The sequence below is a fragment of the Dendropsophus ebraccatus genome, chromosome 14 (genome assembly GCF_027789765.1).
Source record: "Dendropsophus ebraccatus isolate aDenEbr1 chromosome 14, aDenEbr1.pat, whole genome shotgun sequence".
Classification (NCBI taxonomy): Eukaryota; Metazoa; Chordata; class Amphibia; order Anura; family Hylidae; genus Dendropsophus; species Dendropsophus ebraccatus.
In genome coordinates, this window is record NC_091467.1 from 27,367,192 (window position 1) to 27,439,280 (window position 72,089).

The 72,089-nt window shown below is 44.3% G+C and overlaps 1 long non-coding RNA gene across 1 annotated transcript; it reads left to right on the forward strand.

The window, feature by feature from the left end:
• The first annotated feature begins 8,363 nt into the window (after positions 1-8,363).
• Positions 8,364-34,485, forward strand: LOC138771976 (uncharacterized). Its single transcript, XR_011359691.1, has 2 exons — positions 8,364-8,448; positions 34,269-34,485. It is a non-coding gene; the product is annotated as an uncharacterized lncRNA (long non-coding RNA).
• Positions 34,486-72,089: the final 37,604 nt, after the last annotated feature.

Consider the following 72,089-nt stretch of genomic DNA (forward strand, 5'->3'; position numbering starts at 1 on the left):
CTCACTCTCCCCTACTTTCACTGCAAAGGTCTAGAAGGGTTAACTATGTTCTTGTGTTGCTTTATGTTGTCCAATCAGTGACTTGGGTGCCTAACCTATCAAACACTAACACTTCTTCTTTCCAGCACTTTCCCCACTGATAGAAGGCTAGCTTAGTCCCAGTCACCCCTATATAGCATAGCTAATTCCTGGTAGGAGGGTCTTCTAATTTTTCTGTTAGTTGGAGATAGAAGATAGTTTTGTTGGAGTATTGTGATAGCAAGTATGCAGTGCTACAGTCAGAGGTGGGGTAACTGTCACCTGGGAAAACCTTGTCTATGCAAGGGGTTAACACCTAGTCAGGACAATCAAGCAACAAGGGATTAGTCTGCAGTGGAGCAAAGTGCCTGTAAGCCAACGAACTACATTGATTCCTGCTTGACCTACTGTTGAACCCTTGGACTCACACTACCAGACCTGACACTCCGCGGGTTCTTCTGCGGGTTTTTTTTGGTCCTAACGATGAGTATGAGATTCTTCGGCCAGTCATACACCATGTAGGTTGCCCCGACTGAGTTCTGTACTACTAGGCAAGACCCCAAGACAGACCCTTAGCCTTACTCTTACCACCTTCACTACCAGCAAGTCAAGCCTTCTGTATTGTTCATCAGGAGATTTTTTGTGTTTTTTTTTTTATATATATTCCACTTTTTAAGCTGTATTGCACTGAAGATTCTGAAGTTAAGTGTAATCCTGGTTAAGTGCTGGACTCCAGGGGTAGTATACCCCAGGGGTGGGCATAAGTGCCTAGTCGGTACACCCCAACAGCTAGCCCACTGCTAACAGCACCTTGCAACCCCAAGTTACTGCACCACCCTTTAAATATTTCAATCACCTGCAAGACAATACAAAAAATTTACTATATACAGTAGTATAGGGAAATACCAAAAAGGAATGTGGGAAAGGCACCCCTGGGTTTTTAGACCCAACCTGATTGATAGTCTATGAATGTTATTGTCATAGAGAATCCCTTAAATATTTAAGCCACCAAAGAACGGTCTATATGTGTTTTAGGGACTTCAAAATGGGATGGGGGAGGGTACATCCAGGAAGTCGAGCTTCAGAAGACTGGCTTGTGAACTGGACGTCCATCAACTACAGAGCAAATCAGTATTGGCTAATGCACCATTCATTCAGCTAAAACTTATTGTGAACCATGAACACATCTTCCCCTTCAGTTTCTGTATAGTGTCCATGTGTTACTTTGCCAGTTGTGCCCATATCCTACACCTAATATATGGAGGGAAAGAACTAGAGCTCATAAACTCTGAAGTTTCTACCCCCACATCTTGTATCAGAGGATATAAAAAGTAATCGAATGACCCTATAGCAAAATTGTAGGCCTGTCTCCATAATGACGGAATATGAAAAGGAATGGCTGTATGACCTCTAAGGCCTTGTTTTTGTAGGCCCAGTTCTTTTATATAGGGGTAAAAGTTGAATGACATGAATCCAGTGACCATGCTGCCTAAAGGCCAAGTATATGCAATGCTATTTAAGAGTTGTCCCTATTATAGCGTCTGGGTATTATAACAAGCATTCCGACCAGGAACAGGTCAGCTGACTCCCAGTGCTTTCATATACTCAGCGTATGTATTGTGTTCATCTCTTACTCTTAATTATCTTGAAGAGCATAGATTATATGAAGCAATGGAGGGAAATAGCTTGCAATTATATCACAAATGACAGGGTGATAGAGAGGTGAGGTTTCAAGTTATCCCGCTGTCTAACACAAAAGCGTGTGCGGTAAATAAATGCCGCATAAAATTCTACAGTGCTTACATGCAAACATTTACATAGACAATGAGGTGACTGCTGCTCGGATGATTAGGACTCTAATGAACTCGAAGGAAATCCATATAATTGGCCATAGTCCTCTGTAGTTCCCACACGTTCACACTTCCTGGTAGTATAAAACATCCAGAAAGAAAAGAACACAAATTATTATTCACATCAGGATTTTTCGTGTTATCTTAACCCCTTAGTGCTGCAGCTAGTTTGGGCTTTAATGACCTGTCTCGCTTTATAAAGTAAGGCCGGGTTCACACTACGTGAGACACTGTGACTCGGCCGTGTCACAGAGCAGCTGCTGTCAGTCAAGTTCATCCCTGCCTGTACTGCAGTACCGGCCGGATGATCTTCATTTATGTTGAATTGGGATGTGGGCGCCCACATCCCAATTCACCATAGCACACAATGGAGAGTGCGTCCGGAGCTGTAATTTCCATTGTGTGAGCTGTCAGTGTTGTGCGGCCGCTATTCAAGGAATAGTGGCTGCACAAAACTGACATGTCAGCTTTTTCCGCGGCAGCTTGCAATCCCGTCCGGAGTGTATACTATGGGGGAGATTTATCAAACATGGTGTAAAGTGAAACTGGCTCAGTTGCCCCTAGAAACCAATCAGATTCCACCTTTCAGTTTCCATAGAGTCTGTGAGGAATAAAAAGTGGAATCTGATTGGTTGCTAGGGGCAACTGAGCCAGTTTCACTTTACACCATGTTTGATAAATCTCCCCCTATGTGTATACACTGTGGCTGGGATTCCTTCTGACTGCAGTGCAACTTTTCTATTAATCATGGCCGTTGTTGCAAATCGGCAACAACCGCCGTGATTAATAGAAAAGTCACGTTGTGTGAACGAAGGAATGCTGTAACATACGCTAGCGATTCTGAGATTTTTTTCTGGTGATATATTGTACTTTATATTAGGGGAAAAATGTGATTACTATCTTGTGCGTTTTTTTGTGAAAAAACATCAAAATGTCATGAACAATTGGATAAATTATCATAAATTTTTCCTATTTTTAAAAAAAATCAAACATATTCAGCATGCGGTAAAATTAATATAATTATTGCAATCTGTGGGTCGATACCAAATTTGCATAGTTTTTTTCTTTTTTACTAACACCACTTTCGCACAATACAAACTATCTTGCTGAAAAAAAGGATAGAAACTGTCGCCACATTGCAAGATTAATAGCGTTTTTATCTTTTGCGCAACAGAGCTGGGACTTCCAATCAGGTCAGTATGCTCACGCCTGCTACCGGGACCTGTTACGTGCCGCTGTCATGACTTGACAGCAGCATATAACGGGTTAAAATCACCTGAAACGGTAAATTGCCGGTAGCATTTATTCTGTCCCTGTTGTAAAAAGCTGAAGGGGACAGAATAAAGCCCAGTAGTGACTGCCACAAAAAGCAGATATGGCACTTATGTCACTAAGGGGTGATTTAAAGAGGTACCCTGGAGATTTTTTTTTTAAATCAACTAGAAAGTTATACAGATTTGTAATTTACTTCTATTTAAAAATCTTAAGTCTTCCAGTACTTATCAGCTGCTGTATGTCCTGCAGAAAGTGGTGTTTTCTTTCCAGTCTGACACAGTGCTCTCTGCTGCCTCCTCTGTCCATGTCAGGAACTGTCCAGAGCAGGAAGTATGAATATGTCGAAATGACAGAGAAATATGGCAAATAGATGTAACTTACAAATCTGTATACCTTTCTGACACCACTTGATGTGATTTTTTTCCTGTCTCCATGGAACTACCTAATTAACTTCTTACTGGAAGACCTAACTAACTATCGGGACCTGCCTACCTATTTACTTTCTTACTTAAGGACTTACCTATCTAGTAAGAGATTCATACCTACCTGTTTACATTCCTACTGGGATAACCCACCCATTTAGTTATCTTCCTATTGGAGGGACCTACATACCTACCTAACGGGACCTACCTACTTATTTCCCATTAGTGCTGATATTTAACCCATTCAGTGCTCAAATAACACCACCTACCAGTGTCTAAATAGTTAATAGGGACCTGGTGGTCCAGAGCAGCTAAAGGGGAAGTCCGGGCAAAATAATTTTAAGATATGTTATTGCCCAACATAAGTTATGAAAATTACTAATAGACACTTATTATGGGGAGCACACCTATAGTGCATTTTCTCTGCACTTACTACAGCATGGCGTGTTCAGGTCTCTGAAAAGTTGGTGATGTCACGTCACATAAACTGCCGGCTCCTGCTGCTCCAGTCTTGCCCACGGCTGCAGCAGGAGCTGGCAGTTTATGTGACGTGACATCACCAACTTTTCAGAGACCTGAACACGCCATGCTGTAGTAAGTGCAGAGAAAATGCACTATAGGTGTGTTCCCCATAATAAGTGTCTATTAGTAATTTTCATAACTTTTGTTGGGCAATAACATATCTTAAAATTATTTTGCCCGAACTTCACCTTTAAAGTTCACATGCTCGACTCTCAGGTTGTAAGTCCACTCTTTGAGAGCACCTTAGGAATGGGTGTTAAAGTGTACCTGATGTTAGAACTTTCAAAATGAGCAATGAGCAGTTGATGTGAAATAAAGCAAGTTTGCAATATATATTCATTATTTTTGTTGTTATCCTGCTGTAAAACAAAGCTGTACTTACCAGAAATCCAGGTTCAGTCTCCTGAAGGCAGTTTTTCTGACTCGTGCTGGTTGAAAAAAACAGGAATTCCGGCCAGTACGGAGAGTCACGACTCAAAGTGTCCATCAATCACATGACTGCCTTCTCTCTGTGAGCGCTCAGATGAACTGGGATACACAGGACTTCCTGTTTTATGACTGTTTCCTGTTTTTTGAAAAAAAAAAAGTCAGAAAACAGGTAACAGATAACAAAAAAAAAAAAAAATGAATGTAAATTGTAAACTTGCTTTATATCACATCAACTGTTGATTCAGATTTTGAAAGTTATAAAGACAGTGACAATTTAAGGTTTATTATGGGGCATAAAAGAACCATGATTTCCATGCCTATAGTCACGTTCTAATAAAATACTTATTTCTGTGCGTTTATGTAAAAACATTTAAACTAAAAAAATCAGTTTGAGCAAAAGATGATTTAATATAATTCTCAAGTGGAGTAATTTAATGAGAAGTACGCACCATCCATGAAATGTTAACTAGCCTGGCAGCAATCGCCAGTCTCCATCCTCTGACGTCTTCTGGACGGCGCTCTACTTAGTAAAACCAGGTAGAAGAGCACACAGACAATTTCCAATCTGTAGCTTTCATTAAGTTTTCACTCCTGAGTGAAATGGAACGTCTGACGATCTGCTAGGAGTTTCAGCCGAAGAATTGGGTAATGTGGTCCCTGCCATTGTGCGCATTATTTCCCTTCTCACTTAGATTGTAGGTTCCTCAGATAACGTGCTTACCATCTCAGCGTCTGTCTTACGTCATGGATTGGTAAAGGCTTGTCTGAGCGTGAAGCGATAGCGTCTTCTATTGTACCCGCTAATGTTATGCAAATGGACTTGTGAATAGATGTCTTGTGAGTGGATTTACCCCCCCCCCTCCCATCAGACAAAGATCCTGATAATTTATTATTGTGTTCATCTCATTATTTGCTAAAGTTGGAATAATTTTTTTTGCACATGGGCAAATGCAGGGTTTTAGGAGCAATTCTGGCAATGCTCCTGGACAATATTCGTCCCTTGTAATCCGGCCAAAATCTTTTTCTTTCAAATCAACTGGTTTTAGAAAGTTATATAGATTTGTAATTTACTTCTATTTAAAAATCTCAAGTCTTCCCATACTTATCAGCTGCTGTATGTCCTGCAGGAAGTGGTGTATTCTTTGAAGTCTGACGCAGTGCTCTCTACTGACATCTCTGTCCATGTCAGGAACTGTCCAGAACAGTAGAAAATCCTCATAGAAAATCTCTCTGGATAGTTCCCGTCTCGGGCAGAGAGCACTGTGTCATTCTGGAAAGAAAACACCATTTCATTTCTTGCAGGACATACAGCAGCTTATAAGTATGGGAAGACTCAAGACTCTTAAATAGAAGTAAATTACAAATCTATATAACTTTCTTAACCAATTGATTTAAAAGAAAAAGAGTTTAGCCGGAGTACACCTCTAAGGACTGTAACTTTGCAACCCTGTCCTTGGAGATAAGGCATAGTCTATAGTAGGGATGGTCTGAACCTGCTGAGGTTCGGGTTTGTACGAACCCGGACTCTCGTCAATGATTCCCGTCTTCCACCTCCGTGGAGAGGGTGGATAAAGCGGGAGGACCGCCTGGAAAACTGGGATACAGCCTATGGCTGTGGCTGTATCCCGGTTTTCCAGGCGGTCCTCCCGCTGTATCCACCCTCTTCACGGAGGTTTAAGACAGCGAGAATCGTTGCCGAGAGTCCGGGTTCGTACGAGAATTTTAGTAACATTTACCCGTTTGCCTGTAACTGTGAGCGCTCGGGGGGGCCTGCAGGGAGTGCCATGGATGGGTAAGTAGATTAACTACTTACCCATCCCGATAGCGCCCCCCCCCCCCCCGCACTGGTCGCACAGAGCAAAGGCCGGCCCTGCTCAGGGTGGGTAACCAGTGGGCCCGGTGTACGTTCACCATTTGCCCTCTGGTTAAAGCGGCTCTGAGGCCAGATCCTGTCTCACTGCTTGTTGCATCAGTACTTGTGGTTACTTTATGTTACCCACAGGGGAGGATAGGTGGAGTAGTCAGGTAAGCCAAGATAGCCCTTGGGCAAGATACAGGTACAGATACAGGTATGTCACATGTGGCTTTGTGGTTGGCTGACCCTCTAAATCCAAACATTTGTCAGTGGGGTTGAGCACAAAAAGTCTTGGGGTACACTTGTGTAAGACCCTGGGGTACACTTGTGTAAGATGTCTGGGGTGTACATGTGGTGACCAGTTCAGATAAACACGGGTAAATGTACAATGCTCCTGGACGATATTCGTCCTTTGTAAAACGGCCTTGAGTTGCCTGCTTTGTTTGTGTGGCTGGCTGTGTTCCCCAAAGGGTCGGTGACCTGCCGGGTTGTAGTGGGTCCCTTGGGCTCTTGTCACGGTAGTCCTGAGTGGCAACTGACCCACCAGGACTATTGATACCACCACCCACAGAAACGGGAAAAATAACCCAAGGTGTATGGTTGGTAGGTCCGCCGAAAAATGATAAGGAAACCTACGCCAGTTCAGAGCTGGTGTAGGTTTCCCCCGTGCACTCAGGATTTATGTAGAGGCAGTGTGCCTCTACATGAATCTGTGTACTGTCGTCGCTGCGGGAACATTTTTAAGCCCGGTGCAAAAAATGCCGGACTTAATAAATGTCCCCCTATGTGTCTAGACTAGACTGACTTTTTGTTCCTGTTAGGGGTCCTGGAAGCCAGGCCCTGGCTTAACTGCAGCAGGAACAGTTGGTTTTTCTTCTTCCCTCTCTGAGAACCTGGTAAGAACTGACTGTGCACTTCCTCCACCAGTGTCTCTTCCTACAGGGACCTAAAACAGGGGGAATAATAAAGATAAGGTAATAGCAAGTATGGAATGAATTGTTAGTCCCCAGGAGGAGGAATGATTTAAAGGGGTACTCTAGCGAAAAGCTTATATAACTTTGTAATATGCTTCAATCACCTATCTGCCCCCCTTTCCTATCCCCCCCCCCCCAACCTCCCACCAGGAAGTGAAGTAAACGGATTCTTACCTAATGACTGTAGACCCCAGGCTTTTCTGTGGCAGCCATTTTATGACAATGACATCATCAAAAGGGAGGTGGGTCTAAGCCCTGTTAGGCCAGTCTCCCTTTGTCAGATGACTCAAGTTGCTCAGCTCTGATTGGCTGAGCAAGCTGTAAGCCATCTAACAGATTTACAGAGTCAGTTAGACATCACAGGAGACAAAATGCATCATGGGAAACCCCGAACCAGGAAGCTGTGCCTATGTTAATGATGTCATTGTCACAAAATGGCTTCCACAAAACAGCCTGGCGTCAATAGTCATTAGGAAAGAATGAGTTTACTTCAATTCCTGGTGGGGGCTTGAAGGGGGAAAAGATAGGGAAGAGGGGCATATAGGTGACTGAAGCTCATTACAAAGTTATATAACTTTGTTATGTGTTTCAATTACTGGGAAAAAGCTTTTCGCTGGAGTACCCCTTTAACATACCCTTTTAACTGACTGTGGTGAATATACTAAAAAGAATTTTATAGTTATGATTGTACAATCATACTTCCCTATTGCAGGGCATTAACTAAAGATGACTCTCACGTGTAACCCACACAGCACCGACTCCATCTTTAAAGACACTCTATCAGTAGGTTTATGCTGTCCTATCTAAGGGTAGCATAAACTAGGGACAGAGAAGCTGGACAAAATAATATATCATTTACATGGTTCTGTGCAGCTGATCCAGAGGTATCTTTCTGAATCAATAAGTAGCCCTCTCTATTATGTGCATGAGCCCAGTAGTCCTGGATATTCATGAGAAGTCGAGAACTCTGCCCACCAGCTGCTGATTGGCAGTTATCTCTCCATGCTGTGTATAGGCAGTCAACTGTCAATCAGCAGCTGGAGGGCCGGGGGAGGGGTGTGGCATGAATCCTTTTCTCCTGCATATTAGGAGAACAAAATGAAGTAAGTTATACACCTATCTTTTCAGAATTTCTGTCACTAGTTTATGCTGCCCTTGTTTAAGGGGAAAAAACCTGTTAAGCCCGCTCACAGTTAAATGTTTGCAGAAGAGTCCTTGCACAGCTAATCCCTCTACTGGCTAGACAATTTACCCTCTTGGAACAGGATTGTAGAGACTGGATGCAGGTTCTGTGACCACCATGGTTGACCCAGGGCTTACTCAGATTAGCAGATGTTAGCAACTGGATGTAGATTCACATGCATTAGGTTAACTTGCTTCACAGCAGGCCAACTGATAGGGACACTGTGGACTGAACTATTCCCAGATCTCCTCATATGGTCTAGCAGGAGACAACTCATTGGCCTGAGCTAGCCTACAACGTCACAGAACTGTGGTAAGAAGGTGCAGATTTTGGTGTTGAAATGCTGTGGATAATAAATAATAATTAAACCTCACATATGACACTATAAAGAAACGGTCAAGGTTCATTTACCTAAACCTTCCTTATCTCCTCTAGTGCTTATGGGACCTTGAGGAAAGCAATTTCCCTGAGAACCGGATCCATTTACCTAGCACACCAGGGGCTAAGTGATAAGTGTAGTCCAGGAATCGATTCGGCTTCTCTCCTGCTACCTCATTTGTAGCAAAGCAGAATTAAAATACAAAGAAAAAAGGAAAGGCCTTTAATCTTCATCCCCGCTGCTCCGCATAGTCTTTCTTCTCAGAAGAGGTTATAGAAAGGTGTAAATTAAACTTATGCATGTTACGTGTAATTATTGTCAAGTCTCATTCCAAAACCTCAGGACGCGTTTCATCGCCTCCTGATAGAACGGAGCTTGGCATCATTCTATACATGCGTTTAATGGCGCACTCCGAGCATAAACCAGAATGTTAATTAGATAAGGAATTTTCCAGGATTAAAAAGTATGAGAAAGGTGAAAGTGAGTCAAGTGATGACGAATCTGAAAAATCACATAACAGTCAGTAGTGAGGGTTGGATTACAACATGCCCCAGTTTTTCCAGCAAAGGTATCCAGTTAAACAAAATAGTCCAAGATGGTCATAAATGAACAATAGGAAGGTAGAGAGTGCGCTCGGACCATTGGTGTATGCTCATTCTCGGCACTCACAACAAAGAAAGGGTAATGCACAGCCAAATCAATGGTGCTCATATTGTGACATACTAAACAGGCAACAATTTCATACAGAAGAAAAGGATGTATGTCATAAATCACTAGGCACACAACTATAGATTCAAAAATATATAAATACCATCTTTATTCATGAAGCACTACATACAAAACAACCATACACAACCCACCAAAACATTAAAAACACTTAAAAAACACAATGTATCCAAAAGGGAGCTATTTGCAATACACAAGATCCCTACCTCCACCACTCAGCTCAATATAAATAAACACACTCTACCTAATAAATATTAGTAATATAAGACCTCCCAAACAAATAGAGTCACGGTAAGTGCAAGTGCATGAATCCAAAAATAAACAACATAAAATTGTAGAAAAAAAATGTATAAATAAGTGACTAGACAAAAGCCCACAAGACAAAGTATCACCAAGTAGAGTGTGGTAAGCTGATTGGGGTTCAAAGCACCCTACGCGTTACGTCCCCAACCCGGAACTTCATCATTCTTGGCACTCACCACCACAAAGTTTCCCTCTCCCCTGTATTCTTCACTGTCATGCAATGTCCTCCTCTGCATCCTATGGCATGCAAATCCTTCCTGTTATTTAAAGGAGCATTGTACATACCTACATCTGTCCCCTTTAAATGCTGGCTCCACACCTTAAAGGAAAAGTCCGGCGAAAATTTTTATTAAAGTATTGTATTGCCCCAAAAAAGTTATACAAATCACCAATATGCACTTGTTATAGGAAATGCTCATAAAGAGCTTTTTCCCTGTACTTACTACTTCATCAAGGCTTCACTAACCTGGATAACATGGTGATGTCACTTCCTGGATAACATGGTGATGTCACTTCCTGGTGATGTCACGACCCGACTCCCAGAGCTGTGCGGGCTGTGGCTGCTGGAGAGAATGATGGCAGGGGGACACTGAGGGACACATAGCACTGGAAGGACACTGAGCATCCCTCTGCCATCATCTTCTCCAGCAGCCACAGTCCGCACAGCTCTTGGAGTCGGGTGGTGACATCACCATGTTATCCAGAAAGTGAAGCCTTGATGCAGTAGTAAGTGCAGGGAAAAAAGCACTTTATGTACATTTCCCATAATAAGTGTATATTGGGGATTTGTATAACTTTTGTGGGGCAATACAATACTTTAATAAAAAATTTTGCCGGACTTCTCCTTTAAAGCAGCTCCACCTGCCCCCAATTCCTGAACAACACTGTGGTTTGCCATAACCAAAAGTGTTATGAGTAGCTATTTGATTCTGATTCCTGTGTTTGACCTATGCCTGTTCTCCTCTCCCTCTGCTTCTGTCTGACCCCTATGTACCACAATACCGTCCACCTGCCTTGTCTCTTATATCTGTCTACTAGAGATGAGCGAACTGGTTCGGCCGGTATGGGATCCGGTTCGGATTTTTCCAAAAGTCCGAGTCTGGTCGGATTCAGATTTTTGGAAGTCCGCCCTGAATTTTTAGAAAGCAGGAAGTGTTCTGGGCAGGAAAAGCACTTTCCCATGATGCCCGTAACACATTCAATCAGCAGGGATGTTGCACTAGCCCACCCCCTGTGTGACGTTGGTATTGCTTTAAGAGGAGCGGTCACATGACCACATGAGGCAGTCTGCACAGAGAGAGGAAGGAGTGCACAGAGCTCGTCAGTGACAAATGCTGCTGCTGCACATTGCTGTACTGAGAAGATACTGTACAAAAGCAAAGACAAAAAGATTAGGAAAGCGGAGAGGAGAAACATATAGTGATTGAGAGCAGGGACGTAGCTAGGATTCATGGGGCCCCATAGCAAAAAAAACTGTACAGGCCACCCCCACACACACAACAAAAAGCTCTCTCTCTCTCTCTCTCTCTCTCTCTCTTTATATATATATATATATATATATATATATATATATATATATATATATATATATTCGGTGATGTGGCCAAAGAATAAAGTCTCTTGTGGCAGAGCAGAAAGCAATTGCTGCTTGCTCTGTCAGTCCACTGCATTAAACTATAAGGGCCCATTAGGAGCCATTAACCGCATAGGTGCAGGAGAAGACTACCTTCTGCTTAACCCCTTATGTACTGAAGTGTGTAAGTGACATAAACCTCACCTACATGCTGCAGCACAAAAAAGCTTAAAAGCAGAAGAGAAGGAGATGGCTAGTGTATTAATAGCCCCTGACCTCTGCAGCGCTCAGGAGAACAGAGGTCAGGGGTTATCAGACCAGTTAAGCAGAGATCCCTTGTCTTCTGCTTATTGACCTTACACACGGCAGTACACGAGGGGTTAAGCAGAAGGACACAGGTTGGCTCTTATCTTCCCTGTGCATCCTCGGGCCCCCCTCCTGCAGGGGCCCCATAGCAGCTGCTTACCCTGCCTCTATGGTAGCTACGCCTATGATTGAGAGAGAAAAATAGGGCGAAAGATAGATAAGTAGATAGATTAAGCGTAGGAGAGCAAAGGGTGCACAGAACAAAAACGTGCTATACTGATATCCAAGTACTATACTGTCACCCTTGCGAGAGTGTGTATGACATAGGCATTTTTCTGAGGCACAGATATATACCTCGTGCATGTGTGTAGAATAAAACTCTAAAAGTCTAGCCTTTATCCCCAATGTAACCACTCTTAAAAAACCAACCTGATACCCACTAGCATCAGACATCCAGCTTTCGCATCCTGAGTGTAGCACTAAGCCAAACTGTTGGATAGCACAGCAGGTACACACTTGTTGCCTTATTGGGGCAATTTTTTTCAGCAAGAATCTATCAACAGACCAGTGATGGTAGGGGAGGGGGGAGGGGGGGGCTAGGACTCACACCCAGTGATCTCCTGGCCTTCTAACAACTGTTGTCAGGTCCCACGGGTCAGACACCCAACTCAATAAACAAGCACTTCTGGTGGACTAGACAAGCAAGAGACGGACCCACTCAATTGCTTATGTTGTGTTTTGGGGGACTTCTGTCCAGGTTCCAAGGAAACTCCTGGTTCAAGGGGATGTTTGAAGCCTGCCAATGGCTCACTAAACAAGTCCTTAACCTGTGGACTAGGGGTCTGAAAAAGTACGGCTTTTCCCCTTTGTGAGTGCTTAGCCAGAAGAATCCACCAGACGCATATCTCTGCTGTTTTGGAAGAGTACTGTGCCTAAACATGGTTGTACATTTCCAAATAGTAGTAGTGAGTTCAACCACAGTTTCCCCTTTAATAGCGTTTGCCTGTGACCTCAGGATCTGACCATACCCAAGAGTTAACAGATGTCAGCCACATTTTACTGTACCTTCAGCTCCATGTTAAGCACCAGGGACAGCTCTGCTGAACACAGAGCTGTAGGGGCTGGATCCAATTGTTATAAACTTTTGAAAACTTTAATAAACCACTCTAGATATTGCAAATCTGACTGCAGACATCAATTTCTGAGACAATTGTGGTCGTCTCTGATATGCTACGTGACCACTCTCCCTCTAGACTTCCAAGGTGGCAACAATGTTCCGGACATAGCCTAAAACATATGTATAGTTGTGGAGATGGCACTCTGTGGTGGTGGTGTTTGTGGCAGGGCAGCGTCCCGGAAATAGCAATAGGAAAGATCCCGACACTCACCAAGTTGAATTATGGTGAGTGCCGGGATCCTTCTTATAGCCTAAAAGATAAGACCTATTATTTGTGGGGTATTTGTAAAGGAGGGGTAAATTGAAGACCGCCTAAAAGTACACTATTTTCCACAAAAATATTAATAATAATTTTCATATAGTAATGGCTTCTAAAAGTCGGGGTTAAAAAAGAAAAACAGCATTGCCAAAAAAACACCGTTTTCCTTTATCATGGCAACTTTTTGACTTCTTTTAAGCTGAATTTAGGAGTTGAAAAGTGAATATTTTCTTTGTGTGTGTCCTTTCTCCTTTAGGATCTGCATAAGGTTTTTCTTGGCCATTATTTATTCGGCAGAATAGGAACTCTACAATTACATTTTTCAGCTTTGGAATATAACTCATTTTATATTCATATCGCGCAATGCAATCTGGAGATCACATAAGCAGGGGAATAATACTCTGTGACTGATGCACTGAAGCAGGATTCATTTTCTTATTGTGGCCACGTGTCCTCTTTCTGCTTCTCTAAATACATTACTATTTGCCTGAGAAGTATGGCCACGCAGGTACTGTATGAAGGTTGCACAAAAGTTTCTGTCTAGAAGTGACTTGTCAGTTGTCTTAATGTGTCACTGTCGGTTGAATTTTTTTTTGCAGAAATTAATAGTTCAGGCTATATAAGAAACTTTGTAATTGGGTTTATTAGCCGAAAAATGCATTTTTATCAATGACAAGCAGTTTGAAGCTGTCCCCTGTCTTTATGGTTCTCTTATGGAGAGGGGAGGCGTTGAGGGAGATGAGGCTCCAAAACAGGACAACAACGCTGTGTAATCCTTTGTTCTCTGCTCTCTGCTAGTGACTAATCTCTCTCCTCCCAACTCCCCCCTCCCCTCTCCATAGAAAAGACAGGGCCCGACTGATGTAAAGGAGTTGAGATTTCCTGATAATGAGCAGTAAATGAGAGAGAGAGGAGGAAGGGGGGGTGAAGGGGGGGAAAGTCTTTTTAAATGCAGATAATGGCATATTTGCCTAATAAACCCAATTACAAAGTTTCTTAAAATCGCCTGCATAAAAAATACGACAGTGACACTTTAACCCTTTGAGGACCAGGCCCAAAATGACCCAGTGGACCACGCAAATTTTCATTTTTGTGTTTTCGTTTTTTCCTCCTCCCCTTCTAAGAGGTCTAGCACTTTCATTTTTCTATCTACAAGGCCATGTAAGGGCTTATTTTTTACAGGAATAGTTGTACTTTGTAATGACATCTTTCATTCTACCATATCATGTATGACGGAACCCCCAAATTATTATTTATAAAAATATAAATTGGTGAAATCTTAAAAAAGAATGCAATATGGTAACATTTGGGGGGTTCCTGTGTCTACGTAATGCACTATATGGTAAAAGTGACATGATACCATTATTTTATAGGTCAGCCCGAATACAACCATATGCAGGTTACACAGATTCTCTAATGTTATATATATATATTTTTTATAATTATTAATAAAAATGGGCCTATTGTGACACTTATAACGGCTTTAGTTTTTCACCTACAGGGCTGTATGGGGTGTAATTTTTTGCGCTATGATCTCTAGTTTTTATTAATACCCTATTTGTGTAGTTCGAACATTTTGATCACTTTTTAATACTTTTTTTTTTATATATAATGTAACAAAAAATCGGTAATCCTGTCACATTTTTCCCTCTTTTCGTCTACGCCGTTCACCGTTCGCAATGATGATTGTTATATTTTAATAGATCAAACAATTACGCACGCTACAGTATATTATATGTTTATTTATTTAATTTTATATGTTTTATTTATATAATGTGAAGGGGTGATTTTAACTTTTATTGGGGGAGGGGCTTTGAGGTATTTATAAAAACATTTTTTATTTTTTTTTGGTACACATTTTAAGTCCCCCTCGGGGACTTTTACCTGCAATCATTAGATTGCAGACACTGTACACTGTACGCATTGCATTGATCAGTGTCATAGGCGTTCAGTGTCATAAAGCTTTGGTGCGTCCTCATCTGGAGTATGCCGTCCAGTTTTGGAACCCGATTCATAAAAAAGATGTTCTAGAGCTGGAGAGGGTACAAAGACGGGCAACTAAACTAATAAGGGGAATGGAGCATCTTAGTTATGAGGAGAGATTAAAAGAATTACATTTGTTTAGTCTGGAGAAGAGACGTTTAAGGGGAGATATGATTAACTTATTTAAATATATAAAGGTCCCCTACAAGAGATATGGGGAAAAGATGTTCCAGGTAAAACCCCCTCAAAGGACAAGAGGGCACTGCCTCCGCCTGGAGAAAAAAAAGGTTCAATCTCTGGAGGCGACAAGCCTTCTTTACCATGAGAACTGTGAATCTGTGGAACAGTCTACCACAGGATCTGGTCACAGCAAAAACAGTAGAGGGCTTCAAAACAGGGCTAGACAAGTTCTTAGACCAAAATAATATAAATGCATATGTATAGAACCTATCACCCCTCCCCCTTCCCTGTATCCATCCCCTCCTTGGTTGAACTTGATGGACATGTGTCTTTTTTCAACCGTATTAACTATGTAACTATGTAACTATGTAACTATGTTCATTGAGTCTGCTTGTGGCAGACTGAATCAGCAGAGCGCCGATTGGACTGCACAGAGGAAGGTAAGAGACCTCCGTCCGTCCGATATAGCAAAGAGGACCCCCCCCTGTCACACTTAAACGCCACTGATCGCGGCGTTTAAGGGGTTAATGACACGCTGCAGCGCGATCGCAGCAGCCTGTCATTAATGGTGAGAGCCCGGCTGCACTGCAGGGCCCACCTATTATGAAGTGCACTCCGCTCCAGAGCGCGCTTCATAGCTCAGGATGTACCTGTACGCCCAGGGTTGTCTGGGTACAGTCACTCATGGTGTACCGGTACGTCCTAGGTCGCCTAGGGTTAAAGGGTAGCTGTGACTATGGCTTTGCATTCCAATAAATATGGCTCATGCATGGAACACACCCTCTAAAAGTTCCTCACATCTTTGACACTACTTCAGTGTATCAACCTAACCCCCTCCCTTTTTCTGTGTGTGTGTGTATATATATGAAAAATCCTACACTCTACACAGACAGTATTCTCCTATACAGTGACCATATATAAGTATATGTCAGTGCTACACATCCTCTGCAGACTGTACAAATGATGACAGTGACTTCTATCCATTGATTCAAAGGGGATGTCTTCCATGACTCTTCTCTGCAAAATCTGACAAAGAAACATTTGAGGTTCTTTGCTCCAGCAAATATAGTAAATAGAACCCTCTGTGCCCCAATATAGTTTAACAACTCCTATGAGTCACCAAATAGCAAAGACCCCCTGTGCCTCCATATAGTAGTTAGGCGCCCTCTGTGACCCCATATAGTATAAGTCACTGGATAGTAGTTATGCCTCTCTGTGCCCCTCTTTAAAGGGGTAGTGCGGCGGTAAACAATTATTGACAGAATAACACACATTACAAAGTTATACAACTTTGTAATGTATGTTATGTCTGGGAATGGCCCCCTTCCCCGTGTCCCACCACCACCACCCGTGTACCCGGAAGTGTGGTGCGCTATACATACCTGTCACGTGCCGACTCGTCTCCGATCTTCAGTCTGCGATGTCGTCTTCGGACAATCGCGGCTGAGCAGCCGATGACGCGGCAGAGGGCGGCCAGCACTCAGCACGTGACAGGTATGTATAGGGCACCACGCTTCCGGGTACACGGGTGGGGGTGGTGGGACACGGGGAAGAGGGCCATTCACAGACATAACATACATTACAAAGTTGTATAACTTTGTAATGTGTGTTATTCTGTGAATAATTGTTTACCGCCACACTACCCCTTTAAGGCCCCCTCTGTGCCCTCCCATAGTGGTTGGGTCCTTTCTGTGTTCCTTTCTAGTAGTTAGGCCCCATCTGTACTCCCAAATTGCAGATAGGCACCCCTCTGTGCATCCATATAGTAGTTAGGCCTCCCTGTGCAGGTAGGCCCCCGATAGACAGCATTCCCCATGCTCTGGTAGTTAGCGCCCCCCACCTGGTAAAGCGTATCTGCCATGTAGGTAATTCTCCTGTATGTAGCCCCCCAGGAAGGTATCCCCCTGTAGGTACCCCCTGTGGTAGTTGCCCCCCCATTAAATAATATTCCCAATGTAGGTAGTCCTCTGTAGGTAGCTATCCCCCTGTAACATCCACCCTGCAGGTAGTCCCACTGGAAGTTGCCACCCCAGTAAATAATATCCCCAAAGTAGGTAATCCCTCTGTAGGTAGCCCCCACATGTCCCCATCCACCTGTAGGTACCCCCCACATGTCGCTATCCACCTGTAGGTAGCTCCCCTCCATGTAGACATTAACCCATGTTGGTAGTCTCCCAATGTAGGCATCTCCTTGTAGGTAATTCCCAAGTAGGCAGCCTCACCCCATGTCGGCACCTCCTGTAGGTAATCCCACTGTTATACAAGCAGACACATCCACACTATCATAGTCTCCAACGATACAACTAGCAGGTGAGGTAAAACAGTGCCACTGTTTACAACAGCCGCTGAATGGAGTAATTAAAATCAGGGGAGTGTCAGGTTAATTAGCACTAATTGCTGATTTAATCATAGCCGTTCGTGATTCATTACAGAGAATGCAAATCACAAATCAAATCCATTTACTTGACTTTCGGATCGATTTGGGTTGTAATAGGCAATTATATGACATTCACCGCGGCACTTAGCTGATTATTGGTACATTGATGGCTTTTCTGTATCTAATTTTCCAAATGCATTATAATAAAAAGGAGCTCCTCGGTTACCCCATCCTGTTTTACTAATTAGTTTCTAAAAACCTTTGAAGCATCTTTCCTTAGAACTATTGCATTTTGATGTCCCTCTGTTATTCCTCTTGGATATGTTCCTATACAGTCAGATACTGCCAGCACTGAGTATACCATGTCAGAGTCAGTGTAGAAGACCTGCCTGCTCTTAACATGTATCCTCTGTGCTGCTGTGGAACCCTGCAAAGCAGCGGAGTGTAACTGTACAGTCCACATGGAGAAATAAACTTCCACAGCTGATCATTAGGGTCATCAGCAGATTCTGAATCTATACACTGTTTCTCAATATATAATACTAATGTCTTCTTATATGACACAGCAGTGTTTGGGTTCCCCCTGGTGTCAGCGCAGTGTCCCACTACATGGGTATTCCAATGTCTTAACTGGGTTGTAGGACACCAAAATGTTATCTTCAGAGTCGGAGGACTGTGCTCTCACCCAAGTGTACAAAAAGGTTGCTCACAGCAACCACCCAAGCGTCAGCCCAGGTGTTCGATGTGTTCCGTGTATAACAGCCTGGACATCCGGCCAGATCAGGCCCGCTTCTGCCATGAGGCGGAATGAGCCTTCCGCCTCAGGCGGCAGAATTTGCGGTCCGGCTGGGGGCGGCATTATGTCCCCCCTGCTGTCATTTTTGTTAAGTATCACTTAACAAAAATGACAGCAGCCGCTCACCTGTCCTGTCGCCCGCGCTCTCCACATCCCGTCAGGTCCCGCGATGTCACCCTGCAGCTGTCACGGACCTCCAGGCTGTGGTGAGTGGCCGGGGTCGGTGGGGGATGCGCTGGGGTGATCGGGTCGTGCGGGACCGCCCCGCGCGACCCGATCACCCCACTCACCACAGCCTGGAGGTCCGTGACAGCTGCAGGGTGACATCGCGGGACCTGACGGGATGTGGAGACAGCAGAGATCGCGGGCCGGCTGCGGTGTGGGACAGGTGAGTAGATGGCTGCTGCTGCGGCGGCGGCGGCGGGGGGGGCTGGTTGTTCCGGGGGGATGCCGGCTCGGGCAAACCTCAGGCGGCAGAAACCCTTGAATCGGCCCTGGGCCAGATCTATTAAACTTCCTCCTAGCTCTCAACAGCCGGAAGCCGGAAAGCTAGAGGTGAGTGTGCTCAAAGGGGTGATAGTGAGGTACCGTGCACAGTGCTTTCATTCAGTAGGATCCCATCCCCTGTGAGATCCGGTCAACACTCCCAGGGCACTTCTGGCACCTCTGCTCTTAACCCCCTCAAGGCCCAGGCACAGATCCAAAGAGTCATGGTATCTTGGGGTAGCTAGTGGTCCATCTAGCCAACCCCTCAACCCTTGTTCCCTCTTTGTTGTTTTCTCATCACTTAAGAACAGATACCACACTTGATCTTAGCCAAAAGGGCGAGAAGCGATAAAATGGTATCTACATTCATGTCTACATAGACGCAAAGTTTTCTTGAGACAACAAGAAGAAGATAAAACCAAGGGTCTTATTGCAACTAGGACCGGAAAACCTTCCAGCAAGGCCTAGACAAGTACAGAGTGGCTAGTGAGGCTACAAAGAATCTACACTATGGGGCTGCATTCACACTACGTATATTTCAGTCAGTATATGTATATTTCAGGAGTCAACTGTCGGTAGTCAACTGTCGGGAGCTGTCGGGAGTCAACCAAAAGCAAACTCTTCCCCTTTCTGAGGGGAAAGTACTCTAGGGACTCAACACAGTGGAATCCTAGGTGCATTGCCCCCTGGGAAATACAAATATGCAAAAAAAGTCTGTGGAACCCTTATTTAAAAGTCTTGAAACATGGGACTAGCCAGATATCTCTCCAGGGACGGGCCCAGCCAGGGGACGGCTCTTGTAAGGAGACCACTAAAACCACCATATTAAATGGCCTTTTCAGTCAATATCCAACTAAATGTACGAGTCTGAGGCTCAACTGACACTTTTTCTTTGCATATTTGTATTTCCCAGGGGACAAGGCACTTTGGTTTTCACTATGTTGAGTACTTTTACAAGCAGCTGGCAGTGTTTTCTTTGTCTGGCCTCTGTTTTACCAAGGTGGTCTACTAGGCATTGCTCCTACCTAGCCAGAATCCTGTGCCACACTGATGAGGGGCAATACCTAGCCTTAGTTTTTTCCTTGTCATGTACTTTAACTCATGAATTGAGTTGGATATTGACTGAAAGGACCACTTAATATGGTGGTTTTGGTGGTCTCCTTACAACAGCCACTCCTTGGCTGGGTCCTTACCTGGATGGATATCTGGCTATTTCCGTGTTACAAGACTCCTAAATGAAAGGACAGAAATGGGTGAAATGGTTAATACAAAAAGCCTGTTCAGCTACATTAAAAACGAACATCACACTGTGCCGGTCAGCGAACGTCAACCCCGCAAAGCAAGCGCAAGCAGGGAAGAGGGGCCACAGACTGGCCCTGCAACCCCACTGTCACAGAAACGAACCCCAAAGGCCCCCCAAACCCCGCCGGCGCCGGCCGCCAAACAACACAATTGTGAACAAGGTGTAACTACTCACCAAACCACCCGGCAGGTAGAATGGGAGAAAGAGGAGGTACTTACCATATGTACACAGGTGCTTCCTGCTAATTGGGGTCACATAGGTCTTACAAAGGAGAAGTGCTAGCCTCAATGAAAAAATGGACAGAATACATAAAATATGCACAAGCCTGAAGGGCATAAATAGCTGCACTTCGCACCCATGGTTTATGCGAAAGCCTATCAGCTACATTAAAAACCAACATCAGAAGTTAGTATATAATTTGATCAAACCATATTGCCTAAACAATGTTGATTTAGTGTAGGGACTCATGTGGGCCAGGGGACCTACACGTGGTACAAGAGGCAATATGGTTTGACTCCAATAAGCTGGAAGCACCTGTGCTCATATGGTAAGTACCTCCTCTTTCACCCATTCTACCTGCTAGCACAGTGGTGAGTGGTAACACCTTGTTCACACTTGGGTTACTTGCCGGCAGTGCCTGCGGGGTGTGTGTGTGGGGGGTCCAGTGGGTTTGGTCCTGTGACATTGGGGTTTCAGGGCTATTCTGGGCCCCCCCCTCCCCTGTTGTTGCTTGCCTTGTGGGGTTCGCAGTCGCTGACCAACACAGTGTTGATTTAGTGTAGGGACTAATGTGCGCAAGGGGGCCTGCACATGGTACATGAGGCAATATGGTTTGATCAAATTATATACCAACATCCTGGCGTTGGTATTTAAATGCAGCCGAGAGGCATTAGTGTCAGCCATAGGTGTGATGTGCAGCAGCTCCTTTCTCTTCATGTTCATATAAGACTCCAAAATGAGGCTCTACTGACTCCTTTTGCATATTTGTATGAACCATGACAAAAATTGTAAAGGCCCCCCCCTCACCTACACACAACACAAAGCACTGTGTATATTTATATAGGCTCTGTGATGTTGCCAAAAAATAACATCTCTTGTGCCCAGAAGCAGAATCCTGGCTGCAGCCACCAGATTGACTGGCAGAGCAGAGAGCCAATGTCTGTTTGCTCTGTCAGTCCACTGTTTTTAACTATAAGAGCCCATTAGGATCCCTTATGGTTAAATATATAAGAGCAGGAGCAGACTACCTTCTGCTTAACCCCTTATGTACTGCAGTGTGTAAGTGACCCAATGAACAAGGAGATATCTGCTTTACTGCTGGTGCACTGATAACCCCTGACCTCTGCACAGAGCTCTGCACATTTCCCTACTTGATTGTGGCAGCCAGAAAACAGAGGTCAGGGGTTATCAGTGCAGTAAAGCAGAGAGCTTTTTGTCTTCTGTTTGTTAACCCTTTTGTGTGTTGCAGCATGTAAGTAAACATTGGGTGATTTGCACACTGCAGTACATAAGGTTAAGCAGAAGGACACAGGATGGCCCTTACCTTCTCCCCAAGGCCCCCCTCTTGCCCGGGCCCCATAGCAGCTGCCTACGCTGCCTCTATGGTAGCTACGCCACTGCCCCCAGCCCAGCGTTATCAGAATCAGTGCTCCACACACAGTATAATGCCCTGAAAGTGCCCCCACACTTTATTAAGAGCCCCAACACATACGGTAGTTACCATATAACTTTATAAAGATATCACCAATGATACCATTACATAATACCGCCACACCATGACCACTATCACTACACACCCTATAACAGAGTGCAGTTCCATCCATTTACTCACAGAGGGCGTCTTCTCTGATAAGAGTCTTTCAACTTTCCTTTTACTCCATCCAGCGTGGGATATCTTGAAGTCTTCCCTCGGCTTAAAGAAACTTTTTAGGCTCCGACATATACAATAGTTACCCCCTCTGTGCCCCTATATGGTAGTTACACCCCTCTGTGCTCCCACTAATTAGGTATGCTCTGTGCCCCAATATAGTAGTAAGGTCCCTATATAATATAGGCACCTCTGTGCAGCCCCAATGTAGTATAGACCCCCTGTGTGCTATACCCAGTAGTATAGACAGCTGTGTGCTGCCCCCAGTAGTATATAGTCCCCTGTGTGCGGCCCAAGTACTATAGACCATTAGGTGCTACCCTTAGTAATATGTAGACCCCTTGTGCGCTGCCCCCAGTAGTATATAGACCCCATTGTGCTGCCCCCAGTAGTATATACCCCTTGTGTGCTGCCCCCAGTGGTATAGACCACTATGTGCTTCCCCCAGTGGTATATAGACCCCTCGTGTGCTGCCCCCAGTAGTATATAGACCCCATTGAGATGCCCCCAGTAGTATATAGCCCCCTCTGTGCTCCCCCAGTTATATATACCACCCTATTCGCCCCCCAGTAGTATATAGCCCCCTGTGCGCTCCCCAAGTTATAAATAGACCCCCTGTGCACCTCCCCCAGTAGTATATAGACCCCTGTGTGCTGCCCTCCAGTAGAATATAGACCCCTGTGTGTGCCCCTAGTAGTATATATACCCCCGTGTGCCCCCCAGTAGTATATAGCCCCCCTGTACGCTCCCCCAGTTATATATACCTCCCTTTGCACCCCCAGTAGTATATATATCCCCTGTGCACCCCCCAGTAGTATATAGCCCCCTCTGTGCTCCCCCAGTTATATATACCACCCTATTCGCCCCCCAGTAGTATATAGCCCCCTGTGCGCTCCCCCAGTTATAAATAGACCCCCTGTGCACCTCCCCCAGTAGTATATAGACCCCTGTGTGCTGCCCTCCAGTAGTATATAGACCCCTGTGTGTGCCCCTAGTAGTATATATACCCCCGTGTGCCCCCCAGTAGTATATAGCCCCCCTGTACGCTCCCCCAGTTATATATACCTCCCTTTGCACCCCCAGTAGTATATATATCCCCTGTGCACCCCCCAGTAGTAGATAGCCCCCCTGTGCGCTCCCCCAGTTATAAATACCCCCTGTGCGCCCCCCAGTTATATATACACCCTGTGTTTCCCCCCAGTAGTATATAGACCCCCTGTGCACCCCCCCTAGTAGTATATAGACCCCCGCTGTGTGCTGCCCCCAGTTATATAGACCCCCTTTGTGTTCCCCCTAACGTATAGCATAAAACAAAAAAAAAAAAGCAAACACTTAAGCAAATTTAAGCACCACCTGCGGCCACAGGAGTGACTGACAGGGAGGGAGCCAATGGCTCCCGCCCTGTCAGTGCTGCTGCTGCCTGTAACTATGAGCGGTCGTTACAAGTGCTCATAGCTACAGGGCAGAGAGCAGAGGGGCCCTGCAGGGGGCGCCATGGATGGGTAAGTAGATTAACTACTTACCCACCCCGATAGCGCCCCCCCCCCCAACAGGCTTTTGGCCGGAGCCCTGTCCTACCGCATTGGTCGCACAGAGCAAAGGCCGACCCTGCTCAGGGTGGGCCCCTTTAACCAGTGGGCCCGGTGCACGTGCACCATTTGCCCTCTGGTTAAAGCGGCCCTGGTTACAGGGACCAAATGCTACCTGCAGCCAAGCAGACCACTCCCATTGTGGAATCTAAATTACATTCAAATGCATTGTTGGTTTTCAGTGGCCCAATTGGCACCTTCACAGTGTAATTGCTGATCAGTTGTCATGGCAGGCAGAGGCTAGCAAAGTACCGATCACATAGATCAATGCAATTCATATGCAATATCAATTGGATGCTAAAAATGTAAGGGTAATTTTTTTTTTTTTTAAACAGCATATATACACAAAAAAATACCAAAAAGTCCAAAAGTGCTGATTTTTGTTCATATGCCAGAAGACAAATTGAGTAAAAAGTGATTAAAATTAAAATATATTTCCCCTCAGAATTGCATAAATATATATTTTTTTAAAGTCTTGGCTAACCGATATTTTTTCTTCTGCCTTTGTATGGTCGCTCTGCCATTGTAAGACATCATATGGTAAAATAAAAGGTGCCAGTACGCAGTACATGTTGTTCTGCAAAAAAATAAGCCCTCATGCATACTAAAGTGGGTCTTAGAGGTGAGGATCATGAAAATGGAAGCCAAAATTGAAATTCAAGGGGTCGAGAAGGGGTTAAGAAAATACAATTCACTGGGAATATTGTTGAATATGACCAGCCGGGACTTATTGAGCCCAGGAAATCTATTCATCTTTGAACATTAACTTTTTTTTCTTCTACTTTGCCCATCTATTATTTCAGATAATCTTCTGTTTCCATGGAGAGAAATCAACAATCTTGTAAATGTTTCTCATCATGACACGGCCATCAAACGGCTCCGGGGAATAAATAGTTGAAGAGTTATTACCGTTCACAAATTTTCAGATAATTAAAGACTGTGTCACATTTTGTTTGAACAGTTCAGGCCGGTGTCAGGATACATCCAGAAGCTCCAGTAACTCGGAATCGGCAATGATAAATAGGAGATGTCTCCGCACCATCTGTGTTATAGTTTGTATCTGCTTTGATATGAGTGTTCTTTGTGCCCCCTACCATGGGGAGGGGGGGGGGGATTTGTGAGGGACTAAGGCAAAGCTGTCAAAAATACCCAGAGTTTGGTTTAGTGGATTGGTACCCATTGTTATTTACCTTGCTTTGTGCTACCCTCTTCCTGTTGCTTGGGCCCTGTCTGGGTGTTTTTATTTGTGATGCCTTCTCTTAATGGGGTATTACAGAGAATACATTTAAACATTCCCAGGTTTAGGCTATGTTCACACTGCGTATGAATCCGTCCGTAGTGCGAACCGCGAATATACGCATGTAGTTTTGAGGTTGATGCGTCCGCTTGAAAGTATACGATATACGCCCGCACAGTGCACACTACGTATGAGCTTACGGCCGGATCGTATGCGCCGCCGTGAAAAATGAACAAGACTATTGTTTGAGGACGGAAATGTTGAAACTCACAGCCGTGGATTTCCATGCAGTCCCGTACGAAGTACTTATTTCAGCCAAATTGAACTTTTTCGATCCAAAAGGTTCTGTGTGGTTTACGGGGCTGGGCGAAGATTTCCAAGTAAATGACCTGCCTCAGATCGCTTCGAAACAAGCTAGGGAAGCATAACTGTACTGCGGGCGTATGTTCGCGGTGCGTACGCATCCGGCACATGTCGATTTTTCGCACGCCCGTAGTTTCAGCCGCACATGTACGGCGGCGTAAGACCTGTGTACGGATTCGTACACAGTGGGAACATAGCCTAAGGCTGCGTTCACACTACGTATGTTTCAGTCAGTATTGCAACCAAAACCAGGAGTGGATTAAAAACACAGAAAGGCTCTGTTCACACAATGTTGAAATTGAGTGGATGGCCGCCATATAACAGTAAATAACTGCCATTATTTCAGTATAACAGCCGTTGTTTTAAAATAACAGCAAATATTTGCCATTAAATGGCGGCCATCCACTCAATTTCAACATTGTGTGAACAGAGCCTTTCTGTGTTTTTAATCCACTCATGGTTTTGGTTGCAATACTGACTGAAATATACTGACTGAAATATACAATGCCACTGCTAAGGGTTTATTCCCAGGGCCCGTATTTTACAGACACTATGGATGGGAAAGCCTTGTAGTACAGTGTTTCCCCATCTGGCATGATGAATCAATATCAGCCTGGGAGTGGGGAAACTGTTTGAATCTCTGTGGCACTGTAACAGTTTCCCCACTCCCGGCATGATATTTGTACATCTTGCCGGGTGGTGAAGCGGCGCTCCGCTACAGGGCTTTTCTGTCTATAGCGTCTGTAACATATGGGGCTTTAAATAATCCCCAAGAGCTTCCTATTTTATCTCTCAACATATAAAAAAGGCCTGGTTGGCAAATCTCTAGCTGAAATAGTGACCCATCCCCACCAGTGATTGGCTGACCAGGCACTTCCTATGTGTCGAGACAGAGAAAAGGAAGCCCTCAGTAGTGGGACTGGTAGTATGGGGGCTGCACCAAAGGGAAACTGAAAAATTCTAATCATCTGGTGTCAGAAAATTATATAGATTTGTAATTTACTTCTATATAAAAATCTCCAGTCTTCCAGTACTTATTAGCTGCTGTATGCCCTGCATGAATTGTTGAACTCTCTCCAGTCTAACACAGTGCTTTCTGCTGCCACCTCTTTTCATGTTATGAACTGTCCGGAGCAGCAGAGGTTTTCTATGAGGATTTGCTACTGCTCTGGACAGTTCCTGTCATTCCTGCCACAGAGGTGTCAGCAGAGAGCACTGTGTAAGACTTGAAAGAATACACCACTTCCTGCAGGATATACATCAGCTGATAAGTACTGGAAGACTTGAGATTTTTTTTAAATAGAGGTAAATTACAAATCTATATACCTTTCTGGCACCAGTTGATTTGAAAGAAAATAAAATTTCACCGGAGTACTGGTACGGCATACATCTGCAAGAGGAGTTCAGAGTTCAAACATGACAGCTGCATCTAACTGTCTTAAATGCAGCCCATCCCCGGTGTCTAGTGGTGAGATCCCCCGTGATATGATCGCGGAGGGGGGATCCCTTCATCTTACCGCCCTGGGACTCAGCATCGGAATGACACTAATCCCGGCTTGGTATTCTTTTGCAATGGTCTGCAGCAGGCCAAAGCAATAGAGCACCGATCTCATGGATCAGTGCTGTATTAGGGTGGGTTCATAATGAGGAATTCTCGCGGATAATGTCTGCGGAATTCTGCAGTATGTCCGCGCGCACGACATGTCTCTTCTTTCGGCGGATAGCGGAATACGCTGGCCCATAAAATGGTGTCTATGGAGCCGGCAGAAAGGCGCGCGGCCATGCGCGCGGACAGCCGACGGAATTCCGCGGATATTATCTGTGAGAATTCCGTAGTGTGAACCCACCCTAATACAGCTACACTGATCTCTATGGGAGATCAGTGTAGTTGTATTAGAAGTCCCCCAGGGGGTATAACCCTAACCCCAGGGGGACTTCTAATTACTGTATGGCTGGGTTCACACTATGTATATTTCAGTCATTATTGTGGTCCTCATATTGCAACCAAAACAAGGAGTGGATTAAAAACACAGAAAGGCTCTGTTCACACAATGTTGAAATTGAGTGGATGGCCGCCATATAACAGTAAATAACGGCCATTATTTCAATATAACAGCCGCTGTTCTAAAATAACAGCAAATATTTGCCATTAAATGGCGGCCATCCACTCGATTTCAACACTGTGTGAACAGATCCCTTCTGTGTTTTCAATTCACTCCTGGTTTTGGTTGCAATATGAGGACCACAATACTGACTGAAATATACGTAGTGTGAACCCAGCTTAAAGTGTAAAAAAAAAGTGTTTCTATTAATAAAAAACCCCTCCCCTAATAAAAGTTTGAATCACCCCCCTTTTCCCATTTAAGGCTCGGTTCACACGTTGTAAGAGTGCGGCTGTATGTGCGGCTGTAATTGTGCGGCGGTATTTTTGATGGTTCGTGTGTATGCTGGGAAGTATAGGATATGCGGCTGCACAGTGCACACTATCTCTGAATCTACGGCCCTATCGTAAACGGACCCGTAAAAAATGAACAAGACCTTATACCGTAATTAAAAATAAATAAATAAACAAACATGTTTGGTATCGCCGCATGCGTAATTGCGTGAACTATTAATTTATCACATTCCTGATCTAGCACGGTAAACGGCGTAAGCGCAAAGACCCGTCAAAGTGCAAAATTGAGCATTTTTGGTCGCATCAAATCCAGAAAAATTGTAGCAAACAGAAGCAAACAAAAAGCAAACAAAAAACAAAAGCAAACAAAAAGTCGAACATACGCAATCAAGGTACCAATAGAAAGAACAAATCATGGCACAAAAATGACACCTTACACAGCCCCATAGGCCAAAGGATAAAAACGTTATAAGCATGGTCATAGAGCAATTTTAAGGAAAGTTTATGGAAAGTAGAAGGTTTTATTTTTTTTAAAAGCCATCAAATAATATTAAAGTTATGCAAGTTGCATATTGTTTTAATCATACCGACTTGAGGAACATATATAACATGTCAGTTTTTCGATAGGACGAACGGCGTAACAACGAAAACCCCCCAAATAATAAGAATTGCATTTTTTTCTTTAATTTCACCGCGCATATAATTTGTTCTGGTTTTGCAGCAAATTTTCCGCAAAAATTAAGTCTGCCATTGCAAAGTGCAATTAGTGATGCAAAAAATAAAGGCTCATGTGGGTTTCTAGGTGAAAAAATGCAAGTGCTATGGCCTGTTAAACACAAGGAGGTAAAAACAAAAACGCAAAAACGAAAATTGTCTCGGTCCTTAAGAGGTTAAGGCTCTATTCACAAACCCGCACAGCGCTCTGTGTATCCATAGTGGGCCGCAATTCATGGACGATTACCTTACAGACAGTGACCTTTTTCTACAATTGTGTGTCCACAATGATATGTCCTACTTTTTTGTGAAACAGAATACAGCCTATTCATCCTATTCTACTCCAGCCCAATGGAAGGACCAAAACCGATCAGCCAGTTATCTCCTATCCTGTGTATAACCCCCTTTAAAAGGGGTACTGCAGTATAAGAAATTTGTATTTTAATAAAACTCGCCCCAAGATATATAACTTTCTAATATAGAGTTATCACTAACAGCCCTGGCTTCAGCTGCTTCCTGCTTCAATACGAACAGGAAGTAGAGAATAGAAGAAATACAAAATGTGTATTGTCCCCGAATGCTCCCTCTACCATGAGACAACACATAATCTTCTAACATCATAGGAGGCTTGGTGAGACCAGACCCTTCAGCATACATCATCATCTCCCTTTCATTTATTGGGACATTTAGAGTAGCTTCACACGTACCGGATGCGCAGCGGAATGGGTCCCAGCTGAATGGGTCCCATACATGCAGTGGATCCGCTACCTGTATGGGACCCGGCCCCTTTAACCCCCCCGCCGCTGGACACCCGCAGCCCCGGCACCAAGCATACATTACCTGCTCCGTGTCGCAGCTGTGTGTGAAGCTCCCGGCTCCCCTCGATCCTCATCAGCCAATCAGTGCTGCTGTGCACTGATTGGCTGATGTGGAGCAAGGGGAGCCGGGAGCCTCACACAGCCGCTGCGTAAAGCAGGTAATGTATGCTTGGTGCCGGGGCTGCGGGTGTCTGGCGGCGGGGGACTGCGTGTATGGGACCCATTCAGCTTCACACTACAGGATCCGCAGCGGATTTAGCTGCAAACTCGCAGTGTGAAATCCACTGCAGATCCGGTATGTGTGCAGCTACCCTTAGGGAGAGTGAGGTGTGCAACCTCACTGTGAAATAGTCTGCAGTGAAATGAGATGTTCTACAACAACTTTGAGAAAGGGAACTGCCAGAAGGAGCTGAGCGGATTGATATATATCTTAATGGGAAAAGATGCTGTATAACTTGTCATTTATTGATCTCTGATGTTTCCATGATAAAGAGTCCAGTCCATTAAGTGACACCGCCCACTGGACTCCTTAACACGGAATGATCAGGGATTTCAATCAACATTTTACAAGTTATACTGAATCTTTTCCTATAAACATATATATCAATCTGCTCAGTTAGTCCTGCTCTATAACATGAAGGTTACAGAATAGAGAGCATTGTCTTGGTGACAGGTTCCCTTTAAGGCAGGAAGAACCTTCAAGATCAAAATCATCAGCCAGCTAATGTATATGCAGCGCTGCCAATCATCGACCACATTTACAAGTTGTCTCGGATTCTCGGTATTTACATACAACCCAGTTTAATTATTTTGTTCAGAAAGCAAAAATATTTAATATATGCCAGAACCTGATTACATTCCCAAAAATAACACTGCATGAATATTCCGCAAGATTTCCTGGATTAAAAGCTAGCACCGATATATTTATAAGGCACTCATGCCCCTACTGTGAGATCCCCCGCTGTTGGCTGATTCTTCAATTTACAGCGCATCTTCTCGCCGCAGGTTCCTTTTTCCTGCAAAATTTAACACATTACATGTCGCAGGACACATTAGAGAGGCCTTACTGAGGTTTCTTGTAACAAAACACTAAACAACTGCTTACTTAAGATATGTGCCCTATATATGGTTTATTACTATTGTTATAGGCACAGCAGAAAGTACAATAGACAATGGATACTTGTCACTTTTATTGAGAAGATATATTGTCAAGACTTGTTTCCTATATCCGGATGGTCGCACGCAGTCACAATATAGCTGCTGCTGTTGTCGCTTTCAACTTACCATCACAGGGTTAAATGAGTCTTTCTACCTTATCTGTAAGATACATCATAAATAGTGATGAGCAAATCAATTCTTAAAGGGAATCCGTAAAGTCCCTTGGGCCCAAGGACCTGACAGGTCAGAATAGCATTATAGATAGTGGTGATTGACAGCCTGAGTGCAGACCTTCTTCCTTTACTCAGACTGTCAATCACTGCTCTCTGGGCGGAAGGGGACATGGCAAGCTATCTGTAACTGCTCGCTTTGACTGTATAATCAGTCATGGTTAGTTGTGATTTAACTTCGTTTTTGTACTTGAACTCTGTTTTCCTGACCTGTTAGGTCTTAGGGCCGACCCGGGGACCTGACAGGTTCCCCTCAACTAATCAAATATGCGCTGAATTTCCCTAACCATTCGTATTTGTTCTGATGCTTCTGTACACTTTATGTATTGCTGTTCACTTGCTACGTTATTTTGGCTGGGTGCTCTCATAGGGGAATGTTAAAGAGGTATTCTTTCAAATCAACTGGTGTCAGAAAGTTAAAAAAAGATTTGTAATATACTTGTATTCAAAAATCTCATGTCTTTTCATACTTATGAGCTGCTGTATGCGTGGTGTCCCACCACAGGTGTTGCTATTAGTTACACCCTTCGCAAAAGCCTGTACTTTTTTATGTAAGTGGTGATGTAGTTGAACCAAAGTATCGAAAAGCAAAGTTCACAGCAGCACAAACCAAAAGGTAGAATAAGGCGGGTGCCCGTCTCACCACTCCGGCCCAGGGGCGGCAGCAAATCCAAAAGAATGTTTGAGAGACAGCACTTCCAAAGCAATAACTGGAATTTTATTGACACACCAGTGCGCGACGTTTCGGCTATATTAGCCTTTCTCAAGCAGTGATACACTTCATTACAAAGTCAGGGATATATATCCAAGTGTAGGCAATTACAAATCCAAGTGTGATAATCCAATCAATAGTGCATAATTAAACCAAAATTTCTTGATACCGTGAATAAAAATTATATCACATTGTGTATGTAAACATATTCAAAATTCAACCACGGTGATGAGGGTTGATCATTAAAAACACAAAAGATCAACATACTAAAATACATATAGTGTTAATGAGGTGACAACGTTACAGGTGCTAGTAATAATCATCAAAAAGATAAACAAAAAAGGCATGTACATACATCAGACCAGGAGGCGGGATGAGGGTCAGAACGCCAGACAGTGCAGTCGCTCCTGTGCCACGTCACGTCAGCGCGTCTCCAGTATGAGCACATGACCAGGCCTGCATCATGTGACCACTGGTCCGAGCCGGCGAATCCGATCACGTGACCACGACCTGCATCACACGACCGGACCGTCCATGCTCAGTCACGCGCATGCGCATGAGTGCACCGAGGCCAATCCACCGCCAGAAAGTCCAAAAACCCGTAGCAGCCATGATGATAGTGGGCAAGAATTGCCCACACCAGGAAATTATGGACATAAACTGATCAACGTGAGGGTGGCACTGAGTAAACTGAGAGTGGCACTGGGTAAACTGAATTAAAGGGGACTACAAAGGATAACTGAATAAAATAATCCGATGGTATATATAACGTGGACAAAAAAAGTTTATCATGAATGTGAAATGGCTAAGGAGGAATAGCATAAGGGTCTGAATAAGTGTAGACTGTGAGCCAAAATAAGGGGTAACGGGTCCAGACCCACACCTTGCCCAATCGGTGAACCATCACGTCGTGAGACAACATGGTCATGCCACAACATGGTCATGCCACATCATGCCACATCTGCAAAATCTTACATTCAGGACACTATGGATTTCCTTAATAAACTGTCCACTACCACTGCACCCCCTAACTGTATCCTAGCGTCATTTGATGTCAAAGATCTGTACACCTCTATTAATCATAGAAGGGGCTTAGGGGTTATTCAACATGTTTTGGATAATAGCGATTTTTCTACACATGCCATTTCTTTCCTGATGAGACTTCTTGAAATTATCCTGACTGAAAATTATTTCTTATTTCAAGATGGCTACTACGTACAAAGGAGAGGTACAGCTATGGGCTCCAATGTTGCGCCCACCTATGCCAACATCTTCATGGTTGGCATTGGAGGAATCCCACATTTATACCTCCCACCACTTCAGCAATGTGCTGAGGTGGTGGAGGTATATTGATGATATCTTTGTCATTTGGACAGGCACGAGGCAGGAATTGGATGAATTTTTTGTATTCCTCAACCAAATGGATGAGGACATCAAGTTCACCTGTGAGATCTCCACTGACTCCATCAATTTTCTGGATACCCTTGTATATATACAGGGGAACCGACTGATGACTGACCTTTACCGGAAGCCCACGGACCGTAACACTCTGTTGCGGTTTGACAGCTTTCATCCACGACCAATGATTGAATCCCTGCCATATAGCCAACTGTTACGGGTTAAACGCATAGTACAGGATCCCTCCAGATGTGAAATACAGCTTGACAATATGTGTGAAAATTTCATTGATGGGGTTTTCCCAGACGCATAGTTAATGACAAACGCGACAGAGTGGCTAATTTTAGCAGGCAAGATCTACTCTCACGTAGGGAAATGAGTACTAGAACACCTAGATTAGCGTTCGTATCCACATTTGGCACCGCAAGTCCATATATAGCCAAGACCATACGAAGGGAATGGAATATCTTGACAAAAGCATTTCCACACATCCCGGAATTCCAATCTCCCCCCATCATGGCATACCGACGACCCAGAAACCTGAAAGATAGACTAGTTAGGGCAGATCTGGGAGGTAGAACACCATCTACTTTATCTCTTTTTGGTAGTAGCTGTGGCAATTACAATCAAATGCTCAAGGGCAGTGAGTTTGTTCACCCTGTAACTGGACAGAGATATAAGATCAAACAACATTTGACATGCCGCTCTGAATTTGTGGTATATGTTTTACAGTGCCCCTGCAAACTCTTGTACGTGGGAGAGACCACTGGTCAATGTAGATTACGGATAAACCAACACAAATCAACCATCAGAACACAGAAGTGTGAACTCCCAGTCCCCAACCATTTTGTGGCACAACACCACACTATACGAGATCTGAGATTTACAATCATTGATTCCATCCCTAAACATAGGAGAGGGGGTGACTGGATAGCCAGATTGAAACGGTGCGAATTGGAATGGATATACAGACTGAATACTCTGTCTCCCAATGGTCTCAATATTGATTTTAAAATAGGTCCTTCCAGAGGTACTTAATCACCGCTCTTTTCTTCCTTTTTTTCCCTCTTTTTTCCTCTTTTTTCTCCCTTTTTTCCTCCCTATTTTTTCTTTCCCCCCCCCCTCTCCCTTTTTCCTCTCCACCCCTTCCTTCTCCCCCCCCCCTTCTTCCCCCCCCTTCTTTTTTCATTATCTTCCTCCCTCCTTGAGGTCATGTAGGATTAAGATGATACGCTCATTACCATTATAGTTTGACTAATATACTTTTTTCATCACCATAATCTAATTAGTGGGTATAGAACCCCTATAATATGAATCTCTATTACACATGAGGAAGAGTTCCTTTGTGTTTTTAACCAATCTACTTTTGTATATATGCATTATTCTTATAGCTGTTTTTTGCCTTTTTCAGATATGACAGTTGTCTCAATTGAGGATGGAAATACATCAAGACACGGGATCAGTTGACGGGACCTTTGTTTACTTTTTGTTCTCTATTTATCTTTTGGCCATTTATTGATACTAGCGCTGTTTATTTAATTTTTTTTTGAGCACTAGTTTGGGGATCATGGATACATGCACTGCTCAAAGTATATTTCTGTGGCACATAATAAACCCTTTATTATTTACCATAATTGTATTCATTACTTATGTATATATTGGCTACAATTTAGGGGGAGGGTCAGTGTCGACAAACCATGTGGACCTAGGGGTGGGCCCGAATCACCACATCTTCCCTCTAGGAACTGCACTTAAGTGAGTGGTCCTATGTTGGGATTCCTGACCCTTGAGTGACCATGTTGTCTCACGACGTGATGGTTCACCGATTGGGCCAGGTGTGGGTCTGGACCCGTTACCCCTTATTTTGGCTCACAGTCTACACTTATTCAGACCCTTATGCTATTCCTCCTTAGCCATTTCACATTCATGATAAACTTTTTTGTCCACGTTATATATACCATCGGATTATTTTATTCAGTTATCCTTCGTAGTCCCCTTTAATTCAGTTTACCCAGTGCCACTCTCAGTTTACTCAGTGCCACCCTCACGTTGATCAGTTTATGTCCATAATTTCCTCGTGTGGGCAATTCTTGCCCACTATCATCATGGCTGCTACGATTTTTTGGACTTTCTGGCGGTGGATTGGCCTCGGTGCACTCATGCGCATGCGCGTGACTGAGCATGGACGGTCCGGTCGTGTGATGCAGGTCGTGGTCACGTGATCGGATTCGCCGGCTCGGACCAGTGGTCACATGATGCAGGCCTGGTCATGTGCTCATACTGGAGACGCGCTGACGTGACGTGGCACCGGAGCGACTGCACTGTCTGGCGTTCTGACCCTCATCCCGCCTCCTGGTCTGATGTATGTACATGCCTTTTTTGTTTATCTTTTTGATGATTATTACTAGCACCTGTAACGTTGTCACCTCATTAACACTATATGTATTTTAGTATGTTGATCTTTTGTGTTTTTAACCCCTTAAGGACAGAGCCAATTTCGATTTTTGCGTTTTAGTTTTTTCCTCCTTGTGCTTAAAAGGCCATAGCAGTTGCATTTTTACACCTACAGACCCACATGAGCCCTTATTTTTTGCGTCACTAATTGTACTTTGCAATGACAGGCTGAATTTTTGCATAAAGTACACTACGAAACCAGAAAAAAATTCAAAGTGTGGTGAAATTGAAAAAAAACAAACATTTTGTTTATTTGGGGGAAATCTGTTTTTACGCCATTCGCCCTGGGGTAAAACTGACTTGTTATATATGTTCCTCAAGTCGTTACAATTAAAACGATATGTAACATGTATAACTTATATTGTATCTGATGGCCTGTAAAAAATTTAAACCATTGTCAACAAATATACGTCACTTAAAATCGCTCCATTCCCAGGCTTATAGCGCTTTTATCCTTTGGTCTATGGGGCTGTGTGAGGTGTAATTTTTTGCGCCATGATGTGTTCTTTCTATCGGTACCTTGATTGCGCATATGCGACTTTTTGATCGCTTTTTATTACAATTTTTCTGGATTTGATGCGACCAAAAATGCGCAATTTTGCACTTTGGGATTTTTTTGCGTTGACGCTGTTTACCGTGCGAGATCAGGAATGTGATTAATTAATAGTTCGGGCGATTACGCACGCGGCGATAGCAAACATGTTTGTTTATTTATTTATTTACTTTTATTTATAACCTGGGAAAAGGGGGGTGATTCAGACTTTTATTAGGGGAGGGGGCTTTTTACTATTAACAACACTTTTTTTTTTACTTTAACACTTATACTAGTATAAGTATAAGTGCTTTGATCTCTCATAGAGATCTCTGCAGCATAGATATGCTGCAGAGATCCATGAGATAGGCACTCGTTTACTTCTGGCTGCTGCAGCCGGAAGTAAAGGAGTGCCGAGGCGGGGACGGCGCCATCTTGGAGCGGTCCCCGGCCGGCTTCAGAAACGGAGATCGCTCCTCCGGGATAACATCCCGGGGGAGCGATCTCCGCCACTAGACACCAGGGATTGGCTGAATCCGGTAATCGGATGCAGCTGTCATGTTTGACATGTTTGCTGCATCTGATTACTGTATTAGCGGGCACGGCGATCGGACCGTGTCCGCTAATACCTACGGTCCCGGGCTACAAGCGCGACCCGGGACCGCCGCGGTTCAGAGCGGGGTCGCCGCGCGGCCCCGCTCTGAACGTCCTTACCGGCATCAGGGCGTAAATTTACGCCCGATGTCGTTAAGGGGTTAATGATCAACCCTCATCACCGTGGTTGAATTTTGAATATGTTTACATACACAATGTGATATAATTTTTATTCACGGTATCAAGAAATTTTGGTTTAATTATGCACTATTGATTGGATTATCACACTTGGATTTGTAATTGCCTACACTTGGATATATATCCCTGACTTTGTAATGAAGTGTATCACTGCTTGAGAAAGGCTAATATAGCCGAAACGTCGCGCACTGGTGTGTCAATAAAATTCCACTTATTGCTTTGGAAGTGCTGTCTCTCAAACATTCTTTTGAACCAAAGTATCGCCATAAGATGTCGCCATTGCAAGTGTGTAAATTCTGTTATTGCACAGCTGTAGTATTGAAGGGGTTATTGTTTGTTTATATGTCACAGGGATCTGTAGACCAATGAGAGTACACTCTTCTTCTATCCTTTCATTTCTCTCTTTACTTCTCACATATGCACTTCTCACCCATTCACAGCACACCTTACAGGGGCTGTAGATAGGAAGTCACATGGGTAGAGGAAGTGTAGGGTCTTTTGTCGCTAGACAAGAGCAAGGACACCAGCTAGAACGCTCTTTACAGTAGTCCAGTTGGGCCCTGGCCCTCTGCCAGGTCCCCAGTCTCAGTGTGCAGTCTAGAAGCAGACGTAGGCACAAGCATCCTACAGTTTCTTTCCAAGTAACTCCACTCGACACTATGCAGTGTTAAACCTTCACTAGAGAGAACAAGTCAGAGATCATCTCAATCCACGCCGTGGACAAGGAGAGTAACAGTGCAGGACAGTATCCATAATCAAGTCAAGGAACTGATCCGGATAGAGCAAAGTTGCTAGAAGCCTATGAACCCTTAGCATTCCGCTCATCCGAGGTAACAAGGTCTGGGGCTTGTGTCACCCACTAGGACGGGTCCCCTGACACTGCTAGGGCAATAGGTGGTGCAAAGACCCAAGAGTCAAAACACAGGCACAAGTATTCTCTCTCTCTTCTTAATAATTCTTCTATTTCTACCTCCGACATCCCGGCAGAGCACAGTGGTCAGTACTACTTGGGTTAGGACTCTCACGACATCCTCCTCTCTTCTCTTCTAATTCTTCTTTGTACCTCTCAGCAGCAGAGAGCACTGTGTCAAACTGGAAAGAATACACCACTTTCTGCAGGACATACAGCAGCTGATAAGCCCTGGAAGGACTTGAGATTTTAAATAGAAGTAAATTACAAATCTATATAACATTCTAAAAACAGTTCATTTGAAAAAAAAATTTCCCCTGCTCTTTAACTGAACAGTGATGCATACTATCTGAATTTTAATTCACCCAAATTGACTAATGTCAGGAGATTTGTTCATCACCATTCATAAATGTCTCATAGGAGAGGGCCCCATCACTGGGCCATCTAACCTATGCATGCCTTTTTCTTCCACCCTGTCCTTTCTCTGCTATGGCCAGTCCTGTGTATGTTACTCCTATACCCACCTTCCTCTTTGTTGCAGTTCTTTCATGCGATTATGCTGGAAAAGGACACTTACAAGAGATGCATTTTGATAACTAGTGATGCAAGCTGCTTGCTCTTCTATTCAAGTTAACTTTGTTTGGCCTAAAACACAGTCTGCATAAAAATTACTCCCAAGACTAAAAGTTATAGCTTTATTTATCATGCTAATCTGATCACTAGGGGCGCTCTCCATTCAGGCATGTCCAGGAAATGGAAATATTCTTTTTACCATCATTGCCAAGATTTACATATCCCGTACATAGTAGCAGATGCAAACAAGGTTCATTGCACTGTATAACCAACCAATTTTGAGAACTTCAATGAATCCTTACTGAAAACACTACAGATCTTGCTTCCCATGTCACATAATGGTGAAAAAGTTCTTTACTTAAGGCCTAATGTCCACACATTGTTGCCATCGGCCGTACTTTATGCGGAGCGCAACAGAACCTTATCTGATATGGGATCCCGACCGGAGCGTATACACATCGTATACGCTCCGGCCAGGATCCCATACGGGGCCGCAAATAACTGACATGTCAGTTTTCTGCGGCCGGAATTCAGTGAATTCCGGCCGCGGAAAGAACTGTCAGTTCACACAGTAAAGCGAGCGGCTCTGGCCGCTCGCTTCACTGTGCGATATGGGAAGCTCTGATGCGGGCGCACGCTGATGCGCCCGCATCAGAGCTCTGCGGACGGCCGGATCATCCAGCCAGTACCTAAGTACCGGCCGCAATGATTCGGGCACAGACCGGCCGTTCCGTGACGGAACGGCCAGTCTGATACGTTGTGTGAACATAGCCTAAACCTAAAAGAGGAAAAAAAACATCATCAACACATAGTGAATTTTAATACTGACATCATTGCAGTGATCTTCTCAATAGCTGTCTCAAACCGCAGGTAGAGTTCGGCCAGGGAAGCAACAGGGTGAATACAGACGATAATCGCTTAACTTGTACCTGACGACTGTCTCTGTTTATCTACCTCAGACATCCCTAGGTGACTGCAGGCAACTGGGCTGTAGTCCCTAACCTGCAGTAACATCATACACAGAACACGGTCAAGACAAACTAACATACAAGTGATAGGGAACACGGTACAAAAGCAGAGCCCGAGAGAACAGTCAGGTAACAAAGCCAAGGTCAGAAAAAGCCAGAAATAGCAGACAGAAAGATAACCATGAGATACCCAAGCACACTTTAAAAAAAAGGCTAATAGCTTGCAAAGGGTTAAGAGACGGAGGAAGTATATATAGCAGTTCAGGGGTCTGGTCAGAACATGATTGGAACAGAGATCCAGAATTCAGCCAGAAAGAGTGGAGAAACCAGATGTCAATCACCTAGCCAAAACAGAGATTAACCGTAAAGTGGCCAGAAGGAACTCATCAGAGGAGAGGCAGGTGTGGCAGATGAATCAATCAGCAAAGCAGAAGGAAAATGACAGTGTTCAGACAGAGCAAATGAAAATAACACACAGAATAAGCGTAAAGTCTCGGTCTTACCTTACGAACCAAGGACCACATTAAGATCAGAACAGGTACAGTCACAACCGCACTCCCCCCCTTTTATGAGGGGCCACCAGTACCTCAATAGATAAACAAGATGTGACCTCTTCCTACGCAGGTCTTGGTGTCACTAGAAATGTCATTGTCTTTCTCCCACTCATCAGAAGTGGTATCCAGGTGACGGATAGATGGTTCACTGACAGACATTTTATCACCCATTAGATTAGCGTTAGACACAGAGCCAACTCCCACATTGCATGTGTTCAAGATTACAGAGTCAATTTTGCATAAACACATAGACATAACATTGGTAGGTTCCACAGAGAGACGATGCACATTAATATAACCTAGGAGTACCTGTGTGCCCAGATGACTCTCCTGGTAGTCACCTGGATGCTGAAGATCTTGCCACAGGGGATGTTTCAGACAGTAGTTAAGGTGACCATTATCACCGCAGTATGAGCAAAGTCTTTACGCTTGCAGTTTCCTCTCCTGGTCCTGGCGTCCATAATTCCTAGCTGCATGGGTTCAACTTCAAATGTATCAGGAGGAGGCATAGTTTTTTTCACAGAAAAAAGAGAAAGAAGAGAGAAGATTTACGAAGTCAGGACCTAATATTTCCTTACGCCTATCCCTGAGCCTGCGGTTAATACGTACTGTCAAGGCCATGGCCTTCTCCAGGGTAGGTCACAATACTATGCTTTTGAAATTCTTTACAGTAATCTTTGACAGGGTACTTAACCTGGAAGGAGATGCATTTCCACCTGGGTCATGGTCTGGTTTTCAGCAGATGGCACTTAGAGCCTGGAAAAAATACTCTAAAATATTCCATTCCTTAGTCCTGTGGGGGAAGCCTCGGGGCCCAGGCTTGAGGATCCCCCTGCAAAATAGACAACTATTCACACTATCTCCTCCTGAGTAGCAAAATGATTTAACCCTAAAATAAAACTAAAATAAATACAGCAAGACTCCCGGAAGGTTTCATACTTAGCCCGCTTCCCTCAAAACCGGTCCAGGAGTAACATTGTGGGTCTAGGGGTGCCAACGATGGACACAAACTTAATCGACCAGCTCTGGTACCAGTCCTGCCAAACCCTTCATTTGGGTAAGTAGGTCCATGTCCATAAGTAAATTAATCTGGTTGGCCCGGCTTGACCACCAGGCCTGATATCCCTTCCAACTTGGTCGCAAGGTCCTGGATAGAATCCATTCTCATAATGGTGGAGGGACAGGGAGGACAAAGACGTTAAACCCTGAACTTGTCCCTGTCTACTGTCCCTGTCTACTTGCCTCGGACAGGCCTAAGGGGCTGTGGGCAACTGGACGACAGTCCATAACCTGCGGTAACGTTATACATAAAACATGGGCAAGGCAAACTAAAATACAAGGGATAGTGTGTGGCCATTTTTCGTTTCATGAAGCTGGCTCACTCACAATTTTACTTAAGAACATGGCCATGAATAAAGAATATTATCTAAATACCTTCCAAGACCAGCTTCTGGCAGGATTTTTCCTATTCCTATGCAGTGAACATTGCACAGGTGCCTTAGTGCGGCGGTAAACAATTATTCACAGAATAACACACATTACAAAGTTATACAACTTTGTAATGTATGTTATGTCTGTGAATGGCCCCCTTCCCTGTGTCCCCCCACCCCCGCACGTGTACCCGGAAGTGTGGTGCGCTATACATACCTGTCACGTGCCGACTCGTCACCGATCTTCAGTCTGCGATGTCGTCTTCGGACGCCCGGCGGAATCCCTCCGACCGTCCTGAGTGCCGGCCGCCCTCTGCCGCGTCATCGGCTGCTCAGCCGCGATTGGCTGAGCATAACTGTGCACAGCCAATCGCGGCTGGGCAGCCGATGACGCGGCCGCGTCATCAGCTGCTCAGCCGCGATTGGCTGAGCCAAACTGTGCTCAGCCAATCGCGGCTGAGCATCTGATGATGCTGAAGAGGGCGGCCGGCACTCAGGACGGTCGGAGGTATTCAGCCGGGCCGTCCGAAGACGACAGCGGAAGGGGGCCATTCACAGACATAACATACATTACAAAGTTGTATAACTTTGTAATGTGTGTTATTCTGTGAATAATTGTTTACCGTCGCACTACCCCTTTAACGATCCAGCCCATGTGCCATGCTCTGCCTGGAGCTTTCCCAATGATGAGGAGGGTGGGGAGGAGGGACAGAGAGGTTGTGCCAGCCTAATGCACACACAATCTAGGCCACTCCGGTATGACACAGGGCTGCAAGTTTAAAAGTTTTTTAAGACAATAACTGCATCACCTGCCTAACAGTCCCCAGGAAAGATCTTGGATTAAAAGCAGCTATCCGAAGGTACAAGTGGTTTGGGGGGGACAGACTGTGGGTACAGAGTCGCTTTAAAGTGTCCTATTGCCCTTAGTAAATCTTACAGTTTTATTTACATGACAAATCTAAAACCCGACCTCCTTGCCACACTAGGGGTAGTTGATTTTTAGAATGCCAGTTTGTTTAAATATGTCGGTTATGACGGGTTTTAAAACCCCTTCAGGACCAGGCGCATTTTCGTTTTTGCGCTTTTGGTTTTTCCCCCTTGCATTTAAAAGGCTGTAACACTTCCTAACAGACCCACAAGAACCCTTATTTTTTTGCACCACTAATTGTACTTTGCAATGACAGTCTTAATTTTTCTATTAAATACGCTGCAAAACCGGGAAAAAAATATTTGCACAGTGAAAAAAAAAAAAAAAAAAACACACATTTTTTTTATTTGGGAGGGTTTTGTTTTTAGACCGTTTGCCCTATGGTAAAACTGACATATTATCTATGTTGCTCAAGTTTGAACGAATACAGTGATATGTAACTTGTATAACTTTTATTTTATTTGATGACCTTTTTAAAAATCTAAATGCTCCTTAACATTGCTCTATGACCATGCTTATAACGCTTTTATTCTTTGCTCTATGGGGCTTTATGAGGTAGCCTTTTTTGCGCCATCATGTGTACTTTCTATCGGTACCTTGTTTGCATGTATGTGACTTTTTAATCCTTTTTTATTACAATTTTCCGGGATTTGATGTGACAAAACTGCAATTTTGCATCATGGCGGGTTATTGGGCTTACGCCATTTACAGTGCGAGATCAGGAATGGTATAATTTAATAGTTCGGGCGATTATGCACGCGGTGATACCAAATATGTTTTTTTAATTTAGAAAATGGGAAGAGGGGGATGATTTAAATTTTCATTAGGGGAGGGGATTTTTTATTAATGAGAAAACTTTTTTTTAAACACAGTAATATAAAGCCTCTTGGGGGACTTCTATATACACAGCACTGATTTCCCATTAAGATCAAAGCTGTGTATATAATAGAGTACCAATCCATAAGATCGGTGCTCTATTGGTCTGGTATTCTGCAGACCAACACTGAGGCCCGATTGGGTAAGTTAAACGGATCGCCCCTCCGTTATCGCATCGCGGGGGGCTATTTACCCACTAGACCACCATAGATGGAGGACAAATAGCCATTTATATGCAGCTGTCAGCTCTGACAGCTGCATCTAAATGGCTTGTTACCAGGCACGGCGATCAGACAGTGCCCGCTAACTGCTGCAGTCCCGGGCTATTAATGGCAGCCGAGATCACGGCGGTTCAGAGTGGGGTCGTCCCACGGCCCTCCCTCTGAACTCCCCTACCCGACCCAGGACATACAGTTACATCCAGGGTTGTGAAGGGGTTAAAGGAACATGCCCACAATACGCCTACTTTTCGATTTTAAAGCACAAAATTACGGATGCTATGGTTTTTAAAAGTTTATGTGGCGCATAACCTTAGTAATCATAGTGAAACAAGAAACCATCAGAAAAAGGAAAAAACATTTAGATGAAAGAAACACTGTAGTAAATCAGGGACGATGTGTTTTTGTCAATAATACGTTTAAAAACATATAAAAACTTATGGCACCTCGGTGGCACATATCTGTCATCTGCTATGACATCTTGTATAGAGATGAGCGAACCTGGAGCATGCTCGAGTCGATCCGAACCCGAACTTTCGGCATTTGATTAGCGGTGGCTGCTGAAGTTGGATAAAGCCCTAAGGCTATGTGGAAAACATGGATATAGTCATTGGCTATATTCATGTTTTCTAGACAACCTTAGAGCTTTATCCAACTTCAGCAGCCCCCGCTAATCAAATGCCGAACGTTCGGGTTCGAATGGACTCGAACCCGAACCCGGTTCGCTCGTCTCTAATCTTGTACCTTCTCACAATATCTTAACATAATAAGGAATGAAATAATATAAGGGCAGGCTAGACGGACCAGATGGTCTTTTACTGCCGACAATCGTCTATGTTTTCAACAGTAGGCGACCAGTTCCAGTGCCATGGTTTGCATACAAAAAAAAAAAAAAAGAAAGTCAAGACCCCAGTGGGCAAAATGGTGCAAATACTGGACAGGGAGCTGTGTGTTCAATGAATCCAGACCATTCTGATAAACGGATCGGAATTTGGTGCAAGCTAATGAATGAGTGAGTCCTTGCTGGCTGGTATGAACAGTTTAGTAGGAATTGCTGTGGAATCCAAAGGAGGTCCTACTAGATTGGGGGGCTTCAAAAAGAGGCCATTCAATGTATAAACTATACTAGGCTATGCTCCAGTCATGGTAGAAACCATGATATACAACTATGTATACAACCATGATATGTAACTATTGAGGGACACTCTGTGTGTTTTGGACCCTTATTACCAAAATACTCGGAGTGTTTTTTCCCGTTTTTTTAATGCAGGGATGTTGTGTTATACTCTTACGACAATTACCCCGTCTACTAATGTAAGGCAGCAACATCCACCGATCTTATATACATCATCTTATAAAAGTGATAATCTTGTGTATGTGAACACATTCTTCTCAGTAATTCACTGCAGGATGCCAATGACTCCTATTAACAATAATGACGTTCTCCACCGGTAATCACACATTAGACGTTAAAAGCATCGTACGCGTCATTGTAAGAGCAATATTACTGTCTATGATACTACATGATTGCAATTCCGAATGTTTTCATGGCTTCAAGTGAAGCCCCCATAGAACATGATACAACATTTCTATTATATAGGAGGAAGAGGATTACCTCCGTCCACCATTAGTAGGGGGATTATTGCACTGGAATGCTCCATTACAGCAATGATCTAAACAATCCTCAGGGCTTCCTTTCATCTAGAGAAGTTTGGGGCCATGTTATTTTCTCTTATTACTCATAGGACTTCATATGGTATTAGACACAATCAATGCCCTTAGGCACCTCCTGCTTGCAAGACAAGAGGCTTTATATGAAGTGATTTATATACTGTGCATATACCCTGGTGAATGAAGAGCGGCTCGAACTGACAGTAAATGCATATAGCCGAACACCGACTAAAAATATAGAAAATTACTGAATAAAATATGATGTTGAGATTGTTCTGGATGAGTAGCTTAGCCCCTTTCTGTCGATGAATGCCTTTCGTATAAATGGTAGGGCTTCCAATAGTTCCTACGCTCTCGGACATGTCTTTATGCCCATTCCTAAAGTTAAATTTCCATACACTAGACTCCTCTATCACATTATTTCTGTGGGGGTCATTCAGGTCAAAGTTTTTTTTTTTTTTTTTTTTAACCCAATTTTAATAGAATGAGAAAAAAATCCAAAATTTCTATGTGCAGCTGCACTCCAGCAACAGGCACAGCACCAGGACCGTCTACATTTAGCGATGCTGTATTTGTTGATTTGTTGCAGTGGCTGCGGTTTCTTTCTTAGCATTTTACTTGTGCTATTTGGTGTGTATATGACCCCTTTGCCTTTTGATATTGAGTCTGACATTACTTTTTTTTTTTTATTATAAATTTTTTTATTAAATTTCAAAAAAAGGTCAAAGTTAAAATTAGATCTATTGGACCTGGAGTTTGCCTATCTGGCATGGTTGGCGCTCTCTAGCAGGTTAGCTTAAAGTTACTGATCACACCGGGTCTTACTCCTAAGATTGGCTACAATCCCTAGATACATTGGGAATTACTACATGTGTCCAGTAAGGAGATCTGACTCTTTTATCCTATAGACTGTAATGGAGTGCACAGCAGCAGTGCATTTCACCGCCAGCTGTATGTTGGAATTGCAGTGGGTCTCAGGAGAAAGACCTCATGCACTCAACAACTTTTGTCATGTCTGAGGACTTGAAATGACAGTTAGTGCTTTACTGTGCACCTGTCATAAAGAATTTTTTTTTTTGCATGTGTATGTTTCCCAGGGGGCAATGCACCTAGGATTTCACTGCATTGAGCGCTTTCACTAGCAGCCGGCAGTGTTATCGTTTTGCTGGTCTCCCTGTAATCAGCGATCTGTTTCTCTTATGGTTCTACTAGGCATTGCTCCCACCTAGCCAGAATCCTGCTCCACACTGATGAGGGGCAAAACCCCGAAACAGCTGTATGTGGATGGATACCTGGCCTTGGTCATTACATTGACTTATAGGGCCACTTAATATGGTGGTTTTGGTGGTTTCCTAAGGCCCCATTCACATGCCCGTGTCAGTTTTTACTGTCAGGAAATCCTGATCAGGAGACCTCAAATGTCATCAGAAAAGTATTAGGATTTCCTGAAAGTAATCCATTTTTACCTTCAGGAAACCATCAGGAAAAACCTTCAGAAGAAAAAAATGGGAGGTCACAGCTTGCAGAACTACAACTCCCATAATGCCCGGCTGACAGGTCATGATGGGAGTTGTACTTCTGCAACCTGGATGGCCACAGGCTGCAGAAGTACAACTCCCATCATGACCTGTCAGCAGGCCATGGTGGGAGTTGAAGTTCTGGGTAGGGCGGAGAGAGCAGTAATTTCACCTGTCCTGGTTTCTAGTCTTCTGATGTGGAACCGGGGGTGAGTATACAGGGGTGCTGCGGGTAGCGTGGCGGTGGGGGGGGGTGTTTGTGCCACGGGCGGGTTTATGGGGTGGCCGGCGCTGAGAGGGGGGGCTGGCTGCCAGTGTGGGGTCTGGTCGGGGGGAGTTAAACTAAGGTCCGAGGGGAGTTGGGTGCTGCTGGGTGCGGGGTCCGGACGGGGCCACTAAACTGAGTTCGGGGGGGGGGGGGGTTAGCAGCAGAAGGCCAGGGGTGCCAGGGCAGACGGGGACGGTAGCAGCAGCAGCAGGACGACGGCCGGTGCACACCAGGATGCGTGGCACCAGGAAGCAGGAGGCCGTTTAGTTGTGAGGGAGAGGGGTACAGGCGGTGGGGGGTGCGCAGGCGATCCGGAATCTCGGGCACTTTCCCGATGTACATCAGGAAAGTGCCCGTGATTCCCGTGCTCCCATAGACTTCTATGGAAGCGTCCGGGCCGGAATTACGGACAAAAATAGGATCTATTTTCCGGAACGGACACCCTTCCGGAAAAATCCAGAAGGGTGTCCGTGACTAATTAAAGTCTGTGGGTCTGGAAATGGTTTTTCTGGACGTGTGAAGGGGACCTAACAGGAGCCACATGTTGGTTGGGTCCTTCCCGGAGGGATATCTGGCTAGTCCTGTGTTTCGAGACTCTTCAATAAGGCCCCACGGACTCTTCTTTTCCATATTCATGTTTCCCAGGGGGCAATGCACCTAGGACTTCACTGCATTGAGCGCTTTTACTAGCAGCAGGCAGTCTTATTGTTTGGCTGGTCTCCCTGAGATCAGCAATCTGTTTCTCATATAGAAAAAAAAAAGTTTTGACAGGTTTTAGTCAGGGTGTTCAGACTCCTACTGGTTGTTAGGACGAACCACGAGAAGTGAGCATTTTTCTCCCTGCTCCCTATGAGTAAGAGAGGAGACAGGTCCATAGAATATTTATTAAAGTCTCTTGTTAAAGAGGACCTGTCAACCCCGGTGCCGGGGTGACAGGCTCCTGACCCCCTGTTAGAACCCCCTATACTCACGTGATCCCGCCGGGTCCCGCTTCTGGAGATGGTCGGGTCACAGAGATATCGGCGCCCGAAGCCCGGCGCGTGCGCTCCTCAGATGAGTCCAACACTCATAGAGAATGACAGGAGAGTCCAGCGCTCCGTCATTCTCTATGAGCGTTGGACTCATCTGAGGAGCGCGCGCGCCGGGCTGCAGCGGCTGAGATCTCCGTGACCCGACCATCTCCAGAAGCGGGACCCGGCGGGATTAGGTGAGTATAGGGGGCTCTAACGGGGGGTCGGGAGCCTGTCACCCTGGCACGGGGGGTGACAGGTTCCCTTAAAGTAGACAGAGTGGGGAGTGAACCCACTTGGCACACACTTAACACCCAGACACCGGCTGATCAGAACATCTTTTACACAAGCAGTCTACACAAGCATATTTTTTTCCTTCCCGTTGATATGTACAGAACATCCTACAGCCACCTCTGTTTTAGTTTAAAGGGCCGGTTTTACCTTTTTCCCCTGTGGGCAGAGACCTGCCAGGTTGTTGCGGAGTCCCTTGGGCTGTTGTCACGGTGGTTCAGAGTGGAGTAGTGACCCACCCTGACTATCGGTACTGCCACACACAGAATGGGGATATGACCAAAGGAGTGTGTGTGTACTGTGTTGGTGCTTGACAAGCAATTACAGAGTCTCTTTATCATAAATAAAATCTGGTTTACTCTGAAGATACTTGTATGCAGCAGATCATACAGATTTGCATTGATAGAATACTTTACACTTGATAGCTTAGGGTCCACATATGTAGTGAGAGTACAGAGAGTGGTACAGTCGTGCTGACTGGGTTGTGTGCTGAGTATATAGAAGAATCAGAAAGCGAAGAGAAGAGGATGTTGTGAGAGTCCCAACCCAAGTAGTACTGTGCTTTGCCGGGATGTCGGAGGTATAAATAGAAGAATACTTGAATATTTGTGGCTGTGTTTTGACTCTTTTGGTATTCGCACCACCTATTGCCCTACCAGTGTCGGGGGACCTGTCCTAGTGGGTGACACAAGCCCCAGCACTTGTTACCTGAGATGAGCCGAATGCTGAGGGTTCCGTGTTGGAGATGATCCCTGACTTGTCCTCTCTAGTAAAAAGCTTAACATTGCATAGTGTGGAGTGCAGTTACTGGAGAAGAAACTGTAGGTTGCATGTGCCTGGGTCTGCTTCTAGACTGCACATTTGACTTGTCCTCTTGTCCCTGACAGGGGACCTGGCAGAGGGCAAGGGTACAACTTAGCTGCTGCTGGGACTGTCCCGTCTTGCTCCCTCCCTGTACAGGAACCTGACTAAGACTACGGTACACTTCCTCTTCCCATGTGACTTCCTATTTACAGCCCCTGTAAGGTGCGCTGTCAATGGGTGAAGAGTATATATGTGAGAAGTAAAGAGAGAAATGACAGGATAGAATAAGAAAGTACTCTCATTGGTCTACAGATCCATGTGACATATAACCAAACAATAGCCCTTTTAATACTATAGCTGTGCAATACGGTATACACATATTTATAATAGCGACATCTTGTGGCGAAACTTTAACACTACTACATTACCACTTACTTCCAAAAAAGTACAGGCTTTTACAAGGGGTGTCACTAATAGCAACACCTGTGGTGGGACACCACATAATCACCTCATATCGTTATTACATCACACACCGATCATCATTATATCACAGATAGAAAGTTTCATTTAATTTTAACAACGTCCTTGGTGCGTTCTTTATTTCTTTTTTGTCAGTGTATGGTACAGGTATACTTTACATTTTTCCAGGTTAAAGTTTACTCTGGTGCCAGAAATTGCTAGAGTCTTCCGGTACTTATCAGCTGCTGTATGTCCTGCAGGAAGCAGTGTATTCTTTCTAGTCAGGAAAGGTCTTCTATGGGGATTTTCCACTGCTCTCGACTGTTCCTGTCACGGACAAAGGTGGCAGCAGAGAGCATTGTGTCAGACTGGAAAGAATACACCGCTTCCTGCAGGACATACAGCAGCTAGTAAGTATTTTTACAAATCTCTGGCACTTACTGACACTAGTTGATTTGAAAGAAAAAACTTTTCACTGGAATACTCCTTTAATGCATAAGGAGACCCTGATGGTGTCAAAAACATGGAGGTTACAATTTTTGCATTGAGCCCGGAGATATTCAAGTTACAATTCTGTACACAGACACATTTTCATACGATTCTTCATTTCTTGCGCCGGTTGTGGAAAACAATCCAGTTAAGGTCCCTAGGCATTAGTGTAGGATTGTGCGCAGAGGATCTGAAGTGTGTCTGCAATCTCAGCAGCGGAGGTCCGCTGTGTAATAATAAGAATGATCAGACAGCTGCTTGGTGTAAAGGTGTTTGTCGCAGATCTCTTTTTGGCAGTAATATAAAAATTTAAAAGACCAAATGTATTGGTTTGGGATTGTATTTCAAGCCATGAAACCGAAGCACGCAATCTCGGCACCATGGATATCTTATGATAATAAAGATCCTCTATAGAATACATCTTCCCCAAAATAACGTGATGTCATATATTTACAGAGTTATGTGCCTTGTTCTAGAGAGGAAATTGGTTTTCCTATTATAGGATGGGACGGTATATTGCTGGGATATGCAATATTTTCCTGTTAGCACTAAAGGCTTCCATGGATTTGTGTTTGAGAACCCACCAATTTCCGCTAAGCATCTAATGCGTATGGGGGCCTCCTGACTATCATCAGTCAGGGGAGACAGTCATGTGTTTCAGTAGAAATCTGATGATAGCGATTACAGGTTTATGACCATTTTTATGGAATATACCCATAAAAAGGGGAGTGTTAACGCCCAGGTGTCAATTTTTAGGGATATTACTCTCAAACATAACTTTTGATGTGTTTCTGCCCATGATGAGAATAACAATTCATTCCATACGTGTTTCGTCCAGTCTCCTTCCCAAGTTCTGAGTTGCTATTTTCTGCTGAAAACACAAAAATCTATGTGTGAGCTTTTCTCTCTGTCTCCCCCTCCTCCCCCCTCCCTTCTGAGACAGCTCATGTAAACAAGTCCCTGGCAGGCTCCATCTGCAACATTGTAGCTTCTTTGTAATGCTGGGAAGGGGAATCACATTGAGTTCATTAGCAACTTGACCTCAGAATAACCCTACCAGCATTACAAAGAAGCTACAATGTTGCAGATAAAGCCAGTCAGGGATTTGTTTACATCAACCATCTCAGAAAGGAGGTGGGAGGAGGGGGAGATGGAGAGAAAAGCTCACACACAGGTTTTTGTGTCTTCAGTAGAAAGCAGCAGCTGAGAACTTGGGGAAGGAGACTAAATAGATAATAATAAGTATGGAAGGCTATCACTTATTTAGATATTCAGATCACCCCTGACCTGAAAAATCTTTTCTCTGTAAACTATACCCCCCTTCTTCAAAATGTCAAAAGCCAACTTGCCACTATCAGGATACCCTTTGTATCATGGATGGGCAGAAAAAATTATTTAAAAACCTATGTATTACCTAGATTTCTTTATCTTCTTCAAACCTTGCCGTTATTATTGCCTTGCACTTTTCTCATCTTGGTAAGACGGACATTCTCTAACTTCCTGTGGGCAAAGAGGGTTCCACGACTAGCCCATAGGCATCTCATTCTAAAACGAAAGAATGGAGGCTTTGGCCTACCACCAGGCCTCTTTGCTTAGCAGACGATGTGCGCTGTTGCGTAACTATCCACAAAGCATGCCTCCCTGGGTGGACATGGAACTCGCTTTATTAACCAACCAAAATTTAATTAGCCCTTGGAAAATTTCCCCCACCCCACTTTTACTTCTCCCCCAGCTCCCGATTATCCATGCCACAGTTAAAACATACCATTCATTGCTACGATCAATGCCCTCCCCTACCACACCACCTCCTTCCATGCCTTTATCCTTATTACCTGCCTATTTAACAGATAAATTCATATCTACACCCCCTATCTGGAACATGGTCTCTCACATCTCGATTGACCTTCTTGTCGGGTTAAAAGGCCAGGAATTTCTCTCACTATTGCCAGCAATGGCCAAAGATCAAAGGTGTAATGTGATGGCTCTAGCAGACTTCTCCAGTGTATGTCGCAAGTTCTGCTCCAAATACCCACCCCCATACGCTGCCTCCTGGATGGATGAACTAATATTATCACCTATACTCCCAACTAAGTTACTTTCTAAGATTTATGATACATTGCTGACTCCCACCTCCTCATATAAACCATCCTTTATATATGCATGGGAAAAAGAGTTAGGGATCACTTTCTCAACAAGAGAAGTAACAACACTAGCCACACACTCACACGGGTTCTCCTGTTGCGTGAAAACGCAAGAGAGTGCCTATAAATTATATACTAGATGGTATAAGACTCCATCATTTTTATTCAGGGCCGGTATCTCACCATCAGATCGGTGCTGGCGGTGTTTAAAAGCCGCGGGCACATACAAACATATTTGGTGGGACTGTCATCTCATAAAAAAGATTTGTGAAGCTAAAACTAACATTACTAAGGATAAATTAGAACTCACGCCAACATTGGTCCTACTTTGGCTCCCGACCCCATCATTTAGTCCCAAAAATACGCACCTTCTCACAGTAGCCAAATTATTAATTCCATTACATTGGAACTCCCAAGATCTCCCGACACAATCTGAATGGGAGACAAGGTGCGACCAACTGGCACGACTAGAGGAACTAGTCAGCTGGGAAAGAGGCACTCATGAACAATACCTTCGTATTTGACAACCGTGGCTTTCTCACAGAGGCCTAATCCACTAGCAATTCTCTTTCCTTGAGGTTGACCTGCCCGCTCTCATCCAGTCTAAGACATATTTTTCTATATACTATCGTGGAAAAGGATATCTCAAACCCATTTGACCAATGGACATTTAGTTTACTTGTTTATTCTTTGTTTCCCCATGTTTATACCCTTCCCCTTATTACCCCTAACCCTCCCCCCCCCCCTTCCTCACCTTTTGAACCTACCAGCCTCTCAGACACCGGAATGAGCACACTCCATAGCACTCCTCAATTAGCTGGTATTACCCTCCCCCCTCCTCTATCTTACCTAAACCCCCTCTCCCCCAAAATCCAGAGTTAATGAAAGGTCTTTATATGGCATCATTTGTGAGTGCTTAACCATGGATCACAGGACATGCAATGTATTTTCACACCTTCTTTTTTTGTCTTATGTATATTCATTGCTGTACCCATGCCATTCTTTGTATGTTCCTATACCCATAAAACCAATAAAACATGTTTAAAAAAAAAAAAAAAAGTATGGAAGGAATTGTTAGTCTCCCCATGGACAGCAATACATCAAAAGTTCTGTTTGTTCTGAGTGGAATACCCCTTTAACCCTTAGAGGACCAGGCCAATTTCAATTTTTGTTTCGTTTTCGTTTCTCCTCGTTGTGCTTAAAAGCCATAGCACTTGCATTTTTCCACCTAGAAACCCACATGAGCCCTTATTTTTTGCGTCACTAATTGTACTTTGCAATGACGTTCGCCCTGGGGTAAAACTGACTTGTTATATATGTTCCTCAAGTTGTTACGATTACAACGATATATAACATGTATAACTTTTATATTATGTGATGGCCGGTAAAAAATTCAAACCATTGTTAACAAATACATGTTCCTTAAAATCGCTCCATTCCCAGGCTTATAGCGCTTTTATCCTTTGGTTTATGGGGCTGTGTGAGGTGTCATTTTTGTGCCATGATGTTTACTTTCTATCGGTACCTTGATTGCGCATAAGAGACTTTTTAATCGCTTTTTGTTACAATTTTTCTGGATTTGATGCGACCAAAAATGTGCAATTTTGCACTTTGGGATTTTTTTGCACTTGTGCTTGAATGTGATAAATTAATATATTGGGCCATTACGCACGCGGCGATGCAAAACATGTTTATTTATTTATTTTTATTTATAACATAGGAAAAGGGAGGTGATTCAAACTTTTATTAGGGGCGTTTTTTTCTTTTTCACACTTATGCTAGAAGCCCCTCTGGGGGACTTCTAGTACAAGCACACTGATCTCTCATTGAGATCTATGCTGTATAGTTATACAGCATAGATCAATGAGATAGGCACTGGATTGCTTCCGGCTGCTGCAGCCAGAAGCAATTAAGTGCCGAGCCGGGATCAGCGCCATTACAGCGCAGACCCCGGCCCGATCTGGACGTGTGGATCGCTCCTCTGGGACAATGTCCTAGGTTACGTTCTATCTTTTTTTTTAAGCGAATGTACCTCTAGGTACATAGCTTTGTGTTTTTTTTCATGAACAGACTGGTGCTAGCGTGGGGATGCCGGTGACCCTGTGCTTTTTTTGAACCGCTGCTCGATTCTCACACATGGTGTCGGTCTATTCCAGAGCAACAGTCAAGCACTGGGGGTAGAATCAATGGAGCTGCATCACAGAGGGGAGGTCGTCACACTGAGGGCCCGCCATCAGTGCTTTATGCCGCCATCAGTGCTTCAACAAAAAGGACTGTGGCATCGGCATCCCTGCGCCAGTGTCGGTCTGTTCATGTAAAAAACACAAAACAATGTATCTAGTGGTACATTCACTTTAACCCTTTTGAGTACTGCAATCCACCCTATCCCTTAAATATGTGTCGTGCCCCCCCCAAATCCTGGGTGCCCAGTTGTACAAAATATTCAGTTACCTGCTGAATTATGTAGAGGGAAAACAATGTTTTTGTCATAAACTTCTGGCACTGGGCACTGTCTGGCACTGGGCACTAAATACTGGGCACTAAATTCATATCTCCTATTGATTCGACTATTGTAAATATGGTTATTTATGCGAAAAGGAGCTCTTGAATTCTGAGGTTTTAATCCTCAGTATATAGATCTTTGTTATTTCATAAAACATTCATTACTTTCTTCTCATAGCCAATAACCCCACAATTCTGCAGTCGACCCTATGCCGCGCGCTCTGACGTAATTGCATACCCTGTTGGAGTGCGACATTGTTTAGCACCTTTAGACAACAATGAAACTTCCCTGTTCTTTCAGTAGTCAGTTTCTGGAGTGTTAATTTCCTCTGCACATTCCGTATACGAAAAATGAAAATTGTCATACACCCCCCTATTATTATCTTCGGCTATGAAACCATAAGAACAGCGCAGACATAATGGCGTAATCTGTGAGATATTGGAAGGCGTCACTTATTGTATGTGCGGATCAAGCCGGGATCTTTAGGTTTCTCATTGTAAAGCGTATATAATGAAGATTTATGCGATGAAATAAATGTTCTACTATTTTCTCTTTTCACAAAGAGAGGAGAACAAATCATTTATCATTACAGGGGATTGACTGCCCACTTCACATCCCAAGAGTGTAAGTAATGGGATTCTTTGGTAATAGAGCGGGTCGCAGGGATGAGGGCAGTTCATGGCGGGAGCGGCACTGCAATTCACAATCAATATAGTAAAGGCAAAATTTTAAGTACAATTCCATTTTTTTTATTGATGCAATACACATTTCTAGTGATGTCACGAAAGAATATGTTTTGCTAAAGGATCCTTAGGATGGTGCTATGGTTTGTTTAACCTGGTAAGCCCGCCGATGCAAAGCCGTACTAGGTCACCTCTTAAGATGTAAGAAGCTCTAATTTCCAGAGACAGAGCCATCCACTGAAACCCTTTAAAGGAGAAGTCTGGCCAGGGTCAGGGAATTTGATCAGGAGTAAGAAATTACCTCTCCCCATGCCAGTGGTGAGCGGGAGGACTGGCCGTGGGACCCCCCGCCGAAAGGCATTTTCCCTCTGATGTTGTGATGTCATAACAGGCCTGTCCTGGCTGATGGACTGGCCGTTTAGCCAATCAGTGACTGGAGCAGCATCCTGCCCCAGTCATTGACTGGCTGAGCCAGTACATCAGCCGGGTTATGTTGTGACAGCGCCGGAAATCTCAAAGCTTAGTAAGGGTCCCAAGGCTGGGGAGAGGTAAGTTCACACTAGTGATCAATTTCCTCCCTTCCCCTGTCTGCTGCCAGATTTTAAAAACAGCTAGACTTCTCCTTTAAAAGTGCCTTCACATGTACCGAGTCCATAGTGGATTTCACGCTGTGAGTTTCACGCTGTGAAATTCGCTAAAATACGACCCTCCATTCTTACAGGGGATTTTTTATTCTGCTTCGAGAATATAGTAACCCCCTTGTTTAACTATTTAGCTGCCTAACCAGTAAAAATAATAAACAGCCCACGCTTACCTGCCCCTGCTTCCTCGACACACTCCTGTTTTTAAGTCTCCAGGTCTTTGCTCACTGATGGCCCGCTCAACAAATCAGTATGCTGTCCCGCTGCAGCAAGTGATTGGCTGAGTGAGCTGTCAGTGAGCAGGGACTCAAGCAGGTGTGCGACGGGGGATTTGCGGGCAGGTAAACATGGACTGTTTATTATTTTCACCGACATGGCAGCTAATTAGTTAAACATGGCTGTCACTATATTCTTGCAGCGGAATGAAAATCCACAGCGAGAATACAGGACCATAGACTGTAATGGCACTGTATTTCAGTGGATTTTACAGTGAAACTTGCAGCTTGGAAACCGCTGTGAACTTGGTACGTGTAAAGGCCGTGCACCCTAACAGCATGGGACACCACTGTGCTTACATTTGCCTCTGTTTTCAAACAGTAACTTATTATTATTTTTTTTTTATAATAAAGAATTATCCCGACGCTCACCAAAATTTGTTTTTGCTCGTTCATGAAGTATCACATCAAGCAGCTACATTAAGAGGACGCGTTTTGGCTCTTCATCAGCTGATAAAGGCTAAGAGCTGAAATGCTTCCTCCTTCATGCCCCTGCTTGATGTGGCACTCAATAAACAAGAATGAACCAATTTTGGTGAGTGCCGGGATAATTCTTCATTACTTTCTTGGATTGAATCCTGCCACAAGCACCACCACTCTGCAGACTGCCGTCTCAACACTTCACTAAAAAGATTTTTATGCCATTGTCCATTAGATGTCGTAATATGGAAGCATTCTCAGGAATCCCGGACTGCATAGAGTAACCATCCAGCTGCATAGTCAGTGGGGCACTGAGTAACCTGAACACTAAATATGTTCTGTGTTACTTAAGAAGCTATCAGTGGCAAATTGCATTGCGTTTCTGTATTTTTGTCAGTTCTGAGCACAGGGCACCGACCCTATGATATCCTGTTTACTGTGGTTCCTATAAGTATTTATCAGTTTTTTCCTGAGTATCAAATGTTCCCTTTTCCATCATAAAGCTCCATATCTAAACACATAGCACAGCTGGTTCCTATTACCCAGCAGGTACATTGCATTTGCTTGTTACCCTGCTAGAACTCCGTTTATTTATTTCTTGAGCTGTTATATCACTTAGAGAACTTTCTGTGCAATATCAAGCTTTATGAATGTGATGTTTTGGTGTATTTATATGGTATACACGGCTCTTAAAGGGAAACAGTTATGTTTCTACAGGCTTCTACAATGCATTCGGAAAATCTCCAAACTTGCTTTTTTTATATGTAGAGTCCTATTACACAGCCCGATCATAAAGTAAAAAGCGCCAATCTGCTAGAACGGTGCTCATTTACTGAGCAATTACATGGGCCGGCTATCGGACAGCAAGGGCTGCACGGACATCGTTAGTGATGCCCATGCAGCCCTTGCCTTCAGGCCTTATTCACACGTCCCGTAATCTAAGGATCTGTATTTCCGTACTCAGGTTAGTGCATGTATGTTAGTTACTTGTTAGTACATGTCCTAGTATGCACCCAGATTTTTTTGTGGATTCCCTCATGAAAATCAATGGGAGCTGCTATTTTGTATGGATTGTAACCTTTTGGCATCTGTATTTCCGTAAAAAAGTAAGGATGAGTTATTATTAATCACATGCTGAAAGGTTGTGTTTCTAAAAACGGATTTACGGATGCACTACAGATGCCCAATCCGTACTTTTTAGAGGATTGTACGGGTGAACACTGGGAGAAATCTACGGACATTAACCCCTTCCCGCATAAGGGCGTAACTGTACGTCCTCATGCGGGTGGGGGAGCTTAGAAGGGGGCCGCGCGGCGACCCTGCTCTGAACCGCCGCGGCCCCGTGTGCTATCTGCAGCCTGGGACCGCAGCTAATAGCAGGCACAATCTGATCGCCGAGCCTGCTAATTAGCATTTTAAATGCAGCTGTCAAAGCTGACAGCTGCATTTAAAATGCTCCTTTGCCACTTCCCTGGTGTCTAGTAGGGGGATCGCCCCCCCCCCCCCCCCGCGCGATGTGGTCGCGGAGGAGCGATCCCCGCATCTTGTCCTGGCCGGGGTCTGCGCCGTAATGGCGCTGATCCTGGGTCGGCACTCTTCTGCTTTCGGCTGCATTTATAGAGTTATCTCTAAGCTGCTCTTGTGTCATCTTGGCTGTGTGCATAGGGTCATTGTACCCCCTGCCCAGTCTGCAGTCTAAATCGCTATGGATGAGGTTTTCATTCTGTGCCTCTCTGCTATGTCATACAATGCACTAGGGTGCATATTGCTGGGAGCCACATGCACAGCTTTAACGGGTACTCCAGATAGTAAAGGGTTTTTTTGTTAATAAAGTGGCAACGCAGGCCCCTTTGCAGCCACCAATGTTTATGTCGGGAACTTCAGGGCTGAGACTTGGCTCCTACTCCCACACAGCGCTATTGATACAGAGCAGGGTGTCCTCTGCGTACTGTATATTGATTTTTTAAGATAAAAAATTTTTTCAATGTAGTCTCCTTTTAAATGAGTTATGTGGCCAAATGCATTCAGCATGGCAGAACATTCCAAGGACAACCCTTAATAACCTCATTGATGGCATGCCAAGGCGTGTAAGTGTTTGTATTCCTGCGCATGGCTCTCACATTTCATACTGAATAAATTAGGATGATGTGAATATATCATTTGCATTTCATTACCATGTCTGTCAGTCCTGTGATTTATATAATTTCATGGCTTTTCCTTCTTGGTGTTCTAATTTTAATTTCATGCATGGGATAAACATATATGGATCCATATAAAAAAAGGAAATAATATAAGGGAAACCATGTGGTGTCCAATCATTACACAATGTTGTTGATGCAGCTATTGGATACCACATGTGGACATATACCCTCTGAGACGATAGGAGGCCTGGAGGCCTAGGATAAGTAATAGCTTTCTTGTTTTCTGGACAAACCCTTTGTAATAAGTCATTATCAGAATGTATTAAACTGGCTTACTGTGGATATGGTCCAGGATATATAATGTGAATGTAAGCTATGCACCGGGACCTTAGAGAACTCAATGCATCAGGACCTTAGAGAACTCAGTCCTGTAATTTCCGTACCCTAATATTCAGTTATTCTTTGGTGACGTGACTGGTATTGTGCCAAGGGACTGGTGTTAGGCTATGTGCACACTATTGAATCCGCATGGATCAGATGCGGTGGATTCCACGGCTCGCCCCCCACTCATGGCTGCACGCATTTCTGCCCGTGCCATAGACTCCATTCTATGGTTAGGCAAATTCTGCCGGACGGCATGTAGTGTGCACATACGCCAAGGCAAATGTAGTACCGATCTTCAGAAGAGGCTCTTTGGGCCAACTGAGCCTCGATAATCGTACAGCAAGGGCTGTATATATATCTCAGAAGTTCCAGCGGCAGCTGAGGAGAGCGGGCAGAAACTGGGAGAACACTGGGAGCGTGGACAGCTATGGCCCAGGTCGCTATATGGGAAAAGTAGTGGGCTTGTGGGTGTTTTACTTGGAGACTTGTCATGGTGGCCAGGAGTGGTGCTACCCACCCCCGGACACACTGGCACTGGGATTTCTAAGGGGAGCACAATGTTTGGGTGCAGGGGCAGGTGCGACGGAGTGTAATGTGCACAGAGCCAGCAGCTTAACAAGAATAACACTTAAATACTCTTCATAGCAATACAAAAAGTGCAATAAGTGCAAATGATAATCACAAAAATAGACTATAACAGGGTCCTCTCTCTTGGTGGATAACACGGAAGTTGTAGCTGAGGTGTGGAAGTGGTAGAGAATAGCTGCGTTAAGTAAGTTAAGGAAGGGTAGCTGAGTTGAGTAGGTTAGGGGGCTGTCTTGGGGACCTTGCTTACGTCGTGCAGTACTCTGCTGGGATGGTTCGTAGTGACTTTGTGCACAAGAAGAATACTCTTGTACTCATGATTAGATCTAGTAGATCAGAGAAAGACTGCCTTGTGCCAAACAAGTCCAGCGAGTGTCAGGTTTGGTAGTACCTATCAACCTCTCAAGATTGCCTGAGTAGGCCGAGCAAGTACCAATGGAGTACTTCAGCTTTGTGCATTTTGCTCCACTGCAGACTAATCCTTACTTTTGGATAGTCCTGACTTGTTTCTGTTTTCCCTGGCATAGGCAAGGTTGATCCCAGGTGACAGTTATCCCACCTTTTTGGTTTAGCATTGCCTAGTAGTTTTCTCAAAGTCTCTCATAAAGAATCTGTAAGCTGTGACTCATGACAAGAGCCCTGGCCATGGGCCAGGCCCAGTTATAGGCCTGTGTAAGAGATCATTCTGTGTGTCTATCTCTCTTTATATACCAACTAAAAGACTTCTCACACCAGGAGCTGACTCTCCTAAATAGGGGTGATTGGGACTAACCTCCTATTGGTGGAGAAAGTGCTAGAAAGAGTGAGGTGTAAGAGTGGGAATGTTGCAGAAAGACACCCATCATCCCAGAGTGTGACACCTGACAGATACCTTTTGACAGGTGGAAGACAGGACTTAGTGGCACACCTGTACTGGGACACTACATAAAGTTTATTATTTTTTACTCGTTTATCAGACGATGATTTTCCAACATTGAAAGAAACCGATTAGCTGATGATCATTTCTACAGCCAATGGTTGTCTTTCCTAGGGTCCTTTTACACACACAGATTATCTGACATATTTTGAAGCCAAAGCCAGGAATGGATTTGAAAAAAAAAGAAATCTCAGTCTTTCCTCTTCCCTGTTTATAGTTTGTTCCTAGCTTTGGCTTCAAAATTCTGTCAGATAACCTGTCTGTGTAAAAAGACCCCAATCTGCTGAACTCGTGGTCAACGATTCCTACTGTAAATGGTCCCCGCAGTGGCGTAGCGACCGGGGTCGCAGCGAGGCCCCCCCTTGCCACTGCATTGCCCGCCTCTTGTGACCGCAAGCAATGTTTTGCTTGCGATCACAAGAGGCAGGCTGGGACAGGCCCGCGGCTTCCTATGGAACTCTGTGTGCGCCGGTATTGAAAAAAAAACCTGGCCCCGCAAAGCTCCGCCCCCTCCGCAGGAAGCCCCGCCCCCATTACGGGAAGCCCGCCAGCGCGTGTGACAAGGGGACAAGAGGAACCATTCAGGTGAGTATAGATTTTTTTGTTTTAAAGGGGATGATGGGGGGTGTAGTGGAATGATGATGAAGGAACAAGAGGATGATGGGGGTGTAGTGGTATGATGATGAAGGAACAAGAGGATGATGAGGGTGTAGTGGTATGATGATGATGGAACAAGAGGATGATGGGGGTGTAGTGGTATGATGATGAAGGAACAAGAGGAGGATGAGGGGTGTAGTGGTATGATGATGATGGAACAAGAGGATGATGAGGGGTGTAGTGTTATGATGATGATGGAACAAGAGGATGATGGGGGTGTAGTGGTATGATGATGGAACAAGAGGATGATGGGGGGTGTAGTGGTATGATGATGAAGGAACAAGAGGAGGATGAGGGGTGTAGTGGTATGATGATGAAGGAACAAGAGGAGGATGAGGGGTGTAGTGGTATGATGATGATGGAACAAGAGGATGATGAGGGGTGTAGTGTTATGATGATAATGGAACAAGAGGATGATGAGGGGTGTAGTGGTATGATGATGGTGGAACAAGAGGATTATGGGGATGTAGTGGTATGATGATGGAACAAGAGGATGATGGGGATGTAGTGATATGATGATGGAACAAGAGGATGATGGGGATGTAGTGGTATGATGGTGGAACAAGAGGATTATGAAGGAACAAGAGGATGATGAGGGGTGTAGTGGTATGATGATGAAGGAACAAGAGGAGGATGAGGGGTGTAGTGTTATGATGATGAAGGAATAAGAGGATGATGGGGATGTAGTGGTATGATGATGAAGGAATAAGAGGATGATGGGGATGTAGTGGTATAATGATGGAACAAGAGGATGATGGGGGGTGTAGTGGTATGATGATGGAACAAGAGGATTATGAAGGAACAAGAGGATGATGAGGGGTGTAGTGGTATGATGATGAAGGAACAAGAGGATGATGGGGGGTGTAGTGGTATGATGATGGAACAAGAGGATTATGAAGGAACAAGAGGATGATGAGGGGTGTAGTGGTATGATGATGAAGGAACAAGAGGAGGATGAGGGGTGTAGTGTTATGATGATGAAGGAAAAGGGGATGATGAGGGGTGTAGTGTTATGATGATGAAGGAACAAGAGGATGATGGGGGGTGTAGTGGTATGATGATGGAACAAGAGGATGATGGGGGTGTAGTGGTATGATGATGAAGGAATAAGAGGATGATGGGGATGTAGTGGTATAATGATGGAACAAGAGGATGATGGGGGTGTAGTGGTATGATGATGGAACAAGAGGATTATGAAGGAACAAGAGGATGATGAGGGGTGTAGTGGTATGATGATGAAGGAACAAGAGGAGGATGAGGGGTGTAGTGTTATGATGATGATGAAGGAACAAGAGGATGATGAGGGGTGTAGTGGTATGATGATGGAACAAGAGGATGTTGGGGGGTGTAGTGGTATGATGATGAAGTAATAAGAGGATGATGGGGATGTAGTGGTATGATGATGAAGGAACAAGAGGATGATGAGGATGTAGTGGTATAATGATGGAACAAGAGGATGATGGGGGTGTAGTGGTATGATGATGGAACAAGAGGATTATGAAGGAACAAGAGGATGATGAGGGGTGTAGTGGTATGATAATGAAGGAACAAGAGGAGGATGAGGGGTGTAGTGTTATGATGATGAAGGAACAAGAGGATGATGAGGGGTGTAGTGTTATGATGAAGGAATAAGAGGATGATGAGGGGTGTAGTGGTATGATGATGAAGGAACAAGAGGATGATGAGGGGTGTAGTGGTATGATGATGAAGGAACAAGAGGAGGATGAGGGGTGTAGTGTTATGATGATGAAGGAACAAGAGGATGATGAGGGGTGTAGTGTTATGATGATGAAGGAACAAGAGGATGATGAAGGAACAAGAGGATGATGAGGGGTGTAGTGGTATGATGATGAAAGGGCAGGAGGATGAAAGGGGTTGTAGTATGATGATGGAGGGGCAGGAGGATGAAAGGGGTAGTAGTATGATGATGGAGGGGCAGGAGGAGGGGACAACATGGGGGGCATTTGTAAGGGGGATAAAATGGGGGGCCATCTATATGGTTGATAACATGGGGGCCATCTATATGGGGGATAACATGGGGGCATCTATAATAGGGACAACACAGGGGGCCATCTATAAGGGGGAAACATTGGGGGGGGCCATCTATAAGGTAAACTACACGGGGGGTGTATACAATAGGGGGATATGTACTATAAGGGTGATCACATAGTGTCAGGGACAGGGATACCTACTAAATGAGGGTGTAAAGGGGACAGTACAGATGTGCAGTGTGTAGAGAGATGAGGATGGTGAGGAGCGAGGAGTCTAATATGTCTGTCTGGCAGATTCTGTGGATTTGTGGTTCGGAGAAGTTCTCATAATGGCCCAGGGCAGATGGAGAAGATGAAAAGGGAAGAACTCTGATCAGAGAAGACGTCCCCTGTGAGTCACCGGATATAACTGCACTGTAATGTATATGGTGTACAGAGCCTGTGTACAGTGCGTCCACCTCAATATGACTGTATGAAGTGATATTGGTCTATGTACAGAGGATTATATTCAGTAGCAGCGGTGGTGTTAGTCAGTATGTGGTGGTATTAGTCAATAGCAGCGGTGGTGTTAGTCAGTATGTGGTGGTATTAGTCAGTATGTGGTGTTATTAGTCAGTAGCAGCGGTGGTGTTAGTCAGTATGTGGTAAGGGGGGGCCCAAGTTGACCTCTTGCACCAGGGCCCAAGAGACATTAGCTACGCTCCTGGGTCCCCGGTTATAAGTGGTTTACCTCAAGGGCTAGTACTGCGCCCCCTTCTGTTTAGCTTGTTTATTAATTATATTGAGGATTGAATTAACAGCAATGTTTCTATTTTTGCAAATGATACCAAGGTTTGTAATACAATACAGTCTATGGAAGATGTACATATATTGCAAAATCCATGTACTGTATACTCCTTCCCTTCATCACCTCCCTTGGTTGATCTTCATAGGCAGGTGTCTTTTTTCAACCATAATAACTACATAACTATGTAAAATCAGGTTGATGGGGGGCACTTCCTATCAACTGATAGCACAGCATGTGCGCACTGCATCCTCTTCATTGCTTACCAGGCAGCTTGTTCCATTCACTCACCCATAGTGAGTATCTACACGTAAAATAGATATAGTATTAGACGAATATAATATTGTCTTCAATAATAAATAAGGATACTATTTTTTTTTACATGGGATTGTCATGGGAATGAGAAATATGGATCATAGATATTATTTTATATTGCAATGAAAATATATTTAACCCAGGGCAAGATGATGACAACAAATCTCAGCAGCTGAAGCCGCATGTCTTTTTTTTTTTTTTTATACCCTGCAGGCTCGACTTAGGATGTATAATGCGTGTAAACAAATGCAGCAATGACGTCTAATGAAATGCATTTTAAAGGAGACCTCTGGGGCTCAAACATTTATGTTTAATGGGATCTGTTTTAGCTCAGTTCTGTTCAAATTTATGGAGCAAGCTGTAGTACCTGGTAAAAGCCATTGTACCTGTGTAAACAATGAAGGGTAGGCAACAGAGATCTTGGAGATCATACCATCACCTCCAACATAGGGGTAGTATATGGGTCATCTGTTCTGCATCTTCATCTCATTGAGTGGAAAGAGGTTACAAAAAAACCTCTGTCCCTCTGGAGGTCCTGTCCTGCATTACACAAACAACCAATTGATGTGAATGGATGCCCTGTAATACCTCATTTTTCCTGCGGAGGCACTGTAGCGAAGTTGAAAACTTGCCAAGTTTCCAAACTAATTGCTGAGGTCTCAGCAGCGGGCATCAGCTTATTGCTTAAAGGGGAACTCCGGATAAGAAAAACTTGTTTTCTATTAAAAGTACATTAAAAGTTATATAGATGTGCCTATACAATGTATTACTGTATCTGTGCAGTTCTGCCAAACTGGTAGGTGATAGAAATCCAGGAAGTGAAAAAATGGCCTCTGTGCCAATCCACATTGTCTCCTGCTCCCACTGCTCTCCCACCTTAGGAGACAAATATTCCATGCCTCTGTCTCACATTGTGTGTGTTTGCTGAGGACAGGCTGATGATGCAGACAGGGGGCAGGGCGTGATGTCACAGGAGGCTTGGCTGGATCCCCAATCCCCTGACTGATCCACAATCTCTGAATGGCCAGAAGCAGGTGCAGCACTAATTTTACTGATTGTGATGGGTGGTGGACTGTGATTATCAGCTGAGGAAAAGCATTGCATTCTGGGAACTGCTCAACCAGGAAGGATAGAAACACAATACAGAATCAAAATCCCCCAAACAAATGGATTTTTGGTAATTTCTTAACTGGGATTGACAGGTAAGTAATGCTATATGCTTCTGCAGCAGTTTCATTTTTTTTTTAACCTCTAACTGGAATTCCCCTTTAAGGATGCTTCGAATAAATTCCAAAAACACCAAAAATTTGTGTCATGATCCACCCCCTTATAACCTGTACTATGTATAAGCTGCAGCTTTTCAAGGAGTGTTCCTTTAATCCAGGGAGGGGGAACCTTTGGCCCTCCAGCTGTTGCAAAACTACAATTCCCATCATGCCTGGACAGCGAAAGCTTTAATATTGATGAACAAATGGTTCCAGAATGAATCGGATTTGTTTTAAAAATGTTAAAAAATTCATCCATATGCTTGTATGGCTCAACCTCTGAAGGCCCTATTACACAAAACAATTATCGACCGTTATGGTGGATAATCGTCTGGTGTAATAGAAGACAACGATCAGCTGACATGAATAATGTTGACAGTTCGTTGTCTGTCGTCTTTCGACATGTTGAAAAGCAATTGACTATAACAACGCTCTTCTACCGTCGCAGACTGCTGCTATCTTCTATGGGCTGCCCAGACGATCTAGTGATCTCCCAGGCTACCCCCCTGCAGCTCCCTACGCCCCCCCCCCCCCCCTCACTCACCTGCTCGCTGCCGAACAGTGTAATAGCGCTGGTAACGAGGAGCAAGTGACTGCTGACAGTGCTTGTTTGCTCCTCTCCATCGCCCCGTGTAATAGGGGCTTATGTTGAGGTGTGCATGCTATAAACATGCTCAGTAGCTTTCGCTCCCATCTGTGGTCTGGATCAGCATCTTCTTCTTCTTTGGTCTCTAGTAAGGATTCAGTGATCACTAGGGGCTGCAGTGTTTTACTGTAAAGGTTGAGCCTGAACATTGCAGCAGGGAGCTGGTAAGTGTGTTTGCTCTACCCTTTTGTTAGGTGTCCGGACTACAGTAAGCAGGTATGCACTATGCATGCCTTGCTTACTGTTTTTTCAAGGGGCTAAGTAGTTCCTTACGCTGAGCAGGAAGTATACAGAGTATGCTTTCTACTTTTCAGTATGTAGTTTTCATGGAACCCTAGCATGGAGTTTCTCAGATACTACTTGGATAGCTAGGATGATGCACAGCTGTTTTACAGTATGGCCCATGGAAGTAAGTGGCGATTCTTAGAGTCTACGTCTGGCCAAGGGCTGAATCAAAACTGTTCGGCGAACCAAAATGAATCTGATGTTCGGTTCTAGTACAACTAATCTTGAGAGGTTTGCTTATCTTTACTCAATAATATCAGTCTATGGCATAAAGACCATGAATACAGGTAACATACATATCATTCGTCCAACACACGGCTTATAATACAGTAAGACAGTGAATCAACCAGCTAAATTCCTTGGCACAGCACCTCAAGTATTCTGGCTAAGACTGTAATTTTTTAATATATATGTATTCATTTCCTCATCGTGTAAGTCCCCAGTGTAATTCAGTCATGGTGTCTTCAGTGAATTGATAGTGTTGCTTTGGTCGTTGTGCATGCACAGCGTTAGCCTCAGTATCTGCTGCTTGTTACATTACGTCCCTGGGGAGGATGAAGCGGTGGAGATTATTTAAATGAAAGTCTTCTAAAAGCTTTAACCTGAAATAGATACACAGACTTTATCAGGTGCGCCGGCTGCAGCTTCTTAATAAGCCCTGAATGAGATATTAGCTAAAAGCTCATTAGAGATTGTCAAATACATATGACAGATGGAGAATTCACCGGCTTCAAAAAGTTTATTTGTTTTAAAACACTGACCCGAAAATGGTATGTATGATTGGGCGTCTGAACTGTCAGTCAAGACAACAAGTATATAGGTAACTGCTCAGGTTCTGTTTCCACTATGGGGGTGGGGGATAGACCGACATAGCTGCACTAAATCACCTCCCTTGTGTCCTGCGCCAGATTTATTAAGAAGCCACCAGATGTATATAATGGAAAACCAGTCCTAAAAGGAGACTATATTCCCTCTGTGCCTTGCAGTGCTTCCACTTGCCCATTGATCTACACCAAGGAAAGGTTGACAAATTCACTATGTGACCAGCTACTAAATAAAAAGAATTGCTAATTTTAAAGCAAATGTACCATGAGGTACATCGCTTTAAGTTTTTTATATGAATAGACCGGTGACGGGATGCAGGTGCCATGGTCCTTTTTTTGAACAGCGGCTCAGGAATAGACCAGCGGTGTGCATGGGAACCAGGCCACAGTTCAAAAAAAGGACCAGCATACCTGTGCCAGTACTGGTCTATTTATATAAAAAACTTAAAGCGATGTACCTCATGGGACATGAGATTGACTAATCCATCAAGAACATTGTTTGGTAAAGTGATGAGATGTCATTGGAACTAGACTGGTTGGTATGGTCCATTTTGGTTGTAAAGGGCAACAGGGGTGGCTTTTGACCATGCCTGGGAGCAGAATCTAAAGGCCCTATTCCACAGAACGAACACGGCGGATAATCGTCCAGTGGAATATAAGGCAACGATCAGCCGACAGCGTTCATGTCGGCTGATCATTGCGTCGTTTGTCATTCAAACATGTCGAAAAACAAACGACTGTGATAGCAGCGATCTGCTGCCGTCGCTCCGTGGAACAGGAGCAGCGGCAGCAGACCACCACTATCCTCCATGGGCTGCCTGGACGATCTAACGATCACCTGGGCAGCCCCCCACAGCCCCTCCTGCACTCACCCGCTCGCTGCCGCCGCGTGGAATGACAGTGGCAGTCAGCGGGGAACGAGGAACAAACAAGCGATGATAGCTCCTTACTGTCGGCCCATGGAATAGAGCCTTAAGTATCGTCCAGGTTTTCACCATTTATTGCCCTCAAAGATGTGAAAGCTGGATGTTTGCTGTTAGAGGATACTAGATCACTCTAAGTATGGTCTTAGTTTGGATAGCGGCTGGCCCACTGGACCAGATGGTACCAACAAATGGTACCAACAGAAGGACAACAGTGGGGCAGGCAGATAAATGTCGTCTGCAGTCAGATACCGAAGGATGAAGCAGAGACGTGGTCAAATAAAGGCAGGTGATCCAGGTGGACACCATAGGTTCAAGTCAGCAAACTAGTAAAGCAGTCAGTACAATACAGGAGGGACTGGCAGAATGGGAAACCAGGATTTTGGCACTCAGTGAAATCCTAGGTGCATTGCTCCCTGGGAAATAAAAAAGGCTCTACACTGATGAGGGGCAACACCCCGAAACAGCTGTATATGGATGAATACCTGGCCTTGTTTTTTTTTTCCTTGTCATTACATTGACTTATAGGGCCACTTAATATGGTGGTTTTGGTGATTTCCTTACAGGAGCCACCCGTTGGCTAATCTGGCTAATCCTGTGTTTCGAGACTCTTAAATGAGGTTCCACAGGCTCTTTTTTGCATATTTGTATTTCCCAGGGAGCAATGTGTAACGACTGGAGTAGTGGATTTGCTGTAACACCCCTAGCAATGATGTAAGCCGCACCAGGGAGCAGAGTCTAAGGGGCCGCTGGTCTTCACCAGGACCTGCCGCAAGGCAGGATGGACTTGTTGCAGAGGGCAACCCCCAGGTCGCTACCTCTGGCTTGGCTGCTAGTGGAGGCGAGTGAGGTGCAGCAGGAGACAGGCAGGCTGGGACTTAGCAGAGAGGTAGCTGGAACCAGGAATGGCTGGAACCAAAGGGCAGGCAACATGGGCAGGAAACATGGCGAGCTGGGACCACACGCTATGGAAAGCATGCAGAGGCTCCAGCACTAGGCATAGGGCAGGAATTTATAGGGAGGTGTTATTGCAGCTACCAATTAGGGACGCACTGCCCCTTTAAATGTAAGCAAAGTCGGCGCGCGTGCGCCCTAGGAGAGGAGGAGCCGCCCGAGGGAGCCAGAGCCCGCTGGACCACCCGAGGGAGGATGCAGGCATGGCGGAGGACAGAGGGGTAGCCGTGGCCAGGGAGCACAGCATGGCCACGGCCAAGGATAAGAGCTGTGACCGCGGCTGTGACACAATGCACCTAGCATTTCACTGTATTGCGTGCTTTAACCAGCAGCCAACAGTGTTATATTTGGCTGATCTCCCTGAGATCAGTGATCTGTTTCCCGTATGTATACATCTATGTGGCAGAGTGTTAGTATATGAGCACTGTCAGCCCTTTTCAGACAATGTATGAAAACACATCTGTATACATTGCACCACGTCCTAAGCAATCTTACTGCCGTACTTTAAGGTTATCCCATTGACCCTGTAAAAATCTAAAATCGAGAGAATACATATATATTGTGCAGTCACAATGATACCGACATATATAGATCGACTCTGCCCATCCACATGATAGAAATTGCAGATTTGCTTTATCCGGACAAACCCCACTGAGTAAAAAAGCCGGTGTCATTTATATGTGTCCAAGAAACGATGACTTCTAATCCTAGGATGCCTGATATTATTACATTCATCATAACCCGTCATGCAATATGTATGTGTGGGTTTAACCCTTAATGTAACTGCACAGAATTCTTCAATGTGACCTTTTATACATATTTTCTGTAAACCGAAGAAATAAGGAATCCATCTTAACACTATTCTGCAAAAAAAACATTTGGGGTAGACAAAAAATGTTTTTTAATTTTTTTTTCCATATTTCTTATAAAATGTAGCATTGAATGTTTTTGAGTGCATCATACTCAAATCTGCAATATATTATGAGTCACAGCGTGTTGGTGGAGTCACTGCGATGATGAGGAGAAAATACCCTAGAAGTAGTATTATAGGATTTTTTTTTTTTTTTTATAGAGATGGCCTATTATCCTTACAACAGACCTGGAGAAGTATGAAGTATCTACAAAAAGGTGCCATATTTCTTTATTACAATGCTGACAGAGTGCTAGACTGCAGAACCAGACTTCCTCTTTAGCAGTAACAATGACTCCCAGTATTCAGATACTCCCAGGACTTATGGTAGAGCAGAATAGTCAGACCCACCAGTAATTGCACAGGAAAAATTATACGAGCTAGTGCCAAATATCAGAAGCAAAAAACAACTCAGCGTTGATGTCAGTGGTGGATGGAAGCTGTACTTCTGCAAGGGGTGTTAGTTGTCAGCAGTAAGCCTCAGTACAGGACAATACAGACTGAGAAAACATCTGGCAAAGACAGAAACATAAACATGAAAGCAAACAGACTGGACAGAAAAGACAACAGGTGGCGCTACCTAAGGGGGGCACTTCAACTATCAGGCACCCGTTTGTATGCTGGGGGTTATCTACTTCCTACCTGCTTAAAGGGGTTGTCGAGCGAAATATATTAGCTGCTGTATGTTCTGCAGGAAATGTTTTATTTTCAGGCTGACACAGTGCTCTCTGCTGATATCTCCAGCCGAGGCAGGAACTCTATAGAGAAGTAGAGGCTTTCTATAAGAATCACCATAGAAAACCTCTCCTGCTCTGGACAGTTCCTGTCTCGGCCAGAGATGTCAGCAGAGAGCACTGTGTCAGCCTGAAAATAAAACAACATTTCCTGTAGGACATACAGCAGCTGATAAGTATGGGAAGACTTTTTAATAAAAGTAAATTACAAATCTATATAACTTGATTTGAAAGAAAAAGATTTTTGCTGGACAACCCCTTAAACTACTATGAGGAGGAGGGTTCCTACTACCTACCTTCCTACATACCTAATATGGGGGCTACCTACCACTTATCTAACATAGAGGGGTTACCGACACACATAGCTAATATAAAGGTGCCACCTACATAGCTAATTAGGGGCTTACCTAAAATTGGGGACTAACTACTCATTGCCTTCCTACCTATTAAATAGGAAGGGGTACCTATTTATTACCAAATAGAAGCCTACCTACCTACTATATATAGGTCTATCTAACTATTGTTTGGGTGCACAAAAGATATATTGGGGGGAAATTACTGTATTACGGTACAGTAAGAAGACACTGCTATTGTTTACACAACCACTCTGTGGGGAACTAGAGGTATATTTACAAGAGCACAAGTTGTGCCGGTGGTGAGCCCTGGTGGTTTGGGGGCAAATTGGCACCGGACCTTGAACTAGTGGGAGGTGCAGGTATAGGTGCAGGTGCAAGTGATGACAGGATCCCAACTTAAACAGTAGTTTAACCTTATTTTAAAAAGCTTCTGTGCTATACACAGTATAACAGGAAAAACACACTGCTTCGCAGTTGCTAGTGCACAATACAACTATACTTTAGCTAGGCCTTTGAGGTAGGCAGTGTGGAGGCAGTAGAAGGCTTGTGTGCGAGGGTAGTGTAGGGGCCAGGTGGAAGCCCTTGTCTAATTAGTAACACTACTCTGCCAGGATGTAGGTGGAATATAATACTTGAAGAACTTCTAGTACTCATGTTTAGATATCTTTGTATCTGACGTCCTTCTGCGGACACTAGATCGGAGATTGCCAAGTGAGGTAGTACGAGTCCCAGGTCTTTGTCTCTGGGGTGGGATGACTAGTGAAGATTACCCCAACTAGTTGAGTGTAGTGTCGTAAAGTACTTGAGCTTAGTGCACTTTTGGTTTACTGGGGATCAGTCCCTCTTCCTCTCCTTTAGGGGTGACCCTCCTGACTGAAGAATCCTTGGCGTAGACAAGGTTTGGTCCGAGTGTCTAGTTTGCATACTGGCTGTTAGTTTCTCATTGAACTGGAACTGCAGCTGTCAGTGAACTCTCCTGGCTGGAACTAACTATACAGGAAATTCCTTTCTTATATAGGGTGGTGTGACAGGAAGTGGGGGTGAGAGAGAGTGGTATACAGACCTGTCATTGGTCAAACATATAAAACATAGCTTTTACACATACTACAGCTGTGCACAGGGAGTGTGAGACACCTAGTGGCTGGAGTGGAAAAC